At 39.5% G+C, this 72,089-nt stretch overlaps 2 protein-coding genes and 1 pseudogene across 2 annotated transcripts; all 3 read right to left on the reverse strand.

The window, feature by feature from the left end:
- Positions 1-2,666: 2,666 nt before the first annotated feature.
- LOC132159277 (NACHT, LRR and PYD domains-containing protein 12-like) lies at positions 2,667-29,525 on the reverse strand (annotated as a pseudogene).
- Positions 29,526-39,455: 9,930 nt separating this feature from the next.
- LOC132159422 (zinc finger protein 271-like) lies at positions 39,456-40,213 on the reverse strand (the record flags this gene model as incomplete). Its single annotated transcript, XM_059568927.1, has 2 exons — positions 39,456-39,594; positions 39,756-40,213. Coding segments are annotated over 2 exons (597 nt in total), but the record flags the coding sequence as incomplete, so codon positions are not given.
- Positions 40,214-62,875: 22,662 nt separating this feature from the next.
- On the reverse strand, positions 62,876-69,350 carry LOC132159386 (protein NLRC3-like). The gene is made up of 6 exons (XM_059568887.1): positions 69,115-69,350; positions 66,058-66,162; positions 65,657-65,761; positions 65,154-65,238; positions 64,800-64,995; positions 62,876-64,707 (listed from the first exon to the last, which is right to left on the reverse strand). The coding sequence occupies exons 1-6, from the start codon at positions 69,156-69,158 to the stop codon at positions 62,876-62,878; spliced, it is 2,367 nt and encodes a 788-aa protein (XP_059424870.1). The 5' UTR covers positions 69,159-69,350.
- Positions 69,351-72,089: the final 2,739 nt, after the last annotated feature.

Consider the following 72,089-nt stretch of genomic DNA (forward strand, 5'->3'; position numbering starts at 1 on the left):
AGAGAACCGGAGAAATCCAAATATTACCTTCTATATGTTTACAGGATTTATAATATCACTTCAAATGCAAAGAAGATCTACACTGCTATTATCACTATTCTATAAGTGACGTTTCACAAACGAATTTCGGGAGAAGCGTGCACGGATAATTAAAACGGCCAGTTCATCATCATCAGCAATTACACTGGTTACCAATCAGCTCGAGAAAACGCCTATAAATAATCAAGTACATCATACATTCGTTATCTCTCGACTTTCAGAATTCGGTTTGCGCAGTTTGTCATCTCATCACAGATCCCAATTTTCCATCCAACGAAGAGATCTAACGTTAGACCGGGGATTTTTTCAGATCTGCTGCAATTCGCCGGCCCCATGATCACTCCTATCCCGCCTAACACAGCCGCCGAGCATCAAGCGTTATCGCGACACCTGCTCTTCTCAAACAGCCACACGCTGTGGCCAACAGACCGTGCAAAGCCCGAGCTCGCCTCGCTCGACACCACCAGAGAAGTAATGGGGCCGCACCCCAGATCTCACCGAAGCAAAGCCTCACTCACTTGCTGCCGCGGCTCAGCCCTTCACCGCGGCTTCCGGCCGCAACGCAGTTCGAGGCTGCCTCCACTAGTAGCGCAGACCGTGTGTTGCAAATTAATATTTTTCAGGTGAAGCTGCTAAAATGCAGGTCTCGCTGCTAAAGTTTGTACAACGATGTTATGACGTAATTCTGTCCGATGTCGATGCCATTTTTTATCTATGAAGCCAACAAGGCATTTTTTCAGAGTTTTTATCCACACCGGAATGTCTGAACCCATTAACGTTACACCTGCCTTACCGTGCATGTCCAAACCTCACTCAGATGATACAGACATAAGTTTCATTTAAATTTTCTGGCAGGATCAATTTATTTATGGAAATATTTCACCATTTACTGGTGCGATCACCCAGAATTGATCTAAAACGCAACTGCCCTCGTGTTTTCCGCAGGACAGCAATCGTGAGTAAATTTTCTGTTGTCTTTTAGGACTGTAATATGAAAAGCATGCAAAATAATTTTTAGAAACCATGTGAAAGTGAATAGCACATAACTGCGAGTTAACTGCTATAAACATGTCTATTGGTAGAATGTGTTACAAGACTAAACATGCTTCGTTTTCAAAGCCTCTGTTTCTACAGTCCATACTACAACGTGAAAACAGCATCCTCAAATATATCCACTCTGGAGAGCGTTCAAAGGCTGGAAGGCCAAAACGAGAGGAAAAGATGTTTTTCAACAGGAACATATTAATGTGGACAAGGCTCGAGGAATTTTCTAATGTTACTAATCCCTCTACTTTCCCGTAGCCAACATCTACAGCAGCAGAAGCAAGCATAAGCTGCTTTTACTTGCAACACTGGCCTGCACATCCCAGTATTTGCATCATGTTACGTCTAACCCCCCCTTTTTTCTTTTTTAGTGTCCTCCAGCTCAAGTAGCAGACATTAGCATAAGGCTGCCTCTGCTAGCAGTACAGGCAACTCAGATTCAAGACTTCACACACCCCAACCCCTTCGCATTGCCTACAGCTACAGCAGCTGAAGCAAACATGAGGCTGCCTCCATTTGTAAAAATGCCCACAACTCTTCCGCTCCCTCATGCTATTAATAAACAATTTTCTGTTCAGCGGGCCTCCAGCTCCCGTAGTAAACACTAGCGCGAGGCTGCCTCCGGTTGTAGTGCAGGTTGCACATAGGTTCTTCAGGATTCCCTTCCTGTGACCAACAACACGTGAAGCAAGTGCGAAGCTGCTTCCACTTGCAACCCAGACCCTTACTTTCTTCCTGCTGCTACTTACCTCCTTTTTCCTTTTCAGTGGCCTCCAGCTCCCGTAACAGACACTAACGCGAGCATGCCTTCGATAGCGGTGCAGACCCATCCACAACCCCTTTTCCGACAACCCTCTTCCCTACTCATGGCCTGCAGCCCCACAGTCTAACCCCAGTGTGACATTGCCTCTCATATTGGGGCAGGCCCCTATACCCGCCGTTCACCTCCTCTGTCCCCCTCTTTTCATCCACTTCCGAAGCCGTCCCAAGCGTGAGCACGTCTCCGCAGGTGGCTCCAGCAGCTATCTTTCCTCCTCCTCTCTCGCTCCCCCTTCCTTCTCTATGTTCCGCCCTACCCATCCCTCCGAACACCCTTGGCTCAGGCCCCGTTGTCCGCCATTCCCCTCCTTTCCCCTCTCTCTTCCACTCCCAGAGCTGTCCCAAGTGTGAGCATTCCTCCGCTAATGGTGCAGGCCCCAATGCCCGCCATTTACCCTCTCTTTATTCCACTACCAGAACCGTCCCAAGCGTAAGCACATCTCCGTAGGTGGCTCCAGCAGCTATCTTTCCTCCTCCTCTCATGCTCCTCATTACTTCTCTGTTCCGCCATACCCTAATGTCTCCATATAAAAGAAGATCACCGAACCCTCATCAGCCAACCCCCTTAACGCCAGTCCATCCCTGTTCACTCAAACTCGTGACCCACCATAACTAACCCTCTTTAAACATCCCCTTATCCATCCATAATAGCCCATCCTCACTCCAGCATCCCAGCAGTGCCTGCTCCTGCAGGAGCCTCTATCTGTTTTTCTCCACTGCCGCAGCAGTGCCCGCTCTCGCAGGATCCTCTTTTCCATATTTCCTCAGTGCCGCAGCAGTTCTCGCTCCCGCTAGAGTTGAGCGATATGGTAATTTTTCAAATCATCATATCGTCAGCCTGTAAGATCGACAATGCACGATATTATCATGCATGGGTGGAGCTAAACCCCTTGTTCTTGACAAATCATAACTATTGGATGTTTTAAACCGCGCAGGTGCGGGAGAGAGAGCCTATGGAATCACCAATAATCAAAAGCCGCCGCCCCCTCCATCGGTTTCGGAGGATTTCACCAAAATCACTGGTCCGCTTCTACATTGCCCTCCCAGCCGTTAGATTTTCCCCAGCCATTAATATCCTCACCCCTTTTCAAGCTATATCATCTTGTCCTGGCAGCCTTTCTGTGGGGAAAAGAATGGTCCAGCATCGTTAATCACTGCGATAACGAGGCTACTGTACATTGAATTAATAATGGCCGTTGTCATTCACCCACCTTAATGCCCTTTCAAAGACGTTTAATCTGGATCTCCGCTAACGATCAGTTCATCATAACCTCAAAACACATTCCTGAGGCAAGTTTTGCCTTTCAGAAATTCAGGCTGTTGACACCGCAGGCGGAACCACTCCCAACCCCAGTACCTCCTTATTCAGAACTAATATTCCTCTGATACCCCTTCTCGAAACTTCAAGAGATTCTATTCTCCAAGCCATTTCCCCAAGTACCCTGCAGTCATACTTCACAGCATGGAAATGCTTTAAAGCATTCCACTCCGCCTTTAATCTACCGTTCCCTGATTTTTCCCTGCTCTCCATCACCTCATTTATATCACACCTCAACATTAACAAAACCCTCCAAGTCAGCTCCATCAAAAGCTATCTAAGCGGAATCCAATTTTTCCATAAACTCATATTTGGTTCACCCTCACCCCAAATAGCCAATTCACAGACCTCCCTTCTCATCAAAGGCATTCAAAGAGCCCACCCCACGCGCCCAGACTCCAGGCAGCCCATAACCTTCGAAATCCTGATTAAATGCATTTCTACGCTTTGCAAAGGTTACCATTCCATCCACACTGCTCGAACGCTAGATGCCATGTTTATTGTAGCCTTCTTCGGCTTTCCCAGATCCTCAGAGCTCACTACCACTTCCAGCTTTAATCCAAATATCCACCCCACCATTTCTGATCTAGCTGTCCTGGACAATGAAGCCATGTCATTTCATATAAAGCGAAGTAAAACAGATCAGACCATGAAGGGCCACTTTATTTTTATTTTTAACCTCCAATCACCTATTCTCCAATACCAAACTCTCCTAGCCTTCCTCCAGCCCAGGAAAGCCCAAGCTAAATCCCTTTCTGACCCTCTTTTCACAGACGACTGTAGCCGCCCGTCTCCCGTCTTTGGTTCCAGAAACACTTGAAATATGTCTTACGTCTGTCCGGCAACTCAGCTGACGATTTCTCCAGCCATTCCTTCAGAATCGGTGCAGCCACCACAGCGGCTCAAAATGGCCTTTCCCAACATCAGATCCAAACACTCGGTCGCTGGTCATCAGAAGCTTTTAAGAGCTACATCCGATCAGACCGCGTAAATCTCAAGAAAGCCAATCAAACCCTCATCAGCCACCCGTTTTTTTTCCCTAGCCATCTCCATTTCCCAATTCCAACAGCACCCCGCTCCTTCAGGAGCCATCATATATTTCCCCCGCTGCTACAGCAGTGTCAGCTACCGCAGGAGCCTTCACGTGTTTTTTCCTCACTGCCGCAGCAGTGTCAGCTCCTGCAGGATCCTTTACGTATTTCCTCACTACCGCAGCAGCGTCGGCTCCCGCAGGGGCCTTTACGAATTTCCTCACGGCCGCAGCAGAGTCAGCTCCCGCAGGAGCCTTTACGAATTTCCTCACTTCCGCAGCAGTGTCAGCTCCCGCAGGAGCCTTTACGTATTTCCTCACTGCCGCAGCAGTGTCAGCTCCCGCAGGAGCCCTTACGTATTTCCTCACTACTGCAGCAGTGTCAGCTCCCGCAGGAGCCTTTACGTATTTCCTCACTGCCGCAGCAGCGTCAGCTCCCGCAGGAGCCTTTACGTATTTCCTCACTGCCGCAGCAGTGTCAGCTCCCGCAAGAGCCTTTTTTCATATTATCCTCACTGCCGCAGCAGTATATGCTCCCGCAGGAGCCTCTCCATATTTTCTCACTGCCGCAGCAGCGTCAGCTCCCGCAGGAGCCTCTCCATATTTTCTTACTGCCGCAGCAGTGTCAGCTCCCGCAGGAGCCTCTCCATATTTTTCTCACTGCCGCAGCAGTGTCAGCTCCCTTAAGAGCCTTTTCCATATTTTCTCACTGCCGCAGCAGTGTATGCTCCCGCAGGAGCCTCTCCATATTTTTCCCACTGCCGCAGCAGTGTCAGCTCCTGCAGGATCCTTTACGTATTTCCTCACTACCGCAGCAGCGTCGGCTCCCGCAGGGGCCTTTACGAATTTCCTCACGGCCGCAGCAGAGTCAGCTCCTGCAGGAGCCTTTACGAATTTCCTCACTTCCGCAGCAGTGTCAGCTCCCGCAGGAGCCTTTACGTATTTCCTCACTGCCGCAGCAGTGTCAGCTCCCGCAGGAGCCTTTACGTATTTCCTCACTGCCGCAGCAGTGTCAGCTCCCGCAGGTGCCTTTACGTATTTCCTCACTGCCGCAGCAGTGTCAGCTCCCGCAAGAGCCTTTTTTCATATTATCCTAACTGCCGCAGCAGTATATGCTCCCGCAGGAGCCTCTCCATATTTTCTCACTGCCGCAGCAGCGTCAGCTCCCGCAGGAGCCTCTCCATATTTTCTTACTGCCGCAGCAGTGTCAGCTCCCGCAGGAGCCTCTCCATATTTTTCTCACTGCCGCAGCAGTGTCAGCTCCCTTAAGAGCCTTTTCCATATTTTCTCACTGCCGCAGCAGTGTATGCTCCCGCAGGAGCCTCTCCATATTTTTCCCACTGCCGCAGCAGTGTCAGCTCCTGCAGGATCCTTTACGTATTTCCTCACTACCGCAGCAGCGTCGGCTCCCGCAGGGGCCTTTACGAATTTCCTCATGGCCGCAGCAGAGTCAGCTCCCGCAGGAGCCTTTACGAATTTCCTCACTTCCGCAGCAGTGTCAGCTCCCGCAGGAGCCTTTACGTATTTCCTCACTGCCGCAGCAGTGTCAGCTCCCACAGGAGCCCTTACGTATTTCCTCACTACTGCAGCAGTGTCAGCTCCCGCAGGAGCCTTTACGTATTTCCTCACTGCCGCAGCAGCGTCAGCTCCCGCAGGAGCCTTTTCGTATTTCCTCACTGCCGCAGCAGTGTCAGCTCCCGCAAGAGCCTTTTTTCATATTATCCTCACTGCCGCAGCAGTATATGCTCCCGCAGGAGCCTCTCCATATTTTCTCACTGCCGCAGCAGCGTCAGCTCCCGCAGGAGCCTCTCCATATTTTCTTACTGCCGCAGCAGTGTCAGCTCCCGCAGGAGCCTCTCCATATTTTTCTCACTGCCGCAGCAGTGTCAGCTCCCTTAAGAGCCTTTTCCATATGTTCTCACTGCCGCAGCAGTGTATGCTCCCGCAGGAGCCTCTCCATATTTTTCCCACTGCCGCAGCAGTGTCAGCTCCCGCAGGAGCCATTCCATATTTTTCGGGGGGGTGCCCCGGGCTCGGGAGTCTTGCCGGGCTCGGAGCTCTCCCCCCGGACAGCACGCCAAATACGCATAACCTTTATTTAATTATAAGTAAATGCGAACTCGTGAAGTGACATTTCACAAACGAATTTCGGTAGAAGCGTGCACGGATAATTAACACGGCCAGTTCATCATCATCAGCAATTACACTGGTTACCAATCAGCTCGAGAAAACGCCTATAAATAATCAAGTACATCCTACATTCGTTATCTCTCGACTTTCAGAATCCCTCTGCCACCCCGATCTTGCACCTTCAGTCAAGTTTCTACCCCAGCTCAGGTAGAAAAACTCAGGGGAGCACTTGGGCTAAGCCGAACTCCGAGCTCAGACCCCTCTCCACGGATGGGGGGGGGGGGGTGCCCCGGGCTCGGAGCTCTCCCCCCGGACAGCACGCCAAATGCGCATAACCTTTATTTAATTGTAAGTAAATGCGAACTCGTGAAATGTAAACTGAGCCAGTGAATTTGAAACTTGTGTATGTTTGGGTCTGGTGAATGAATTAAATACAGTGTTCCCTACTGTTCACGAAATGAAAGTTGAACTCATGGTGTGTATACACAGTTACATAGTGTATTTTTACTTTACCAATTATGTAAATGTACAAATTACTTATTTCTCGAAAATGTTTGTATTACATAGATTTTTTTTTTTTATGAAATATTTACCTCGTGAGATTTGGGCTGCGATTTATCTTCATAAGGAACCATTTATCAATTGTGCACATACATCAGTTTGTTTCATCATTATTTTCACAACATTTTATTATTTTACACAGTAAACTAATACATGAGTAATTTTAATATCTGTTTTATCTGATAATTAATGTAAAAGAATAATAATATACATAAGCTGCTCATAGACCGATAATGATTTATGCTGCAGATCTTCCACAAAACAAATAAACATTGATAAAAACACACATGAATGCAAACAGCGATCTTTTAATTAATGCAAACCTACCATAATTACATTACGTTTAATTGTACAGATAGTTATAAATTATGTTATCAAATAAATAAAACATGGTTTATCTGAAATATCTCTGCGTCTCCAGTAATTCCATTAATAACATGGAAATTTGACACATTGTACATTTGCTTTATATCTTTTGACACATTTAAGTGCTGCACTTGACAATCACATTTAAACATCTGAATCATTATGAATGAGTTTAATAGAAATATTATTAAACTGAAGAGCCAGACAAACTCATCTGAGCTTCTTCCTCCTCTGTTCCAGCTTTACATTAAACACAATGATCATCTGCTTGAATACTAAAGCAACATTAATCATTCAATATCATGTTTCTAACACACATGCTGCATTATTTGATTGTAAAGTCTGAGTCTCTTCACCTGTATGGATCACATTTACACATTTATCACACATTTATTTCTCCTCATAGACACAGTAGTGAAGCTCTTCTGTGGATCTTCAGCTGATGTTTACTGCTCCTCTCAAGACCACTTCACTTTATGAGACACAGCATTTATCAGCTTCTGGTGATTTAACTCCTTCTATACTCTAAGATTGAACAGAAGAGAAGATAATCAGAGTTCAGTGGAATAAAGTATTAATTAGTTGCTATATTTCAATCACAGTAAAAAGTCACATTAAAATCCTGTAATCTAAGTTGTTGCTAACTGAGCAGAAGTGTTTAGCTGAATCTAAATTGTGTCTAATTCTTCACTTGTGTGTCAAGAAAGCATATAATAAGTGTGATAATGCAGATGCAGCCGGATGTTATCACAGAATAAGTCTCTTCAGGAGGACACAAGTCCTGATCACCCTGTCGGGTTTATTCTGTGATAACAAGCGGCTGGAGGTACATTATCTCTTACAGAAAGTAAGTGTAAAGTAATGTGACGTGTTGCTTGTCAAAGTAAAAACACACAAGAGACAGAGACATTGATCATGTGATGCTGGACGACTGTGAGCTGAAGCTGAATCTGCTCTGATTTTACCAGCGTTTTCCTACAATCTGAACAAATCTATTTCAATCTCTAATGATTCACTATTACTGATCTCATTAATAAAGCAGCTGTTGCTGTAGAAAGCTGTGACAGTCTGCTTTTCTTCTCTTTCCTCCTTTGTGTTCAACATTTTTATCAACTTTACATTTCATTCTGACACAAACCCTTTGAAATAAAGCTTGATGATCATTTGATCAACTCTTTTCACTAATATCTGAAAGTATATATTTGTTCACATATCAGAGGTAAATGAATCTCTTTAATATCACAAAGTGAAGTTTACTCACCTCAGTTCACAGTTTGAGTCTCGTAGCACATCAATGAGCTTCTGCTTTGAGTCTCCAATCTTATTCTCTCTCAGATCAAGCTCTTTTAGAAACTGCAGAGCTTTTGTGTTTGTCAAAGACTGAGTTAAAGAAGAAACATCTGTAATGTCACAGTCATAAAGACTAGAAAGAGACAAACAGAGGAAGAGAGATCATCTTACAAACAAATCATTAAGATGAAGAATCTTTCACAAATATAATGTGAACACATTCATCATGAGATATTGAGTATAAAGTGTTTTGTTGAACTCTTATGTGCTGTTCGTTTGGGGACGACACTCGTGCTGTTTTGGCTCTATATTTTTTTTATGTAATTTTACTCAGTTCATTAATGTTTTTACTCTACATTTATGTAGTCTTTTTGAAGGATTTATGATATTTTGTAAATGTATAAAATGTATTAATTAAAAATATATATTTTAAATAGGTTTTTATATAAAAAGAATATAATTTTATATATATCATTTAGATAAAGGGAACATTTGTTTTTATTTCAGCAAACATCATTTGGGGTCTGAAAAGACCTTGAACAGCACATAAGAGTTAAACAAAGTGATTTTCATCATTTTGATTCTTGTCTGTGAATGTTACTGACCTCAATCTCTCCAGTTTACAGCGTGAATCCTTCAGTACGTCACATAAGTGATTCAGTCCTGTGTTTTTTATTTGATTCCAGCTCAGGTTCAGTTCTCTCAGGTGTGATGGGTTTGATTTCAGAGCTGAAGTCAGGATGAGACACTGTTTCTCTGTAATACTGCATCCACACAGACTGAAGACAGAAAGAGAAAACACAATGAATCAGACACGTTATGTTCATGTGTGAGTAATTCATCATGTGTTAACACCATACACTGCAATAATTAAAACATGGCCAAAAACCTCATTATGTGACCACAAACAAAAACAGAAGAAAAAAGATGAACAAAGTAGACACAGGATGAACTACAGAACTACTTAAAATAACATTAAATGTGAAAGTTGAGTTTAAATGTGAGGAATCAAGAAAATTCTGTTTCTGAATTACAATTTACTTAAATACATTTTTAATGAACTGGATTACTGTGATCTCCGGTGATTGACTGAGATGAGAAAGAACTGAACCCCAACTGTTCCTCGGTGCTACAGTTGTGTGTGTGTGTGTGTGTGTGTGTGTGTGTGTGTGTGTGTGTGTGTGTGTGTGTTTGAGAGAGAGAGAGAGAGAGAGAGAGAGAGAGAGAGAGAGAGAGAGTGGCATTGGAGGAAAAACATTTGATTTGATTAAGAACATGTATACAAAAAGTGAATGTGCCGTAAAGATTGGAAACAAACAAACAGCGTTCTTCTCCCAGGGCCGGGGAGTGAAGCAGGGGTGCAATCTCAGTCCAATTCTCTTCAATCTATATATCAATGAATTAGCAAACCAGTTAGAGAGTTCCACGACACCTGGCCTCACCCTGAACAACACCGAGATCAGAGCTCTGCTGTATGCAGACGACTTGGTGTTGCTCTCACCTACTAAAGAAGGCTTGCAGCAGCACCTTAACCTCCTGCAGAGATTCTGCCAGACCTGGGCCCTGACAGTAAACACAGCGAAGACTAAGATAATGATCTTTCAGAAACAATACAGAAATCAGGTTACACACAATTTCTATCTAGACACCACTAAATTACAACACACAAAAAACTACACTTACCTCGGCCTCAACATTACATACACAGGGAACCTCAACATGGCTGTGAAAGATCTGAGGGACAAAGCAAGGAGGGCTTTCTATGCAATAAAAAGAAACATTAAAATCTATATTCCAATTGAAATCTGGCTAAAAATTTTCCAATTTGTACTAGAACCAATAATTCTATATGGTAGTGAAATTTGGGGGCCAAAACTTAATAATGAATTTGACAAATGGGACAAAACAGTCATAGAATCTTTCCATACCGAGTTCTGTAAGAGCATCCTACAGGTGCAGAGAAAAACACCCAATAACCTGTGCAGAGCAGAGCTCGGCCAATACCCCCTCTTACTCAAAATACAAAAAAGATCAATTCAATTTTACAATCACTTAAAATCAGTTAACCCCCAGACATATCATCACAAAGCCCTAACCTTGCAGGAGCTGAAGCCAGAGAAGAGTCCCCTCAGCCAGCTGGTCCTGAGGCTCTCTGCAGTCACCAGTGCCCAGCAGCCTCAGGACAGCAGCGCCAGCTCAAGCAGACCACACCACATTAGCAACAAGCAGAAAGAAAAATATATCCAATACTGGAAAGAAACCACCAAAACACAAAGTACAATGCTATCTGACCCTAAAAAGAGAATTCACACTGGCAAATTACCTGAGAACAATAAAATGCCCTAAACTGAGAAAACTATTGACAACATACAGACTGAGTGAACACAGCCTGGCCATAGAGAAGGGTCGCCACAGACAGAGCTGGCTCCCACCGGAGGAGAGACTCTGCTCCCAGTGTGACCGGGGACAGATCGAGACAGAGCTGCACTTTCTGACCTCATGCCCCAAATACAATACAATCAGACAAAAACACTTTGAAAACATTTCCCAAATATACCCTGAATTTGAAAACATACCAGACACACAGAAACTCCCATACATACTGGGAGAAATGCCCAAATGTGAGATAATTGCTGCAAAGTATGTCTTTACATGCCATGAAATGAGGACAACCAGTGGAACCTCAGATGGATAAATAATTGTATATTTTATATATATATATATATATATTTCTTTTTTTTTTCATTTTTGTATAAATGTATTCATACATTTGTTTACTGTTTAATTTTATTGATTATTTGTTCATTGCCTATGTAATTGCCAATGCTTTGGCGATACTGTACAAGTCATGCCAATAAAGCTAATTTGAATTTGAATTTGAGAGAGAGTGTGAGAGAGAGAGAGAGAGAAAGAGAGAGAGAGAGAGAGAGAGAGAGAAAGAGAGAGAGAGAGTGCGTGTGTGTGTTCACGGTGTGTGTGTGTGTGTGTTACATGCAGATCACATGTTCAGAGTATGGGACACTATATTTGGCCACATGTCACATCCTTCTCTTTTCCTGAAAGTAAACAGTAATCTTTAATCTGACTGTAACTGCTGTAGAGTATAATGATACTAACTCTAGTTTCTCCAGCTTGAATTGTGTGTTCATCAGTAGATCACTGAGGTGTTTCACTCCAGAGTCTCCTAGTAGTTTATTCACACTCAGGTCCAGTTCTCTCAGGTGTGATGGGTTTGATTTCAGAGCTGAAGTCAGGATGAGACACTGTTTCTCTGTAATACTGCATCCACACAGACTGAAGACAGAAAGAGAAAACACAATGAATCAGACACGTTATGTTCATGTGTGAGTAATTCATCATGTGTTAACACCTTACACTGCAATAAATAAAACCTGAAAACAATATAATAAATAAATAAATAATCATTCAGCCATAAACTTAATCTAAAACAAAACAGGATTTGAGGATATTAGTTACATTTCAAGTCAGACCAAAAAAAAAAAAAAAAAGATACAGGATCAACCATAGAACCACTTTACAATAACATTAAAACATTAAAAATAGAGTTTAAAGGGTAACAAATCAAGAATATTATGTTCATAAATCTACATTTACTTCAAGACATTTTAAGATTGTAGTTTACAGTCCACAAGAACATTTTATGATCATATTTTGTTCTTGTGAAAGTTTTTTTTTTTTTTTTTTTAACTGCAGGTCAGGAATTAATTTTAGATGAAAAGCTGATAATTGTTTGTTATTGCTGTGATCTCATGAGACTTACAGGTTTTCTCACCTTCACATCATCAGACGAGAGAAGAGATGTGTTTATGAGAGAAAGTGATAGTTATTTTCATTAAAGATCACAAGGGTACATTCATTTTTGGAAATATATTATGTATCCTGATAAATCAATCTGACTGTAACTGCTGTAGAGCAGTGGTTCCCAAAGTTTTTCAGTTGCGGCCCACATCACCAAACACATATGTTCGCACGGTCCAGTTCAAAAAAATGAACTGACCCCGCTATTGTTGGGTTAATAACTTAGTACTCAGAAGCTAGATTGTTAACTGTATTTATTGAATGAACTAGGGCTGTGCGATATGGACAAAAAAAAAAAAACCTATGGCGATTTCTTTGATCAATTTTGCGATTGTGACACACACCGATATGCTTTTACAGTCATAAATGCATTCAGGATGAATTTGAAACATATTTCCACAAGAAAACCAATTTGAGCTTTATCAAAAAGTTGTAACGTCTCTAGAACAGACATAAATCAAAATGAGTAAAGATGTAACAAAATGTATAGACTTATGGCAAAAAAATAAATAAATATAATGCGAAAGCACATTAAAATAATGCACGAGCGCAAATCTCTCTGTTCGCATGCAGATTTCCTTTGCGCTGTCACAAAACCAGACGTACTTGCTCAGATACTCGCTGCTCTGCGCGGAGAGAGTGTGCGCACTTAAACCTGGTCTCCTCTCACTTAAACTGCGTCCTGTGCACTCACAACTCTCTCTATGCTCATGTGTTAGATATTAATTATTTTCATATGTTTTTATTTCTAGCCTTTTACCGTGTGCAGTGATAACGCTCTGATCCGTTAACATGGAGTCGGAAAAAAGGCGCATGACAGACAGAGTGTGAACCTGGAGTTAGGCATATGCCCAGTCTGTTCTGTTCTCAGTTAGCTTTTTTAAAGTTTTTTTTTTATTTTATTCAATTAAATTATTATCGCATGCGCGACCAAAATAAGAAATGCGCTGTAAATGAGTTCAGAGAGTGTGTTTGTGGACCGACATGATTGACAGCTGTTAAAGCACAATTACTATTTTAGATCCACAAACTGTACTGTATAAGATTTCTATTCAAACTGAAAGAATAAATCTAGGCTTCCTGTTAATGTTTTCAAAGCACAATGCAGAACTGAGACATTTCATTCACTGACGCTCTTTAGACTAAACCCAGAAGCACACAGACTTACGAGCAACCCGCCAAAATAAAAGCTTGCTGAGTTTAAGTTTGAAGATGAAAAATTAAAGAAATTCTAATTTTACATAATAATAAAGGTTCAAATTAAAATAATAATAATAATAATAATAATAATAATAATAATATTAGCACTTTATTTTTAATTTTACTATAAAATAATTGTATTTGTATTTAATACTCCCTTTTTATTTTAAAATAAAATAGAATTATCACACTTTATTATTTAGTTCATTATTTTATTTAAATAAACACTTAATAAAATGCAATAATATCATTACTATTATTAATGTATGTTTTGTTGTTATATTTGATGGGTCACCAGCTTCTCAGAAGAGAACCAGGCTGAAAAACTGATGTGCTCTTCTGAATGTAGGGCTGCTCAATAAATCACATGCAGGGCGTAAACTGGGCGTAAAAGCTAGAATTGCACTTGTGAGGAAGTGTATCCACAGAGGAAAGTCTTACTACTATTAGTGCAGCAGGAGACAGCGCTTGAGTCTGTTGTAGACATTACTATCCTCACAGTGTTGCCAAGTCTGCAGTTTTCTCATCGATCTGAAACTTTATCAATGTTGCCGCAGGTTGAAACGACCCCAGTGACGTGTATTTTAGCGCCGGAACGCTATTTTTACCAAGGGACCCCCTCGAAATGTGGTTAGTTTGGGCTAGTTTTGAGAAGCAATTAGGTGGATTTTGTTTTGAAAACCTGGCAACCATTTCTGTCAAGCAGGTAACGTTATTATCACTAGTGGACTCATCAAAAAATGAGTCCACTATGTCTTGATAAAACAAAAAACAGAGGAAGAGAGTCTGAATATCTTTGGATAATTTTCCACAATTTGGTCTTCAAAACAGAAAAACAAATAAGTTGTTCATTTAATCAAATAATTGACACTTCTCATGATTTATGTACAATTTGTGCTGATTCTTGATAGAAATACAATGAAGAGTTAATTCCTAACAACCTTGTGTGAAAGGTGTTAAAATCTTTCATATCTTTTTATTTCTTGTCATATAATTCTTATTTCATCTTTTGTCTAAAACTGATCATGTTGTCTAAAATAAAAGTCCTGACTGCTGTGTATTTGTGTTTAAACTGATTCTGGTCTGAACATCACTACAACGTAAATGCATTCGCTCTGCTCTGTCCAGTGACTTGATCAGCTTTGCTACACAGATTCAACTTTGCACATCTAAATAAAACTGTAGGTTTGTCTGTGTGTGTAGATGTGAAGTACAGTAATATTTCTCTGAAACAGGTCAGACTGAAGAAGCAATGCCTGCACAGAATAAAGCCCAGTCTGGACCGGTTCTGTTCAGTTGTGTTACACATTCATTAATCTGGTGTTCGATGACAGAGAGATGATATGAAGCATCAATAAACACTATGAATATGTTCTGATACAGCAGCACAGAACTATTCTGTTGTGTCCCATTAATAAACACAATGAAAACAGTTCTGTCCCACTGGATGAAAGAGAAATGTTTGTGTATTTTTGCTATTATTAACTGAAATTATTGGATATTGGGTTGTGTTTTTGACCCGCTGTATTAGCAGAACTTTCAAAAGTTCGATCACACAACAACTTACTTTACAAGTCTTTCTTACACAAACATGTTTAGTAAAGAATATAGACAGATGAACTATACAAAAATGTATGAACATATAAAAATCTACAAATACACGTGCTGATGGCGCAGTGGATAAGACACATGCCTTTGGTGTGAGAGACCCGGGTTTGAATCCACTGTGAGACACCAATGTGTCCCTGAGCAAGACACTTAACCCCTAGTTGCTCCAGAGGCGTGCGACCTCTGACATATATAAACAAGGTAACAGTCAGTGATGGTAATGAGAAGTTAGTTTTTAAAGGGTCATGAAACCCCGCACTACTTTTTCTGAGATTGTATCAGAGGTGTTTGTGTTGCACATCATAGAAGACAATGTTAGCATTCATTCATTTTAATTGTTGAACAATTCTAGTTTATTTTGAGATTTTTGCTATATTTTTGTCTTCCAGGTTTAAAATCTACTAAAATGAGTGTTGATGAGTTTGTGACGTGGTAAAGGACTATAATACTTTGATGACGTGATCGTCTGAATGAGAAGCTGACTCTGATTTCTTCAAGCGGTCTTACCATGTTTACTATGGTAATGTTAATGGCTAGTGTGCATAGTCTATCTCTTATAAATATTTCAGCCTTGTTAGGTGATCATAATCCACATCAGATCTCAAACAGAAGTTATTTCAAACACTCGCTGCTGTCTGAAAGTGACTTCTGAGCTGTTATTATTAATGTCTTTAACTTTATGAAATGATCCTCTGCACTGATGCTCTCCAGACGCAGAGAAACTCCAGCTTCATTCATAACCTCCTCTAACCTAAACTCAGAGACCCAGTCGGCCAAAAAACCCTGGCCGTTGTCCCAGAGGAAGACCCAGAAGTGACACCAGACTGCCTTTATGAAATTACATTTAAATATAGAAACATGCATACACATACACACATATAATTATTTTTAATTAGTCTTCAATCCTCAGTTTGTAGTCAGTAAACATGAACACATTCAGCAGTCACAGCAGAAGTTAGAGACAGAATTTAACTGAAGTCTATTCAAAAGTTGTATGAATCTATTCTAAGCTGTATTAAAGGCAAACGATGGTAAACACATTAATAAAATACTGGATATTTCTAATGTGTTCACATTATTTTCTCCAACCCCTGTGCACTTAAAGGGATAGTTCACACAAAAATGAAAATTACTCCATGATTTACTCACCCTCAAGACATCCTAGATGTATATGAATTTCTTCTTTCAGACAAATATAATCAGAGTTATATTAAAAATGTCCTGGCTCTTCTAAGCTTTATAACGTGGAGTCGGACTCAAATGAGAATTAAAACAGACGACTATAACATTACTAGTCATGTAACATGTGAAATGATGTAAGATACTCACATCAGTGTGTTGAGTGTACAGTGTTTATCCTGCAGTAGAGCAGAGATCTGATTCACTCCTGTGTCTCCTAGTTTACATCGACTCAGATCCAGCTCTCTCAGGAGTAACAGGTTTTTACCCACAATTCCAGTCACATACTGACAGCCTTCATCTGCAGCAGGACCCAAAAACCTGCAGAAGAGAAGATGAAGCTGGAATCAATTCAATGTGCAAGATTTAAAATAAACTCAGGGGCAAAAGCTCACTAGATCATGATTCTCAAAAATCTGAAGATCTTTCTGGCTTTTAAGCAGGTGATGAGGAAAGTTAGCAAAGAGATAACTAGATTGTGACAGCTAAGCATTCATAGAGATATATTAAGTTGATCTTTTGATGCCGGCTCTTCCTATTATTATCAAGCAGAATTCACCAAACACTGTGTTAAATGTGCATGAAGTTTTATTTGGTTTAAGTAATGGCATGTACTAATTATGGCTGCCCCTAGTGGCCAAGAGTTTTTTTGTTACATCTCTTTTGTTATTAGGTGCCATGGGTTCAGACCATCTCTGGATAGTTTTATTTATCTGATGTAATTCTGCAGGGGTCAGACAGGTGTGTGTGTGTGTGTGTGTGTGTGTGTGTATCACTGATCCTCTCCTGACACACATCACATGTTTGTGGCCTGTAATATATCTACTGTAGTAGATCTACAACACTGATCTATATATGACTGGATCACTCATCACATTCTAAACTGCCAAAAGGCAGTGAAGCCTCAGAAGTGTTTGATCAGCCGTCTTACTATTCCCTACCAGCAGAGAGCACCATTGAGTCACATGCAAACCGCTGACCTAAAATCAGTGCTCAGCACTGATGACACAGGTAACTTGATCCAACACAAAATATAGCCCATTTCTTTATTTACGTAATTATTCAGGAATTATTAAATATGAACCTATTAGTATCAGAAATTGATTTGAATATACAATGAATACTACAATAGCTTCTGTAAATATTGTTCTTTACTAAAATGAAAAGCTTAATTTATATTTTATATATATTATAGCTTAATTTCATGTATGTACTGTCTGTATTCAGTTATTCTCTGAATAAATTATGGTGTGTATAATTTTAATGTCCTGATTGAGCAACATCTATTTCAGACTAGAGGTCTTCACAGTGTACCCGAGACCCGTCGACCCGAACGGGTTCGGGTCTATATTTTAAATGATCAGCCGGGTCCAGGTCGGGTCCGAATCTATTACCTCGGGTCCCGGGTCTGTTTAACATTGTGTGTAATGCCCGTGCGATCATCAGACTCGGGGAACACCCGGCTGTGATCAGACACTACTCTCTCTCTCTCTCTCTCTCTCCCCGATGTTAGACAGCCAAACTGCGCTTTACATTTTCTCCCTTTTTTATAATAATATAAATGAACCGTTTAATCAAAGTTTTAGTGGTCAGATTCAGACTCGAAGCAAAGAAGAGAGATTATGGCTCCTTAAATTAGGTAAGACAAAAAGTTTTATTTTTCGCAACAGGTTTATTGGCTTGCAATAGCAATTTAAGGTGGAATATGTTACAATCGGGTCCAGTCGGGGCTTTGTCTTCCAGGTGGGACTCTCCAAAATCGCGCAAATAGGTTTACTAGCATTAGCTATTGTTTCCATGTAAAATGTTGTATGCTAAATGAATAATAATTTAACCACCATTTAAATCCTTACCTGCTTCAAAATGAATGCTGTTAACAAAATCATTGTTGAAACATTTGCAGTTAGCAGCTACTGTACGAATAAAAACACTATAACAGAATTATATAAACAATAAATAACTGTTCAATGCGAATAAAGATGTGTTTACGAAGCATAACTCTTTTTCCGATTTCAGAACGAGCACTTTGTCATTTGTTATACGTTGAGGTCGTGTCCGTCTGATGTTTATCATGTTCATGATGTTCTCTACTGTAATGAACGTAGCTTTTTAATAAGTAGGGGAAATTCCCTTGAGTGTTTGCATTGTAAGTATGTACAGGGATACTTCAGATTTAAAAACGCTGACTTATGTGATGTCTCATTAAAATCATACAATTTCCTATTAATTCAATAGAACATTTACACACACACTAGGGATTACCAATATGGTGGCTTCACATTCATGACGTCATGATCAATCCAGTTCTCTATTCTAGATCAGTGATCGACAGTGTTGTGAATCTGAGCTTGATGGAAATTAATGTACAGTGCATTCAGTAACTTTTAAACAGTCAGGATAACTCCTCACACTGAATATTTTTCACAATCATAAGTGAACTATCGAGGCACTGAAATACTGAACACCAGCACATCTAGTAAACCAAAATGTCTGATTAAGCTGTAACTTTTAACACAACTGTGCTGACATTTATCATCAAAACAACAGAAGCTGCAGCATCTCATCTTTCATGTTTGATCATTCTGAACATTTTTGATGCAATAAATTGTATACCTTAATAATTTAGAGAAATAATACACTAATATTTATATATAATATAAATAATTCACGTGTATAACTTATATAGCATTATTTCATCAGGTCTCACCTCAGTGTGTTGAGTTGACAGTTTGGATCCTGTAGTAAATCACTGAGCAGCTTCACTCCTGATTCTCCAGGATCATTTCCTGTGAGATCCAGCTCTATCAGGTGTGAAGGGTTTGATCTCAGAGCTGAAGACAGAGCTTTATAACCTTCTTCACTGATACTGCAGTCTGAAAGTCTATTAGAAAAGATGTTATTCTTCATTATAACACAGATTGTCACACAAGTACACGTTCTAGAATGAAGAAAATAAAAAAGATGCACTACAGGAATTTGGGCCTGAATGGACTCTTTTGACAGTAAAGCTGGGTAAAGTTATATATTAGTGAACTGAAACTACAACAAATGCAATTTAAAATTTTTGCAGTTTTAATTTTCCACAATTATAACCTACAGTCAATCAAAATTACTCAACCCTCAGAGATTTTAGCAAAAATGGCAAAGTCAACAGAGATCTCACAAAAGCTATAGAAAAGCTACAGAGAATAAATAATAATATTACTTTAGAAAGTCTAAGGCTATATGCAGATCAAGAAGAACAAAAGGCCAACTTGAACTTGCTAAAATTCACTTGTGTAGACCTGTGGAGCTCTGGAAGAATGTTTTATCGAGTAATGTGACCAAACTGGAACTTCTTGGACCCATGGTTCAGCGTTATGTCTGCTGCAAATGTTTTTAAGTGGCCTGTTCAGTCTCCAGATTTAATTATCATTGAAAATATCTGGTTGAATTTGAAAAAAGCTGTGGCAATGTGAAAACCAAAGATTATCGTTGATCTGGAAGCTTTATCAGGCGAGGAATGGGCCAAGACCGTAGTAGAGACGTGACAGAAGCTTCTAAACACTTACAGACAGCATTTATTGCTGATTTTAAAGAATAAAAGATTCTGCACAAAATTTTAACAAATGTTTAGATCCAATATGAATTTCATCATGATTCTCAGAATCACTCAAAAGTGTATTAAACTTTATCTAATACTTTACTCATGCCTTTGCTGAATTGATCAAAACATGAATTTGATGATTTTATCATTTTTTAAGATAACTTACAACACATTTGTAAATCATTAGCATACCACTTAAATTTATGAACGTATAGTCATGTTTTGTAAATGATTCATTCATCATTAACTAGTTACTTATAAGTGACTTAGAATTAATAAAACATTACTATAATGTTAACTTATCACTTATTAATAAATTATGAATGTGTAGTCATGTTTTGTAAATGATTAGTTCATCATTAACTAATAATTTATAAATGATTTATAATAACGTATAATAACGTTCAGTTATAAGTGTTAACACATAGAACAATTCTCCATAACTTGTAAAACAGCATTTATTTAGTTTTTATTTCCAAATATATCTCAATCCATAATGAGTATTTTCAAATCTATGAAACAGGTGGGTCACTTGAGTGTGTAATTACTGTGATACACTTAAAATACTTACTTCAGCTTTTCCAGTCTACACTGTACATTTTCAAACAGAGTCAAGATGATCTTCATTCCTGGGTTTCCTAGTTTATTCTCACTCAGATCCAGCTCTGTCAGATTTGAAGGGTTTGAATTTAGAGCTGCAGCCAGAACATGACAACCTCCTTCTGTGATACAGTTGTTCTTCAGACTGCATAAAGAGAAAACACTTCAGTTTCAATCTGAATATTGACCAGGTTGTTTTAGCTGACAGTTGACAAATACTGCTGATAATGGCGATGACAATGACAAACACATTACAAAAGTCACATATGGTTTTTCAGTCAGCAATCTCTTATACAAGACACATAAAAACACCCAGCAGCAAGAATTTAACAGTGTTCTTGTAAGAAGGAAAAACATACTTCAGTGTGTTGAGTGTACAGTGTTTATCCTGCAGTAGAGCAGAGATCTGATTCACTCCTGTGTCTCCTAGTTCACGTCCACTCAGATTCAGCTCTCTCAGGAGTAACGGGTTTTTACCCACAATTCCAGTCACATACTGACAGCCTTCATCTGCAGCAGGACCCAAAAACCTGCAAAGGAGAAGATCAAGTTAACTTAATTTCAGAAATAAACAACATCTGACTCTGAAACACTTTGAAAGGGGTGGATTTACTTTCACAAACTGTATTAATAAAATATTCTTTATCAATAAATTGTCTATATATCATTTATTCAGCATTATTTCATCAGGTCTCACCTCAGTGTGTTGAGTTGACAGTTTGGATCCTGTAGTAAATCACTGAGCAGCTTCACTCCTGATTCTCCAGGATCATTTCCTGTGAGATCCAGCTCTATCAGGTGTGAAGGGTTTGATCTCAGAGCTGAAGACAGAGCTTTATAACCTTCTTCACTGATACTGCAGTCTGAAAGTCTATTAGAAAAGGTTTATTTTATTCAAAGTTATATAAATTAATATTACTACTACAAAAAAGGTTTAATATATTTATTCTAATCAGAGAAGAAAAAAAAAAACATTTTGTCATCTGAGCATGTCTTCCCTTTTTTAGATTACTACAGTAACATTTGCATTTTGATCCAAAGAGAATGTTATTGTTAAAACCAAAAGATGGTTCATTATATTCACCTGAGTTTCTCCAATGTGCATTTTGTATTTTCTAATCCTTTCTGGAGTTTCTTCACCCCTGAATCCTGCAGATTATTGTTGCTCAGGTCAAGCTCTTTCAGACTGGAGTTTGATCTCAGGACTGTAGCTAGAGCTGAACAGCTTTCCTCTATTAGACCACAACCACGCAGCCTAAAATGATGAACATGAGGGGAGAAATTACAAATACAAATTATGGTAACACTTTACAGTACGGTTAAATTAAATGTTAGTTAACGTATTAATGAACAATACATTTATTACAGTATTTATTCATCTTTGACAATGTTAGTTAATGAAAATAGAGCTGTTCACTGTTAGGTTATGTTAATTCACAGTGCATTAATGTTAACAAGCACTACTTTTGATTTTAATTATGCATTAGGAAAGGTAGAAGTTAACATTAAAGGGGCCATATGACTTTATTCAATCATTAAACAAATACTTAAGGTTATGTAATATGCAAAATGTAACAATGAGCTCTTCTAGAAATTACCTTTACAATAATAATCCATGAAGTTAATTAGTTTTGTTCCTCGTCAGTTTATTCTGCAATTTATTGCACAACTGAATCCAAAATGGCCTAGAGACACATCTGCTCACCTAGGATCCTTCAGTTTACAGTTACTGAAAGGGGTCATAAACTGAGAAATTACATTTCCCTTGATTATTTTTTACATAACGTATTCATGTTTTCTGTGCTTCTAAACCATATTCTGCAGGATTTTTTAAGTCTTTAAGGATTTTTACTCCAACCCATATCCATGGTCATACCCTTGATTTGATTTTAACCCATGCTTTTTCTGTTTCAAACATTTAAATCAGTAGTGCATCTTTTCTGATCACAGGGCGGTTCTTTGTACTGTCCTCTTACGAGGCAGAATCCTCAGAAATCCATCGCTGACACGTTTGGCTCGCTTTTTTACATTGGTGAAGATTTTTTTGTAGCCTGCCGTTAAGTCTGCAACTAACTGGAGTTGGACTCTACACTGCTTAATCTGGATGCTGATGCACATCTTAATCTTTTTAATTATACTTGTGCTGACATCATGAATTATATTACCCCTTGAAGTATAAAATTCATAAGCCTGTACTTGTGCCCTGGCGCACACACTATGCATAATCTGAGACGGGCTTGTAGACAGGCTGAATGCAAATGGAAGAAGGACAGATTGCAGGTTTCTTATGAAGTTTTGGGGAACTTCTATAACATGTTTCAGAAAGCTGTAAGGGCTACAAAAAGCAAATATTTGTCTGAACTTATCACAAACAATTGTCACAAACCTCAAGTTCTTTTTTCTACTATTAACTCTGTCTAATATCCGAATGTGAAGTCTAATAGCTGAAGTGAAATAGCTGGCCAGTTTGGTAGCCAAATTATAAAGAGGCTGCCTAATAAAAATAATAATAGTTATTATTATTATTAGGCCTATAATTTAATACATTAATAGAAGAATGAGCCTAAAATCGTCTTGACTATCGACAGGGACATCTGCTATCGTCGATACACGATTCTACCGTTTATCGGCACAACCCTACAACATACAAACAACCTCATGTTTGAAAAACAAGAAAATTTAAGTTTTGAAATGGCCTAACATAAGTCCACTCTTAAATCACATTGAAATGCTGGGGTAGGACCTGCAACGTAGGGTTCATGCTGGAATAAAGCCAACTAATTTCACTGTGCTGAAGCAGTTCTGCCTTCAATTCTGTGGCAAATTAACGAGGTCCATGTTAACAGATGGATCTGAATTCTAACCAAACACTAGGATCGGTCACAAAACTTACCTCAGTATCTCTAACTTGCAATTTATATCCTTAAGTCCAGCGCAGAGTAGCGTCACTCCTAAATCCTGCAGATTATTATTGTTCATGTTCAGCTCTTTCAGATTGGTATCTGATCCAAGAACCGTAGCCAGAGCTGGACAGCTTTTGTCTGTTATGCCACAATCATTTAACCTACAATAAAAATAAATAAAATCACAGGGTTAGATACATGAAATACATTTATTAAACACAAATTTATACCAATAATTTTTACATTAATAGAAAAAAAAACATATATACTGCATAGTTAATAGAATTGTATTCTTTCAAATGTTGTAGATAAAACAAACTAGCTGTCACATTTCACACATGAGGAACACGGCATCGAAGGAGGGAGGAGATGAGAAGTGAATAAATCAAAATGGTTTTATTAACAAAGGCTGGGGATCACACAGGAGCGAGCTGCTCTATCATCTTGATGAGTTTCTATATCTTCTTTATAGCAGATGTTTAAGAAGTTGAACTGCATATTGAAGTGGAAATAACTGTGGAACAATGTGGTTTATAATAACATGACATGCTTCTTCTGTAACTTAACAGCTTGCTGAAAACAGAAATATCTTCATAAATCCCATGTAAATCTAATCAAATATCATTGCTCTTTATATAAAAAAAAAAATAATAATAAAGTTAAACAATGTGCGTTATTATTTAACCCTAACAAAGATATATTTTTATAATTGGTATATGATTAATAATCACTATAGATCAGGGGTGTCCAAACCTGCTATGAATCAATGTAGATTAATGCAATTTTACAAAACATTAACAAAGAACAATAACTTACAGAGCTCTTTTGCAGGTTTTGATGACTGCTGATAATCTAATGAGACACTCGTCTGATTTCTTGAATTTCTGAAGCTCAAACTCCTCCAGCTCCTCCTCTGATGTCAACAACACAAAGACCAAAGCAGACCACTGGGCAGGAGAAAGATCAGCAGATGAGAGACTTCCTTTGCTAAGGTGGGTCTGAATGTCTTTCACCAGAGTTTGGTCGTTCAGTTCATTCAGACAGTAGAACAGATTGATGGATCTCTCTGGAGACAGATTAGACTCTAATTTCTGCTTGATGTACCAAACTATTTCCTCTTTGCTCTGCTCATTTCTATTTTCCTGTGTCAACAGACCCTGTAAGAGTCTCTGATTGGACTGGAGTGACAAACCAAGAAGGAAGCGAAGAAAAAGATCCAGGTGTCCATTATCACTCTCTAGTGCCTTGTCCACTGCAGTCTTGAGCAAATCAATCATGGTTTTACTTTTGTTTTCCTGTTCTGTAGAGTCTTGATCAAACACATATTTCTTGTTGATGTCTAGAAACAGATGTGCATAAAGGGCTGCAATAAACTCTTGAATGCTCAAGTGAACGAAGCAGTACATGGTACCAAGAGTGATCCCTGTTTCCTCCTTAAAGATCTGGGTACACATGCCTGAGTTCACTGATGCCTTATAGACGTCAATACCACAGGTTTCCAGATCTGTGTCATAGAAGATCACATGGTTTCTTTCCAGCTGATCAAATGCCAGTTTCCCCAGTGAAAAGATGGCATCTTTATCCCAGGAAACATCTGGTGTATGTTCTCCATCATACTTTCGTCTGCTCTGCTGGATCTGAAATCTGAGGAAGTGTGTGTACATTTGTGTCAGAGTCTTAGGAGTGTCTTCAGTATTTGACTCCTGCAGTGTTTTGGAGACATCATCAGCCTGATTGTTTTTCACAACATTATTTCTTTTCTCCTCTAAAATGTTCTGGAGAACAGTGGCTGAAATCCAGCAGAAGACTGGGATGTGGCACATGATAAAGAGACTCTTTGATTGTTTAACATGATCAAAGATTTCTTTGGCCTGATTCTCATCCGTGAATCTTTTTCTGAAGTACTCCTCCTTTTGTGCATCATTGAATCCTCGTATCTCTGTCAGCCGGTCGATACAGTCAGGAGGAATCTTACTGGCAGCTGCTGGTCTGCTGGTGATCCAGATGAGAGCAGAAGGAAGCAGATTTCCCTTGATGAGGTTCGTCAGGAGAACATCCAGAGAGACTGGTGATGAAACATCAGACCACGTCTCATTATCCTTAAAGTTTACAGGAAGTCGACATTCATCCAATCCATCAAGAATGAACAAGACTTTGAATTGATTTCTTCTCGTAAGGTTCAGTCCTTTTGTCTCTGGGAAAAACTGAGTTATAAGGTCCATCAAACTTAGTTTTTCTTGCTCCTTTAAGTTCATCTCTCTAAATGGAAGAGGAAATATGAAGCTGATATCTTGATTTTCTTTTCCTTCGGCCCAATCCAGAACAAACTTCTGCACAGAGACTGATTTTCCGATGCCAGCAACTCCTTTTGTCAGTACAGTTCTGATCTGCTTGTCTTGTTCAGGTGCTTCAAACAAATGTTTGCACTCAACCTGTATCTCCTGTGATTCATGACGTCTGGAAGCAACTTCAATCTGTCTCACCTCATGTTCAGTATTGACCTGTTCACTACAACCCTGAGTGATATAGAGATCTGTGTAGATGTTCTTCAGAAGTGTAGAGTCTCCTTGCTTTGCAATTCCTTCAGACACACATTGATACTTCTTCTTTAGGCTACACTTTAGCTGATGAATGAAGAACAGTTCATCTAAACACAGAAATAAAAGATTGTTTAGTCTCTGGGTTTATGTTCAGAACAGAATGTGGAAGTCTAAAGGAATTATTATAATAATAATTATAAATAAAATTATTAATTGACAGCACTGGAGTCTCTTACCTTCTAGAGTATCAGCAGCTTCATCTTGCTTCATCTCTCTCAGGAAGTAGAGCGTGAGATCAAGAGCTGCTTCTTTCATACTGCATCTGTTCTCATTAAAGTCCTTCACAAAGTATCGCATGTCCTCTTTTTGTAATATTTTCTTAAACATGTCCAGTTCATTTCTTAGAAATGTGATTATTTTCTCCTCAAGATCCTATAAACAAAAAACAGAGGCAAAAGAACAAAATTCAACCAAATCCACATTCATTTGGTCCAAAATATATGATCCATAATTAAAAATATTTGTAAAAGAAACATTGTCCAATAACCAATTTATTTGTCATAAGTATAATAATTAAATATTATTTTCACCTGGAAGATTCCTAGGAGTTGGTCTGTGAAATTCTTGCGGTTCCTGTTAATCTGGACGTCTGTATCTAATGTCTCATAATGCAGACTGTTAAAATGGTGAATAAAATTAAATGTGGTTAAGGCAATATATTAGACAAATCTCTTGCTACTGTTTTTTTATCAAACACAAAGAGCAAACTTCAGCTGTTAATGCTGCAGTTAGAAGTTAATTCTGTTAAAGAGAAGGTTCTACTCAAGTACAAATGTAGGTTTTTCTGTCCTATAAGGAAAAAACTATTGACACTAATAACAGAAAGATGGAAATACATTCATGTTTCTATGGTGTATTTATGCCTCCTTGTTCTTGCTTGTGTAATTGTATTACTGGAAAGAAGCTCCAGACTGAGTTCATTAAAAAGCAAAGCAGATATTGTTCTTTGATTTATGGTTTTATTTCATTTCTATCACAGATATCCCAGAGGAGAAATTAGCTAGTGCCATAATACAAAACACATGAAATACCTTTCAGTAGCTGATGGTGTTTCCTCACTGAACTTCGGTGGTTCATGTTTTGACCAGTCACTCTTCACAGACACAGAGCTGGACACATGTGAGTCTGATCTTACACTGATGACACAAAGAACAGAGTCTCATTTGAAAAGGTTTAATGTTGTAAATGCTCATTTTTGTAGATCGATGGACACATTCATGTTTGATTGTCACATTCATTATTGAATTTACGCTCTCTAGTGTCTGTCTGTGTAACTGTATTACTGGAAAGAAGCTCTAGACACAGTCCAGTGAAGAAAGAAGCAGAAACTCTTGTGATTTATTGTATTATTTACCTATTTTCTATCACAGATACCCTAGTGAAGACATTAGCTGATGCTATGTTTAACAAACCAAATGAAATACCTTTCAGTAGCTGATGGTGTTTCCTCACTGAACTTCAGTGGTTCATGTTTTGACCAGTCACTCTTCACAGACACAGAGCTGGACACATGTGATCCTGATCTTACACTGATGACACAAAGAACAGAGTGGGAACAGTTTTAAAACATTAATACAATCAATTTCATAAATTCAAAAAAGAAACTGCAATGTAAAAAAAAAAAAAAAGTCCCCTTCCATCACAGTAGAGTCCAAGCTCTCTTCTGTCACATCAGTATCATCCTCATCTAACACACAAGCTTCATTTCTACCATTGTGCCACATTCAGCTTCATTCTCCTCAGTCTCAGTCGTCTCACTTCTCTCCCCTTCTTCATTTATATCTTCTCTAGCAATAGTGACACAGACCCCAGCTTCAACACTCTCACATCCTTTCATTATTTACAGCTTCAGCATCGTTCACTTTCTCAGCACAGACACTTCTGATGTGGCCCTTCCATTATATCAACTAACTAATCAAAATCAGATTCATCTACATCATACTTCAAGACCACGTAAACCTGTCATCTAAAACAAACGTAAGAGGTGATTTACAGTCAAGCGGGATCTTTTTGATTTGGGACACTACTGTATCATGTTTTAATCTCTACAAGCAAGAGTTGATCTTTACTGAAAGCTGGAACGCATCTCTTCTGACTTCATATCTACAGATTACACACCAGGGCTGTACAGTGTGACATGTGTTGAACGTGCTATGAAAAATAATGTCTGTGCGATGAATAAATATACCACAGTAGCAATGCATGCATGGGTTTGAGCCGGTTTACAAACCTGTTATCCAGCAAATTGAACATTTAATGAGGTGTTTTACTGCAAATTCATTTCATCACTCAAGTGTAACCATTTTTGGTCAAATTGTAGATCCTTACAAACAGACACAACGAACTTGGTGTTCTTTATAATATTTGTCAAATAAAGAAAAAGGTTTATCTGAAAACCTTAGTGACAGTTCAGATTCTGTTGGTTCAGATTTGGAAATTCACTGAATATTATCTCTCATAACATAATAAAGACACATTACACATTGATGCGATTTTTTATTAATTTGAAATGAAAGAATGAAAGAGAGATTAAAGTGAAGAAACTGAATTCAAACAGTATCTTTCTGGAGCTAAAAAATAAACAATGTTCTGACTGCTATACATAATATTTATTGCTGTAGTATTAGTAGATGTTTTATTAATGCAATGATGCCAATCACAGACAGACTCGTTATATGAGGAAAAATTAAGACATTCAGCGTGTTGTGTTAAATAATTACAGATCTGTCTCCAGAGTCAAATCACTGAGATTCCTTCTGAAATTAGTTTGGGGATTATCTAACCTTAATATTATATTTATAGGCCTATCCATCATATTTGAGTCATTCAATGCTATGGATCAAAGAGCGCTCCTGTATAGACATAAAATAAAAGATTGGATTCAGGCTAACATTTTCTCCTAACATGTGTTCCCTGGGAATCGAGCCCACAACCTTGCGCTGCTAACACAATGCTCTACCACTTGAGCCACAGGAATCCATTACTCATTTTAGTTTATTTAACACTTTACAGCAAATGATACTTCAGTTTGCAATGATTATTTTGACTCGCTTAAGTTACCATATTATTTACATTTTCTATCCACTAAATGTGCAACCTGAAACTAAAGTGTAAAACATTTTAATTCTGGGGTTGTACAGGATTTAAATATTCCTGTATATTAGACATTTAACAAGTTTCAAGCTGTTTTTAACCCGAGACAATCTAAACACGTTTAGAGGAAGTTCTGCTTTGTTTTTCAAATCATTAGACATGACATCAGTGAGAGAAAACACTGCTTGTAGAGAAGTGTTGTTGTTTTCTGTGAACGCAGACTCAGTGTTACCTCTGTTTGTGTGAGAGACTCATCTTTCCTCTCTTCTCTGACATACTGCAGATGAACAGCTCAACACTGAGATCTTTGTGTCTCTGAAGACGATCAGATGCTCATCATGACCTGGACATGACAATCAGATCAAGATCATGAGAGTTCAGAGGAACAAATGATGAAGAAAATAACTAGTGCTGAATCTGAGTTATCAAACAATCAATATACAAATAAAATATGCTACAAACATACTGCCATGTAATAATCTCTTCAGATCACTCACAACACACGTCTTTATTTACTTACACATTACTATCAGTAATAAGTTACTATATATTAAGCTTCGGATCATTAAAAAGTTTAAAAGAAGATTTGTTTTGCTCGTGTTTATCAAGCTGTCTGTCCAGAAGAACAGGTTTGATTTGACCACAAAACACTTTCGGTCTTAAAATACGGCTTAAAATACAAAAAGGAGGAAATAAAACAACACTTTTAGAATTATTTTCGAAAATGCTATCCTATATTTTTACAGATATTTTTACAGACTTGCAAAAATGTTTTAACATTCATCATCTTGAAACGGTTTGATTTGTTAATATCTCTCTGTTTCTCGGTGGTTTGTTTCTTCGGTGACAGACAGGTATAAGTTATAACATCTCGGTTACGTATGTAACCTTGGTTCCCTGAATAGGGAACGAGATGCTGCAGTGACGTCACCACGTATGGGAACACCTTCGGTGTGACGAATGTCTGAAGCCCTATACCATCCCGCCAATCTTATTGGCCAAATAGCGCGTAGCACCGCCCAGCATGCGTAGGCATATATATACCTGGTGCCGCGCGCCATTTACCTCAGATTTCATGACGAAGAAGAGAAGAAAGCTATCAAGGTATGGCACGGCCAGAACCGCAGCATCTCGTTCCCTATTCAGGGAACCAAGGTTACATACGTAACCGAGATGTTCCCTTTCATAGGTCACTTCGATGCTGCGGTGACGTCACCACGTATGGGAACGCTATACCATCACGCCTGACGTACCTGATAGCTTGGATCCAAGGAAGCATCTGCTCAAGCGGAGAGAACCCGGGAGCCAGGAGCCATCCTCACATCCAGACTGTAAGACCTGATAAAAGTGCTCGGTGAGGACCAGCCTGCCGCAGCACAGATATCATTCAAAGAAGATCCACTGAGAAAGGCTTGAGAAGAAGCCACTGCTCTTGTGGAATGACCTTTTACTCCTAAGGGCGAAGCGAGCGCGCGCGCCTCATAGGCCAAAGAAATAGCCTCCACCAGCCAATGGGACATGCGCTGTTTCGTAACTGCATGGCCTTTATTCTTATGTCCAAAACAGACAAACAGCTGGTCAGACTCACGCCATGGGGCAGTGCGATCCACATAAGTCTTCAACGCCCTTACAGGGCAAAGACTTAGATCTCCAGACTCTGTCGCAGCAGGAGAAAAAGCCTCCAGGACCACCTGCTGAAAATGAAAGGGATTAGACGCGACCTTAGGAACATAATTAGGCCTAGGTCGCAACAACACTTTCACAGAGCCTGGTGCAAACTCCATGCACGAGGGTGAGACAGAGAGAGCCTGTAAATCCCCAACTCTCTTGAGGGAGGATAAAGCCATGAGAAGAAGTGTCTTCAGAGTCAGGAGCTTATCCGATACAGTTTCCAGGGGCTCAAACGGATGCCCTGACAAACCCAGTAACACAATGGATAAATCCCATGAAGGAACTCGCACAGGGCGGAAAGGTCTCAACCGTCGCGCACCCTGTATAAAGCGAGAAACAAGTGGATGACGACCCACTGAAACACCACCTATATGCTCATGGTGAGCTGAGATAGCTGCCACATAAACCTTCAGGGTGGCTGGTGTCAATCCCTCCGAAAAACGGTCTTGAAGAAACTCCAGTACTGAAGTCACAGGGCAGTAAACTGGATCCACATCATGAGTTTCACACCATGTCATAAACAGTTTCCACTTGAAAGCATATAAGCGTCTCGTAGAAACTGCTCTAGAGTTCAGTATAGTCTCGGTAGTTTCAGCAGAAAGACCGGGACATATCAACTCACTCCGCTCAGAGGCCACGCCCACAGGTTCCACAGATCTGGCCTCGGATGCCAGATCCGTCCCTGTGCTTGCGATAATAAATCCCGTCTGAGGGGAATCTCCACCGGAGAGCCCGCTAACAGATTGATGAGATCCGCAAACCACGGCTGTGTGTGCCATCGCGGAGCCACCAGCAACAGCTGTCCCACTCTGTCCCACCGTATTCTGCATAATACCGCTGGGACCAGCCGAATCGGAGGAAACTTATACAAACTGGTCCTGGGCCAGCTGTGAGCTAGCGCATCCAGACCCAGGGGTGATGGAGGGCATAGGGAGAACCATAGCGGGCAATGCGTAGTCGTGCTCGACGCGAATAGATCCACTTTCGCTTCCCCGAAAATATGCCATAGGTGACTCACCGTTTGGGGGTGTAATCTCCATTCCCCTTGTTCCAGAGTCTGCCTGGATAATAAATCCGCTCCGAAGTTCAGTCGTCCGGGGATGTGAACAGCCCGGATCGACAGAAATCTGTTTTGAGACCAAAGAAGAATCCGCCTCGCCAGTCTGCACAGAGGGCGAGAACGTAATCCTCCCTGATGGTTCAGATAAGCTATGACCGGCGTGTTGTCCGTTCTGAGAAGCACATGACGGCCGGTCAGTAGACTCGAAAAATACTGGAGAGCCAGAAAAACCGCCAGTAATTCCAATCTGTTTATGTGCCAGCTGCGTTGTGCCGCTGTCCACACTCCGTGGGCTGGGCGCCCCTGACAAACAGCTCCCCATCCGGTCAAAGACGCATCTGTCGTGACAGTCTCTCGGGAAGCACAAATTCCCAGCCGAACCCCGGTGAGGAGAAATTCGGCTGATGTCCACTGTTTTAACGACTTCACACACCTCCGCGTCACCGAGATCGTTCGATGCGGAGAACACCGGGGTGAAATATTCTGTCGTTTCGTCCACCACTGAAACGGGCGCATGTAAAGCAAACCCAGATGAATCACAGGAAGCGCCGCCGCCATTAGACCTAGTAGTCTGAGGCACAGTCTCACTGTCACTGTGTGGCCCGCCCTGAAGTGCTGAACACATGACGTAATCGACTGAGCGCGCGGGACAGAAAGCTTTGCTGTCATCGCGCGAGAGTCCAATTCTATTCCCAGAAAGGTAATCCGTTGAGAGGGGATTAATACACTTTTCTGGAAGTTTGCGCGTAAACCCAGGCTGTGTAAATGATTCAGCACAATATCTCGATGAGAGTGTGCTTGAGTCTGAGATTGCGCTAACACCAGCCAGTCGTCCAGATAGTTTAACACACGGATGCCCCGGAGCCGCAACGGGGCCAGGGCTGCGTCCATGCATTTTGAGAATGTACGGGGAGCTAGCGCTAAGCCAAAGGGAAGAACGCGGTACTGATACGCTTTGCCCTCCAAAGCGAATCTGAGGAACTTCCGGTGTCTCTCGATGATCTGAATATGAAAGTAAGCATCCTTCAGATCTATCGTGACAAACCAGTCGTTTGGTTGAATCTGAGACAAAATAGATTTTACCGTCAACATCTTGAATTTGCTTGACCTGAGTGCAAGATTTAGACGGCGCAAATCCAGAATGGGTCGTAATCCGCCGTCCTTTTTTGGCACCACAAAATAACGGCTGTAAAACCCTGACTCCATCTGAGAGGGGTGTACTTCCTCTATAGCCCCTTTGCTCAGTAGAGCTAACATTTCCTGTCTCAGCACCGCCATGTCCATCGGTTTCATCACCGTGGAGAGAATTCCGCGGAAAGGGGGCGGGCCTTTCCAAAACTGAATGGTGTATCCGTGACAAATTGTGCGTAACACCCATCGAGAAATGCCGGGCAAGCGTTCCCACACGGCCCGAAACAATATTAGCGGTTTCAACATGTCCGTTCCCTGCAACGCTGTTGCACACATAGAAATGTCCGGGCACGAAAGACTCACAGTGTTCGTGCACAGGGGAAGTATATGCATAGCAGGCGTTGTATCTCGTCGTACGTAATCCTGAAACGTGTCCACGGCAGGAATTAGGCCGACAGATTGAGCATCGGGCTCTGCCGCTAGCGAAACAGCGGCGGCTGTGCGAGCCGTCATGACGGGCCGTTCGATGACGACCCTTTGAAGCGCTCCTAGAGCTCTGAAAACTGGATCGTGCATAGTGTCTGAGGGAGCGATTGGTGTTACAGTTCGCTCCAATGCTGTTCGAGGCGCTGTTTGCGGCGAAACAGTCAGGGTTTGAGCGTAGGGACTGCAAAGAGAGTGTTGGATGCGCGAAAGCGGTCCAACAGCGCTCTCTAGCGGAGGGCACAGTCCCTGGCAGGCAGCGAAAAAATCAGGAGCTGCTGTTAGGTGCCCGAGAACGAGAGGCATTGGCCGTCGAACTCAGGTTCAACCTTTTTCGCTGGCGTTGTTGAGCCGGTGGAACAACCCTAGGGCCCCAGTCCTTGCGAGGGGGCGCCATAGGTGAAGGCCCTTCTCGAGAGGGCACTCGCTGGCGGTGAGAGGAGGTTGAGCGAGAACGCGCGGGCGCCTGACGGTGTTCAACCTCCCTGGGTCTGCGGGGAATCAGCTGGCGGAAAGCGGCTGATTGTTGTTTCGCCGCCCTGAACTTATCCACCACTGAAGTGACCGCCTCTCCAAATAAACCGTCCTTAGACACAGGGGCATCCATGAGGAAAGATTTATCCTTTTCCTTTATATCGGTGAGATTAAGCCAGAGGTGGCGCTCAACCGTAATTAATCCAGCCATGGAACGGCCCACTGCTCGAGCAGTATGTTTGGTAGCACGAAGCGCCAAATCAGTTGCTCGCCGTAGTTCCTTGACCGCCTCAGGTGTAATGCCGTCCCCCTCGTCCAGTCCTTTTAACAGCTCCGCTTGGTAGGCCTGAAGGACCGCCATAGAATGGAGCGAAGCAGCCGCTTGGCCAGCGGCCATATAGGATTTTCCCACTAAACTAGACGTGACTCGACACGCCTTCGAGGGGAGGAGGGGGCGGGACTTCTACGCCGCGGCCGAATTAGGCGCAAGATGTTTCGGCGAGAGTCTCTTCCACCGGCGGTATCGCTGTATAGCCATGACTCGCTATGCCCGAAATGGTGGCGAAAGCCGCAAACGGCTGTTTCCAGGACCTCAAAACCTCCTGGTGGAGGTCCGGGAAAAAGGGTAAAGGCCTCCGGGGCTGCGCAGGTGTCCGACTAGTTAGAAAACGGTCGTCCAGCTTCGAAGAAGGTTGGGCCTCGGCCTTCTCAACCTCCCATTCCAGCCCCAATGTACCCACTGCACGGGAAACCACATCCAATAGCTCACTGTAGGAGGGGGAAACACGCCTCTCCTGTCCACTAGGAGGGAGAGGGCTCGTGTCGGCTGCGAAGTCCTCGGACCCCGAGGCCGCAGTGGAAAGAACGTCGTCATCATTGCGGTCACAACCGAAGGAGATGGCACTACATGCCCCCGGTGTGGGCCGTAAATCCTCACAGGAAAAGACGACAGGTTCAAAAGTTTTCCTGTGTATTAGGGTAGGGGAGAGCGAGCGATGTGGAGAGTAGTTTTCCATCGCTGAACTGTCCTCGAACTCCATGTCACACGTGTCACCCCAAGCTATCACCTCGTGCGGTGCCTCGGCAGTCGCAGAAGTGGTGTGGCGGGGGTTAGACACGGCAACATCGGAGAACACATCTACCCTAGAGCGAAGCACCCTGAGTCGCAGGCCATCGCAATGGGGGCATGAAGAAAGGCCGCTAAGCGCCTCCTGTGCGTGGTGTAAGCCTAGGCAAACTACGCACCTGTCATGAGTGTCCCCCTGAACGATGTACCTGGTACTTGCACTTCTTGAAGCTCATCGCGTCCGCGGAGAGGAGTATACTGCTCTTAGACGATCGCTGAGAACGCGAGACAATAGGGCACAGAAGATTCGCTTCGTACTGAAGGAATGAAATCTGAGGTAAATGGCGCGCGGCACCAGGTATATATATGCCTACGCATGCTGGGCGGTGCTACGCGCTATTTGGCCAATAAGATTGGCGGGATGGTATAGGGCTTCAGACATTCGTCACACCGAAGGTGTTCCCATACGTGGTGACGTCACCGCAGCATCGAAGTGACCTATGAAAGGGAACTGAACAAATCCCGCTTCATCCAGCTCTGAAATGCGTTCATCATTCTCCTAAATAAGTGTAATGGTGAAAGTATTCAGACTTACTTGCAGTAGTTCAGACGATCTTGTGCTGCAGGAACAGAATCCAGAAGTCTTTCAAACACTTCCGGTTTGTGATCGCTGTTAAACACCTGTGCGATCTTCACGATTGATGTTTGTCACCTGACACGACTTCATCTTGGAGAAAATCAAAGTCCATTTAACAACAGATCTCGTGCATCAGCGCCACCAACTGGACAGGAATGTGAAGCACAAACACACCTGCTTTCTCCTTCTTCTTTCTTCTAACAGCAGATCCCAAACTAAAACAGTGCACTAGCGCCACCTGCTGTTTCTTCACATTCTCCCTCTCAATCTGCTCCATTCACCTCCTTCTGATACATTTGACTACTCTGAAGGGTTAATGAATAATGACAGACAAGTCATATCAAATAATCCAAACCAAACATATCAATCTGAAAGGTAATGATTATATGCTATATAACAGAATTATATACAGTCCTGTTTTTATTTTCATTTCTTTCATTACAGCAATAGTCTATGAATTCAGATTGAATGATTTATTCAGTTTGTCTGTAGGTTATGATGAATAATTAAGATATATGAAATGTATGATTCATTGAATTAGTTCAGAACTCAATTAATTATAATGAACTTTCAGTTTCTACATACAAATAGAAAATGCCCAGTTATTTTCATCTTATTTTCTGAATTTATCATCTCTGTTCAGTTTTACAGGTCGCTGTGATGTAGATATATGTGCTTTTCACAATCTGTCATTTAAGATTTCAATAGTTTCGACTCTTATGTCTATTAAAAGAGAAAAACTGAGACTGTAACTCATAAACTTGAGTTTGAAAAAGACAAAACAGCACTTTACCTATTATTTACAGCTGAAATTAACATTTTTATCATTTTACAATCAAATATTTAGTTATAATTTATGTATTTTAAATCGCACATTTCAGGAAATATTAGACTGACTAATGAATTTAGAGTCTTCTTCATTATTTACTGTCTTTCTGTACTCGTATTCAACATTTATAACACTGTTTTTATGTAACTTAAGTTTAAATGACAAATATCACAGCTGTCTTATTTTCTCTCAATGTAATTTATTCTCTAATATTTTGAGTTCATCTACATATTCCTGTCTTTATCACTTTCCTCAAAATCCTGCATCAGAATCAGAAAAACAAAAGAGAAGTGGATAAGATAAGTGCTATATATATCCATTTCAGAAGAATCCACAACAAATAATAATAATAATAATAATGTTTATTTTCCAGACAATGTTATAAAAGTCAGCAGACAGTAAAATGAAGATGATAGTGAGACTGAAGAACAAACAATGACAAGCAGCGATACAATGATAACACGACCAACATCAGCAGATCTGACCTCAGCACCTTTCAGAAAATAGAGAGATTGAGTTACATTAAAAAATAAGTTATATGTGTGATGTTTGATAAATGGTTAGGAATTTAAAAGAGTATGAAGATGTGCTGAAACCAAACAAAGGTCAAATTTGGATTAAAGTGTTCATGATTGTTAAGATGAAGATAACTATAAAAGGCCAGAAAAAGGTTTTTCAAGCAGTACTTCATCCAATTATTAGTCTTTCAATTTAGTTTACCATTATTTGTTTTATTTTTTTAGTATTTTTTTGTTTAAAACATTGATAAATGTTCATAATTTTCATTAAAAGCTCAACTAAGACATATTTGTTTTGAGGAATGTAAAATATCAGGTTAGATGGATTCTGAGGCGTTGGGAATCGAGAGTCGAATCCAAAGGAATCGATTGAATCAAGGGGAATAATCGACTCCTGATTCATAGCCTATTTCAGTTCAACAGATATTATCCATGGGTGTCTCTCAAACGGAAGACTGCACACATCTAAATTCACGAAATAAACTGAAAGAAAAAGAGTAGGTTCTGATCATCTGAATTTTAGGATGCATCTTTCAGTTTGAGGAGCACCATTCACCTCCATCAGACTCAATAAAAGCATTATTACCCAGCACACACAACAACGTTGTAAAACCTTTTTTTTTATTTTGTTTAAAGGTCGTGATAACGTTTATTTATTTATTTTTTTCAACAATTAATATAAAGCTGTGAAAGTCTTGTTATCGCTGCTGTAGGTCAGTAATCATCCAGCACTCGTGCGTCTCATCGAGTAATGCCTCTGTTTACTAACCTGAGCATAGATTTACTGTGGTGTAATACACTTCACATAATTACTCTGAGATTACTGACTCTAGTTAAGTCAGAATCAATTCAGATGTCACAATTTATTATCAGTCAGGTAAATATGTATTATACCAATTACAGAGCCAATTCAGAGATATTAAACCAATAGAAAACATCACTTTCTCAAAGACCGATCTAAGAGTGAGTATGGAGTGTATATGAACACACTGCACACTACGAGCTCATCTGGATACAGAAGGACCCGGATCTTCTTACAACATTTCCTGAAGTACTTCAGACCACAGCAAACACTGATGCATTGATCACATGATCATTTACATCTTTTTGGGGACAGATGGTAACTCACATTAAAGACCCTGGGACCTGACAAACACTCGACAGTGAGCAGAATATCTCTAAACTCTTAGGATCTGTATTTCTCTTCTTTATATTAACTGTAAGATTGAGATCATTGTAGCAGTCGCCCTGAGAGAATTAAGATCATACCAGACATGACTGTGAATATTACTTCATTCATGTAGAATATCATAATACTATCATACAAATGTTTTATGTGTTTAAACAGAACTGGAAAGATGAGATTTTGTGTTATAATAAAAGTGACAAAGCACAAAGCGTATCACAATTATTGAGTGGCTGGTGAACTACAAATAATGAATTTACTTAAACTTATACTTTTTCTAACTAAGCATTTATAGCAGCAATCAAACGGCTTATGAATAGTCACAATATTTTACCTCAGAAAAGACAAGAATACATTTTTTTTAACAAATTTATTTATGAAGCATGTTGGGTTGTGTTTTTACTTGTGTTTTCTGTATTTCTATGTGATATCTTGTGTTTGTCATGATGCTACTATGCTAACTGTCACTTGTGGGATTAATAAAGTTGTTAACTTGTGCTGGATCTGAAGATGATCTACTCTGAATGTGTTTAGTGTGTTTGTGTAGAAGATGTTTGAGTGAAATAGTGTGGATCCTCTGCTGTTTCAAATGTGTAGCTGTAATAAAAGTCTTCTCACACTCGAAGCACATATGATCTCTCACACCAGTGTGTATCTTCTGATGAAGTTTTAAACTCTGAAGATGTGTAAAACCCTCTCCACACAAAGAACACGAATGTGGTTCCTACTTTGAATGAACTTTCAGGTGACTCTGCAGGTGTGAAGCTCTTAAAAATGTTTTTCCACACAGATCACATGGGTGCAGCTTCTCTCGAGTGTGGATGTTCACGTGTTTCTTAAAATTTCTGTTGTGTGTGAAACTCTTCCCGCACTGATCACACTTGTACGGTTTCTCTCCAGTGTGGATCCTCTCGTGTGATTTCAGGTCTCCTGACTGACTGAATCTCTTGTCACAGTGTGAACACTTGTACGGTTTCTCTCCAGTGTGAGTCCTCTCGTGTGATTTCAGGTCTCCTGACCGACTGAATCTCGTCGCAGTGTGAACACTTGTAAGGTTTCTCTCCAGTGTGGATCCTCTCGTGTGATTTCAGGTCTCCTGACTGACTGAATCTCTTGTCACAGTGTGAACACTTGTAAGGTTTCTCTCCAGTGTGGATCCTCTCGTGTGATTTCAGGTCTCCTGACCGACTGAATCTCGTCACAGTGTGAACACTTGTAAGGTTTCTCTCCAGTGTGGATCCTCTCGTGTGATTTCAGGTCTCCTGACTGACTGATTCTCTTGCCACAGTGTGAACACTTGTAAGGTTTCTCTCCAGTGTGGATCCTCTCGTGTGATTTCAGGTCTCCTGACCGACTGAATCTCGTCACAGTGTGAACACTTGTAAGGTTTCTCTCCAGTGTGAATCCTCTCGTGTGATTTCAGGTCTCCTGACTGACTGAATCTCGTCACAGTGTGAACACTTGTAAGGTTTCTCTACAGTGTGAATCCTCTCGTGTGATTTCAGGTCTCCTGACCGACTGAATCTCTTGCCACAGTGTGAACACTTGTAAGGTTTCTCTCCAGTGTGGATCCTCTCGTGTGATTTCAGGTCTCCTGACTGACTGAATCTCTTGTCACAGTGTGAACACTTGTAAGGTTTCTCTCCAGTGTGAATCCTCTCGTGTGATTTCAGGTCTCCTGACTGACTGAATCTCTTGCCACAGTGTGAACACTTGTAAGGTTTCTCTCCAGTGTGGATCCTCTCGTGTGATTTCAGGTCTCCTGACTGACTGAATCTCTTGTCACAGTGTGAACACTTGTAAGGTTTCTCTACAGTGTGAATCCTCTCGTGTGATTTCAGGTCTCCTGACCGACTGAATCTCTTGCCACAGTGTGAACACTTGTAAGGTTTCTCTCCAGTGTGGATCCTCTCGTGTGATTTCAGGTCTCCTGACTGACTGAATCTCTCGTCACAGTGTGAACACTTGTAAGGTTTCTCTCCAGTGTGAATCCTCTCGTGTGATTTCAGGTCTCCTGACTGACTGAATCTCGTCACAGTGTGAACACTTGTAAGGTTTCTCTACAGTGTGAATCCTCTCGTGTGATTTCAGGTCTCCTGACTGACTGAATCTCGTCGCAGTGTGAACACTTGTAAGGTTTCTCTCCAGTGTGAGTCCTCTCGTGTGATTTCAGGTCTCCTGACCGAATGAATCTCTTGTCACAGTCTTAACACTTGTAAGGTTTCTCTCCAGTGTGAATCATCTCGTGTGATTTCAGGTCTCCTGACCGACTGAATCTCGTCACAGTGTGAACACTTGTAAGGTTTCTCTCCAGTGTGAGTCCTCTCGTGTGATTTCAGGTCTCCTGACCGACTGAATCTCGTCGCAGTGTGAACACTTGTAAGGTTTCTCTCCAGTGTGGATCCTCTCGTGTGATTTCAGGTCTCCTGACCGAATGAATCTCTTGTCACAGTCTGAACACTTGTAAGGTTTCTCTCCAGTGTGAATCATCTCGTGTGATTTCAGGTCTCCTGACCGACTGAATCTCGTCACAGTGTGAACACTTGTAAGGTTTCTCTCCAGTGTGGATCCTCTCGTGTGATTTCAGGTCTCCTGACTGAATCTCTTGTCACAGTGTGAACACTTGTAAGGTATCTCTCCAGTGTGGATCCTCTCGTGTGATTTCAGGTCTCCTGACTGACTGAATCTCTTGCCACAGTGTGAACACTTGTAAGGTTTCTCTCCAGTGTGGATCCTCTCGTGTGATTTCAGGTCTCCTGACCGACTGAATCTCGTCACAGTGTGAACACTTGTAAGGTTTCTCTCCAGTGTGAATCCTCTCGTGTGATTTCAGGTCTCCTGACTGACTGAATCTCGTCACAGTGTGAACACTTGTAAGGTTTCTCTACAGTGTGAATCCTCTCGTGTGATTTCAGGTCTCCTGACTGACTGAATCTCGTCGCAGTGTGAACACTTGTAAGGTTTCTCTCCAGTGTGAGTCCTCTCGTGTGATTTCAGGTCTCCTGACCGAATGAATCTCTTGTCACAGTCTGAACACTTGTAAGGTTTCTCTCCAGTGTGAATCATCTCGTGTGATTTCAGGTCTCCTGACCGACTGAATCTCGTCACAGTGTGAACACTTGTAAGGTTTCTCTCCAGTGTGGATCCTCTCGTGTGATTTCAGGTCTCCTGACTGAATCTCTTGTCACAGTGTGAACACTTGTAAGGTTTCTCTCCAGTGTGGATCCTCTCGTGTGATTTCAGGTCTCCTGACTGACTGAATCTCTTGTCACAGTGTGAACACTTGTAAGGTTTCTCTACAGTGTGAGTCCTCTCGTGTGATTTCAGGTCTCCTGACTGACAGAATCTCGTCGCAGTGTGAACACTTGTAAGGTTTCTCTCCAGTGTGGATCCTCTCGTGTGATTTTAGGTCTCCTGACCGACTGAATCTCGTCACAGTGTGAACACTTGTAAGGTTTCTCTCCAGTGTGGATCCTCTTGTGTGATTTCAGGTCTCCTGACTGACTGAATCTCTTGTCACAGTGTGAACACTTGTAAGGTTTCTCTCCAGTGTGGATCCTCTCGTGTGATTTCAGGTCTCCTGACCGACTGAATCTCGTCACAGTGTGAACACTTGTAAGGTTTCTCTCCAGTGTGGATCCTCTTGTGTGATTTCAGGTCTCCTGACTGACTGAATCTCTTGTCACAGTGTGAACACTTGTAAGGTTTCTCTCCAGTGTGGATCATCTCGTGTGATTTCAGGTCTCCTGACCGACTGAATCTCTCGTCACAGTGTGAACACTTGTAAGGTTTCTCTCCAGTGTGAATCCTCTCATGTGATTTCAGGTCTCCTGACTGACTGAATCTATTGTCACAGTGTGAACACTTGTAAGGTTTCTCTCCAGTGTGGATCCTCTTGTGTGATTTCAGGTCTCCTGACTGAATCTCTTGTCACAGTGTGAACACTTGTAAGGTTTCTCTCCAGTGTGAATCCTCTCGTGTGATTTCAGGTCTCCTGACTGACTGAATCTCGTCGCAGTGTGAACACTTGTACAGGTTTCTCTCCAGTGTGGATCATCTGGTGCAGTTTTAAATGTTGAGTTGTAGTAAAAGTCTTGTCACACTCAAAGCACATATGATCTCTCACACCAGTGTGTATCTTCTGATGAAGTTTTAAATTGCCCAGTTCTGAAAAGCTCTTTCCACATAAAGAACATGAATGTGGTTTCTCTTTTGAATGAACTTTCAGGTGATTCTTCAGGTGTGAAGCTCTCACAAATGTTTTTCCACATTGATCACATTCATGCAGTTTCTCTCTGGTGTGGATGTTCTCGTGATTCCTCAGACTTCCTAAATCTGTGAAGCTCTTCTCGCACTGATCACATGTGAACGGTTTCTCTCCAGTGTGGATCCTCATGTGAACACAGAGTAAATTTGTTTGACAAACTCTTTCCACACTGAGTGCAGGTCAAACTTTTCTTGTTTCTTCTTCTCAGTAAAGAAACTCTTTCGGTCCGTGAGCGAGTGTTTTCGCTGGTTGTGCCGTGATGATTTTTCTGCTCTTCACTCTCCTCCATCAAATCTGAAATGAAAATAAAAGCGTTACATTATCAACAAAATGTTGTGCTTTTATAAAATAAAGAAAACTAACATGAAGCGCTTTCTGCCGTCTGGTCTTGAAAAGGAGTGCTTCACAAAAATGAACCGAAACTCAGCGAAAACATGCCTCACAGACATAAATATATCTATAGAAAGCTTTAACTTAGTACTTAATGAAATAAAACATATTGAAAACAAAAACCCTGGATCACTCCCTTATCAATGATTACAATCGACAGGTAAGGGATTCTGGGGACGCCAGGAGGCGTCCTTAGGAGGAGGGGTACTGTCACGGTTCATGAATTCTACATGCATATAAAGTTTGATTAAACACAAAGTAAACATTATATCTGTTCCACTATGCCACGTGAAAACATCTAAGCACATAAAGAGATACATTTAAATACATTTAGAGGTAGTTTTATCAAAAGGTCCATGTGCGAGCCAGAAATGCTCGTGTGTTCCGGCTGTAAAAAGGCGGGTGTTTTGTCTTTCCTTTGAGGCTCACAAGAGTATCTATGGACTGTCTCGAAGGTGTAATAACTGTCACCCACCTCAGGATGTGGTGAGTTATGTTGGAAGATGTTGTAAAACGAAAGTCCTTGTTTTTACTCAAGTTCTGGTCTTTGAGTGCAGAATGTGTTAGAGAGTCAGGATTCATTAATATGGAACAGATGGTTGAATACCATCCGCTCATTAGTGTTACAATGTGGCATGATGTTGTGGAAAAGTTGCAGAAAAAACTTGAAATCTGACTTTAGGTTTGTGAAAGGTGGCCTGTTGCATGATCAGATTGAGCTGATGTGTATAGCAGTGGATGTAATGGGCATTTGGGTCCACATCTTCATCTTCCTCTGAACACCTGCAGTGTCACTCCTCATCACTGGATCCATCATACGCTTGGGAGATGAGTTTACCTTCTGATCCTCTGGAAGGATGACAGCAAGACGCTCTTTTAGTGTAGTTGAACCCAGGGGAATAAACAAACAAACAAAAAAACTCTCCTGCACATTACTTTTGGCATCAATGTAGCACAGCCGAAGCACAAGTGGACACTGTGTGGCAATATCAGTGTCTCATCGGCCTGGATTGAGAGAAAATCACTTCAGCTAGTCAATGATTCCCATCAGAAGTGATGGAAAAGCCCCGAGTGTAAGCTCGACCGAGATCACTTGACTGCTGATGAATTTACAAGTTTGGTCGATCTTTATCCCCTTTTTTTTTTCTTCATCCAAATGCCTTGTGAAGGGTATTGTTGTAAAGATAAACCCGAGTTTTGAGATGAGATTTCAGCACTTGACAAACGGACAGCGACTCTAAGCAGCTCTTAAAGCACAGATACTGCGATTGTGTTAAGTGCATTTCTGGGAAACACACGTGGATCAATAACGAAAGATCGTAAAATGACTCAGAAAACGCTCTTAAACTCTCAGATCAATCGCTGTCGAGAAACCCGGCCACAGATGAAGCATCTGATAGCAGGTTTTTAATAAACGGGATTTAACTCTTCATTTATCTCTTATATTATACGCTTCGTTATTTATACAGCATAACGTTAATATTAGGACTTCTATCTATCTGCACAGAATCTCCTGAAAGCAGAAGTGAACGTGTCTGTGTGTCTCTGAATGAATCCTTTTGTGGAAGTGATCTTCACACAACAACGAGCAGAAACACGACAACTCAACTCTAAACATTCACAGCGTTTTATTATAATAGTGTCCTCATTATAATGTTATGTGTATGACAGTCCCAGTCATAGTTGTTTGTCTGCTCTCTATCTGAAAAAAAAAAGAAATCATACTAATATAATTTGCTGCTCAAGCATCAAAGTTCATTAAATTCATTTGTTCAATTGACGGTTTCATTTAGATTCATTAATTAAGCTAAATGGCCATTGCTTGGATTTAATTTCTATCCAGATGAAATCCTAAATGACACACTACACACTGTGCATACTGTACTCTAGATACTCAACTGTCTGTGTAAGGCTTTTAATGTTTTTAAAGAAATCTCTTCTGCTCACCAAGCCTTCATTTATTTGATCCAAAATACAGCAAAAACAGTAATATTGTGAAATATTTTTATTAAAATGACATTTATTTCTGTGATGCTCCGCTGTATTTTCAGCATCATTACTCGTCTTCAGTGTCACATGATCTTCAGAAATCATAATAATATGCTGATTTGCTTCTCAAAAAACATTTATTAATATGTTTTAGATTTATTTAATATTTTCAGGTTCTGTATCAGAGCTGTGTCCTCAAAAGAGCTGACTCTGTACTATGACTGAAATGTTCTTCAATATCTCCCATGTGTACGTGTTTATATTAATGCTGCATTATTTCATTTGTTTCACCTGTATGTATTAGAAATCATAACTCAATATAATACGCTTTACATTTAAAACATTGCAATTATAAGTTGCTTAGATTTACTATTGCATATGTATAAACACACTGAATTCATAAAAGCTGTTGGTTTTGAAGTGTTTTCATTTATGAATTACTGTTAAAAATATAACTAGAGCTAATCATACAGCAGTAAATCTTATTCTATTTAAAATCAGTGTAGTATTTTCACAAGAAGTGAATTCACTCACAAATCTGCAGCAGATTTATCTGATTTACAGGATTATTTCTGATATTTTCTAAATCATTTCTGAAAGTTTTTGTCTTTCTGCTGTACATTTGGTGATTGGCATTCTACTTTATTACACATATCTTAATTTCTGAACTCATCTGATTTGATTTCTTTGTCCATCCATCCATCTTCTTCCGCTTATCCGGGGCCGGGTCGCGGGGGCAGCAGTCTAAGCAGAGAACCCCAGACTTCCCTCTCCCTAGACACTTCCTCCAGCTCTTCTGGGGGGACACCGAGGCGTTCCCAGGCCAGCCGGGAGACATAGTCTCTCCAGCGTGTCCTAGGTCTTCCCCGGGGTCTCCTCCCAGTGTGACGCGCCCGGAACACCTTCCCAGGAAGGCGTCCAGGAGGCATCCGGAACAGATGCCCGAGCCACCTCAGCTGACCCCTCTCGATGTGGAGGAGCAGCGGCTCTACTCTGAGCTCCTCCCGGGTGACTGAGCTTCTCACCCTATCTCTAAGGGATCGCCCAGCCACCCTGCGGAGAAAGCTCATTTCGGCCGCCTGTATCCGGGATCTTGTCCTTTCGGTCATGACCCAAAGCTCATGACCATAGGTGAGAGTAGGAACGTAGATTGACCGGTAAATCGAGAGCTTTGCCTTGCGGCTCAGCTCTTTCTTCACCACGACAGACCGGTACATCGACCGCATTACTGCAGAAGCTGCACCGATCCGTCTGTCAATCTCCCGTTCCATCCTTCCCTCACTCGTGAACAAGACCCCAAGATACTTAAACTCCTCCACTTGAGGCAGGAACTCTCCATCAACCTGAAGTGGGCAAGCCACCCTTTTCCGACTGAGGACCATGGCCTCGGATTTGGAGGTGCTGATTCTCATCCCAGCCGCTTCACACTCGGCTGCAAACCGTCCCAGTGCATGCTGAAGGTCCTGGCTTGATGAGGCCAACACGACAACATCATCCGCAAAGAGCAGAGACGAAATCGTGTCGTCACCAAACCTGACCCCCTCCGGCCCCTGGCTGCGCCTAGAAATTCTGTCCATAAAAATCATGAACAGAACCGGCGACAAAGGGCAGCCCTGCCGGAGTCCAACACGCACCGGGAACAAGTCTGACTTACTGCTGGCAATACGAACCCTCCACAGGCCGCCGCGAGGGACACAGTCGAATGCCTTCTCCAAATCCACAAAGCACATGTGGACTGGTTGGGCATACTCCCATGAACCCTCCAGCACCCTGTAGAGGGTATAGAGCTGGTCCAGTGTTCCATGGCCTGGACGAAAACCACACTGTTCCTCCTGAATCCGAGGTTCTACTATCGGCCGGATTCTCCTCTCCAGTACCCTGGCATAGACTTTCCCAGGGAGGCTGAGAAGTGTGATCCCCCTGTAGTTGGAACACACCCTCCGGTCCCCCTTCTTAAAAAGAGGGACCACCACCCCGGTCTGCCATCCCAGAGGCACCGTCCCTGACTGCCACGCGATGCTGCAGAGGCGTGTCAGCCAAGACAGCCCCACAACATCCAGAGACTTGAGGTACTCAGGGCGGATCTCATCCACCCCCGGTGCCTTGCCACCGAGGAGTTTCTTGACTACCTCGGTGACTTCAGCTTGGGTGATGGACGAGTCCACATCTGAGCCCTCAGCCTCTGCTTCCTCAATGGAAGACGTGACAGCGGGATTGAGGAGATCCTCGAAGTATTCCTTCCACCGTCCAACGACATCCCCAGTTGAAGTCAACAGCTCCCCACCTTTACTGTAAACAGCGTTGGTAGGGCACTGCTTCCCTCTCCTGAGGCGCCGGACGGTTTGCCAGAATCTCTTCGAGGCTGACCGATACTCCTTCTCCATGGCCTCACCGAACTCCTCCCAGGCCCGAGTTTTTGCCTCCACAACGACCCGGGCTGTAGTCCGCTTGGCCTGCCGGTACCTGTCAGCTGCCTCAGGAGTCCCACAAGCCAACCAGGCCCGATAGGACTCCTTCTACAGCTTGACGGCATCCCTTACTTCCGGTGTCCACCACCGGGTTCGGGGATTGCCACCTCGACAGGCACCGGAAACCTTACGGCCACAGCTCCGAGCGGCCGCTTCGACAATGGAGGTGGAGAACATGGTCCACTCGGACTCAATATCTCCAGCCTCCCTCGGGATCCGGTCGAAGCTCTGCCGGAGGTGGGAGTTGAAGATCTCTCTGACAGGAGACTCGGCCAAACGTTCCCAGCAGACCCTCACAGTACGTTTGGGTCTGCCGAGTCTGTCCAGCTTCCTCCCCCGCCATCGGATCCAACTCACCACCCATGATTTCTTTGTATGAATGTATTTCTTGGATTGTTACCGACATGATGTAAACAGCACCTTCAGAAATATATTAACTGAGAAAAATGCTGACTTATTTTACCTGCTGTACGTATAATGGGACCATTTCTGTTATTATACATTAGCTATTTATGCTTTATGTTTCATGTCTACAAGTTAGACTATATTTAAGATCGAGAAACTGCTTCTGTAGCTTCGATAATACTTAAAACAGACAATTAAACTTTTCAAACAAAGTAGTTGCTTTTAACTGTATGTAGCATTTTATTACATGAAAATATAAAAGTGTTAAAAAGACTGAATGTGTTTGAGTATTTAGAGGAGAGTGAAAGACACAAATGCTGTTAACTTGTGAAAATGTTTAGTTGATTTGATGAAGGAGAGACTCCATCCACAGAACAAAGACTATATACTGGATATCTGTACATTAACAACACACACACAACTAAATATAAAGTCAAATAAAGCTTTATATCTTTTGACACATTTAAGTGCTGCACTTGACAATCACATTTAAACATCTGAATCATTATGAATGAGTTTAATAGAAATATTATTAAACTGAAGAGCCAGACAGACTGATCTGAGCTTCTTCCTCCTCTGTTCCAGCTTTACATTAAACACAATGATCATCTGCTTGAATACTAAAGCAACATTAATCATTCAATATCATGTTTCTAACACACATGCTGCATTATTTGATTGTAAAGTCTGAGTCTCTTCACCTGTATGGATCACATTTACACATTTATCACACATTTATTTCTCCTCATAGACACAGTAGTGAAGCTCTTCTGTGGATCTTCAGCTGATGTTTACTGCTCCTCTCAAGATCACTTCACTTCATGATACACAGCATTTATCAGCTTCTGGTGATTTAACTCCTTCTATACTCTAAGATTGAACAGAAGAGAAGATCATCAGAGTTCATTGGAATAAAGTATTAATTAGTTACTATATTTCAATCACAGTGAAAAGTTACATTAAAATCCTGTAATCAAAGTTGTTGCTAACTGAGCAGAAGTGTTTAGCTGAATCTAAATTGTGTCTAATTCTTCACTTGTGTGTCAAGAAAGCATATAATAAGTGTGATAATGCAGATGCAGCCGGATGTTATCACAGAATAAGTCTCTTCAGGAGGACACAAGTCCTGATCACCCTGTCGGGTTTATTCTGTGATAACAAGCGGCTGGAGGGACATTATCTCTTACAGAAAGTAAGTGTAAAGTAATGTGACGTGTTGCTTGTCAAAGTAAAAACACACAAGAGACAGAGACATTGATCATGTGATGCTGGACGACTGTGAGCTGAAGCTGAATCTGCTCTGATTTTACCAGCGTTTTCCTACAATCTGAACAAATCTATTTCAAACTCTAATGATTCACTATTACTGATCTCATTAATAAAGCAGCTGTTGCTGTAGAAAGCTGTGACAGTCTGCTTTTCTTCTCTTTCCTCCTTTGTGTTCAACATTTTTATCAACTTTACATTTCATTCTGACACAAACCCTTTGAAATAAAGCTTGATGATCATTTGATCAACTCTTTTCACTAATATCTGAAAGTATATATTTGTTCACATATCAGAGGTAAATGAATCTCTTTAATATCACAAAGTGAAGTTTACTCACCTCAGTTTACAGTTTGAGTCTCGTAGCACATCAATGAGCTTCTGCTTTGAGTCTCCAATCTCATTACCTCTCAGATCAAGCTCTTTTAGAAACTGCAGAGCTTTTGTGTTTGTCAAAGACTGAGTTAAAGAAGAAACATCTGTAATGTCACAGTAAATAAGACTAGAAAGAGACAAACAGAGGAAGAGAGATCATCTTACAAACAAATCATTAAGATGAAGAATCTTTCACAAATATAATGTGAACACATTCATCATGAGATATTGAGTATAAAGTGTTTTGTTGAACTCTTATGTGCTGTTCGTTTGGGGACGACACTCGTGCTGTTTGGGCTCTATATTTTTTTTATGTAATTTTACTCAGTTCATTAATGTTTTTACTCCACATTTATGTAGTTTAAGGATTTATGATATTTTTAAATTTATAAAATAAATTAAAAATATATTTTAAATAGGTTTTTATATAAAAATAACTTTTTATGTAAAATTCACTTTATAAAAGACTGACATTCCTGATTAATGGGGATAACAAGGTGTGTGTGTTTTTCCTCCATCGTGTATTCTGTGGTGGATTTATTGATTCAGAGAACACAGCCAACAAAAGGACATTTTGTTACAATACGTGTCATTTATTAATGTTTTTACTCTACATTTATGTAGTCTTTTTGAAGGATTTATGATATTTTGTAAATGTATTAATTAAAAATATATTTTTAAATAGGTTTTTATATAAAAAGAATATAATTTTATATATATGATTTAGATAAAGGGAACATTTGTTTTTATTTCAGCAAACATCATTTGGGGTCTGAAAAGACCTTGAACAGCACATAAGAGTTAAACAAAGTGATTTTCATCATTTTGATTCTTGTCTGTGAATGTTACTGACCTCAATCTCTCCAGTTTACAGCGTGAATCCTTCAGTACGTCACATAAGTGATTCACTCCTGTGTTTTTTATTTGATTCCCGCTCAGGTTCAGTTCTCTCAGGTGTGATGGGTTTGATTTCAGAGCTGAAGTCAGGATGAGACACTGTTTCTCTGTAATACTGCATCCACACAGACTGAAGACAGAAAGAGAAAACACAATGAATCAGACACGTTATGTTCATGTGTGAGTAATTCATCATGTGTTATACACCATACAGTGTAATAATTAAAACATTGCCAAAAACCTTATTATATGACCATAAACAAAAACAGAAGGAAAAAGATGAACAAAGTAGATACAGGATGAACTACAGAACTACTTAAAATAACATAAAATGTGAAAGTTGAGTTTAAATGTGAGAAATCAAGAAAATTCTGTTTCTGAATTACAATTTACTTAAATACATTTTTAATGAACTGGATTACTGTGATCTCCGGTGATTGACTGAGATGAGAAAGAACTGAACCCCAACTGTTCCTCGGTGCTACAGTTGTGTGTGTGTGTGTGTGTGTGTGTGTGTGTGTGTGTGTGTGTGTGTGTGTGTGTGAGAGAGAGCGAGAGAGAGAGAGAGAGTGTGTGTGTGTGAGTGTGTGTGTGTGTGTGTGTGTGTGAGAGAGAGAGAGAGAGAGAGAGAGAGAGAGAGAGAGAGAGAGAGAGAGTGTGTGAGTGAGTGAGTGTGTGTGTGTGTGTGTGTGTGTGTGTGTGTGAGAGAGAGAGAGAGAGAGTGTGTGTGTGTGAGTGTGTGTGTGTGTGTGTGAGAGAGAGAGAGAGAGAGAGAGAGAGAGTGTGAGTGAGTGTGTGTGTGTGTGTGTGTGTGTGTGTGTGTGTGTGTGTGTGTGAGAGAGAGAGAGAGAGAGAGAGAGAGTGTGAGTGAGTGTGTGTGTGATTGTGTGTGTGTGTGAGAGAGAGAGAGAGAGTGTGTGTGTGTGTGTGTGAGAGAGAGAGAGAGAGAGAGAGAGAGAGAGAGTGTGTGTGTGTGAGTGTGTGTGTGTGAGAGAGAGAGAGAGAGAGAGTGTGTGTGTGTGTGTGAGAGAGAGAGAGAGAGAGAGAGAGTGTGAGTGTGTGTGTGTGTTTGTGTGTGTGTGTGAGAGAGAGAGAGAGAGAGAGAGAGAGAGAGAGAGAGAGAGAGTGTGTTCACGGTGTGTGTGTGTGTGTGTTAAATGCAGATCACATGTTCAGAGTATAGGACACTATATTTGGCCACACGTCACATCCTTTCCTTTTCCTGAAAGTAAACAGTAATCTTTAATCTGACTGTAACTGCTGTAGAGTATAATGATACTAACTGTAGTTTCTCCAGCTTGAATTGTGTGTTCATCAGTAGATCACTGAGGTGTTTCACTCCAGAGTCTCCTAGTAGTTCATTCCTGCTCAGCTTCAGTTCTCTCAGGTGTGATGGGTTTGATTTCAGAGCTGAAGTCAGGATGAGACACTGTTTCTCTGTAATACTGCATCCACTCAGACTGAAGACAGAAAGAGAAAACACAATGAATCAGACACGTTATGTTCATGTGCGAGTTAAATTAATCATGAGTAAACATAAATGTTGCTAAAACCTGAAAACAATAAATAAATAATTACACAACCAAAAAAAAAAAAAAAACTGCAGGTCAGGAATTCATGAGTTTTTGATGAAAAGCTAATAATTGTTTGCTATTGTAAACAATATCCCATCGTTTCATCACAATTTCACCATCAAGTTAGGCACATCAACCATATCTCCTTTAAAAACAGCTAGAAGTCTTGGAGTTATGATTGATGATCAGCTGACTTTCTCAGACCACATTGCTAAAACTGTCCGATCCTGCAGATTTGCTTTATTCAACATCAAGAAGATCAAGCTCTTTCTTTGGGAACATGCTGCACAACTCCTTGTTCAAGCTCTTGTTCTGTCCAGGCTGGACTATTGCAATGCCCTCTTGACAGGTCTTCCAGCCAATTCTATCAAACCTTTACAATTAATCCAGAACGCGGCAGCAAGATTAATTTTTAATAAGCCAAAAAGAATACACGTCACACCTCTGTTTATCAATTTGCACTGGCTTCCAATAGCTGCTCGTATAAAATTCAAGGCATTGATGTTTGCCTACAAAACTACCACTGGCTCTGCACCCATTTACCTAAATTCATTACTTCAGACTTATGTGCCTCTAGAAGCTTGCGTTCTGCAAGTGAACGTCGCTTGATTGTTCATCCCAAAGGAGCACAAAGTCACTTTTACGGACTTTTAAATTAAATGTTCCTCCTGGTGGAATGACCTCCCCAACTCAATCCGAGCAGCTGAGTCCTTAGCCATCTTCAAGAATCGGCTTAAAACACATCTCTTCCATCTTTATTTGACCCTCGAACTTTAACACTCACTATTCTAATTCTATTCTTAAAAAATCTAACTACCTTTCTAATCTTTTTATATTCCATTTTCTTTTCATTTATTATGCAATTGTGTGTGTGTGTGTGTGTGTGTGTGTGTGTGTAAAGACCTCTAACACTAGCTTGCTCTATTCTTTACTTTTTTTTATTCTATCTGTTTTCTTTATATTATATTATTTAAAAGCCCATGCTAGGTGTACTGTTTTAACCTAACTGAGACTTGTTATAGCACTTATATATCATTGCTCTTTTTGTTGTTTTTGATTGCTTCCACTGTCTTCATCTGTAAGTCGCTTTGGATAAAAGCGTCTGCTAAATGAATAAATGTAAATGTAAATGTATTGATGTGATCTCATGAGACTGACAGGTTTTCCCTTCTTCACATCATCAGACGAGAGAAGAGATGTGTTTATGAGAGAAAGTGATAGTTATTTTCATTAAAGATCACAAGGGTACATTCATTTTTGGAAATAATTATGTATCCTGATAAATCAATCTGACTGTAACTGCTGTAGAGTATAATGATACTAACTCTAGTTTCTCCAGCTTGAATTGTGTGTTCATCAGTAGATCACTGAGGTGTTTCACTCCAGAGTCTCCTAGTAGTTTATTCCTGCTCAGGTTCAGTTCTCTCAGGTGTGATGGGTTTGATTTCAGAGCTGAAGTCAGGATGAGACACTGTTTCTCTGTAATACTGCATCCACACAGACTGAAGACAGAAAGAGAAAACACAATGAATCAGACACGTTATGTTCATGAAGTCACAGCAGAACAACCTTCATCTGTCAAACAGCATCTTAATCTACATTGAGAGAAAGAGAGAAGATAGAAGAAAACTATTTAATAAAGTCACAATGTCTTAATAAAACAAAAACAGATGAAGAGTGTCTGAATATCTCTGGATAATTTTCCACAATTTGATCTTCAAAACAGAAAAACAAATAAGTTGTTCATTTAATCAAATAATTGACACTTCTCGTGATTTATGTACAATTTGTGCTGATTCTTGATAGAAATACAATGAAGTTTTAATTCCTAACAACCTTGTGTGAAAGGTGTTAAAATCTTTCATATCTTTTTATTTCTGTCATATAATTCTTATTTCATCTTGTGTCTAAAACGGATCATATTGTCTAAAATAAAAGTCCTGACTGCTGTGTATTTGTGTTTAAACTGATTCTGGTCTGAACATCACTACAACGTAAATGCATTCGCTCTGCTCTGTCCAGTGACTTGATCAGCTTTGCTTCACAGATTCAACTTTGCACATCTAAATAAAACTGTAGGTTTGTCTGTGTGTGTAGATGTGAAGTACAGTAATATTTCTCTGAAACAGGTCAGACTGAAGAAGCAATGCCTGCACAGAATAAAGCCCAGTCTGGACCGGTTCTGTTCAGTTGTGTTACACATTCATTAATCTGGTGTTTGATGACAGAGAGATGATATGAAGCATCAATAAACACTATGAATATGTTCTGATACAGCAGCACAGAACTATTCTGTTGTGTCCCATTAATAAACACAATGAGTTCTGTCCCACTGGATGAAAGAGAAATGTTTGTGTATTTTTGATATTATTAACTGAAATGATTGGATATTGGGTTGTGTTTTTGACCTGCTGTATTAGCTGAACTTTCAAAAGTTCGATCACACAACAACTTACTTTACAAGTCTCTCTTACACAAACATGTTTAGTAAAGAATATAGACAGATGAACTATACAAAAATATATGAACATATAAAAATCTACAAATACATATGGTGAAGGCGCAGTGGATAAGACACATGCCTTTGGTGTGAGAGACCCGGGTTCGAATCCACTGTGAGACACCAATGTGTCCCTGAGCAAGACACTTAACCCCTAGTTGCTCCAGAGGCGTGCGACCTCTGACATATATAAACAAGGTAACAGTCAGTGATGGTAATGAGAAGTTAGTTTTTAAAGGGTCATGAAACCCCACACTACTTTTTCTGAGATTGTATCAGAGGTGTTTGTGTTGCACATCATAGAAGACAATGTTAGCATTCATTCATTTTAACAATTCTAGTTCATTTTGAGATTTTTGCAATATTTTTGTCTTCCAGGTTTAAAATCTACTAAAATCAGTGTTGATGAGTTTGTGACGTGGTAAAGGACTAATGCTTCGATGACGTGTCAGTGTCTCATAATAATTCAGACCTGTAGCACTGAGCCCAGAATCACTCTGTGTTTCCACCGTCGGGTCAGAAACTCCTCAGCGCTTCATTAAAACACCCTTTACACACCATACACATACACACATATAATTTTTTTTCTTCAATCCTCAGTTTGTAGTCAGTAAACATGATCACATTCAGCAGTCACAGCAGAAGTTAGAGACAGAATTTAATTGAAAGTCTATTCAAAAGTTGTATGAATCTATTCTAAGCTGTATTAAAGGCAAACGATGGTAAACACATTAATAAAATACTGGATATTTCTAATGTGTTCACATTATTTTCTCCAACCCCTGTGCACTTAAAGGGATAGTTCACCCAAAAATGAAATTTACCCCATGATTTACGTTTGTTTGCATGCTTTGTTAAAGATTTACATGGAGCGTAGATGAGTTAGGACCGATAAAACATGTTACTATACACTACACTAAATAATACACTATTGTGATCGTCTGAATGAGAAGCTGACTCTGATTTCTTCAAGCGGTCTTACCATGTTTACTATGGTAATGTTAATGACTAGTGTGCATAGTCTATCTCTTATAAATATTTCTGCCTTGTTAGGTGATCATAATCCACATCAGATCTCAAACAGAAGTTATTTCAAACACTCGCTGCTGTCTGAAAGTGACTTCTGAGCTGTTATTATTAATGTCTTTAACTTTATGAAATGATCCTCGGCACTGATGCTCTCCAGACACAGAGAAACTCCAGCTTCATTCATAACCTCCTCTAACCTAAACTCAGAGACCCAGTTGGCCAAAAAACCCTGGCCGTTGTCCCAGAGGAAGCTCCAGAAGTGACAGTGGAAACCAGACTGCCTTTATGAAATTACATTTAAATATAGAAACATGCATACACATACACACATATAATTTTTTTTAATTAGTCTTCAATCCTCAGTTTGTAGTCAGTAAACAAACACATTCAGCAGTCACAGCAGAAGTTAGAGACAGAATTTAATTGAAAGTCTATTCAAAAGTTGTATGAATCTATTCTAAGCTGTATTAAAGGCAAACGATGGTAAACACATTAATAAAATACTGGATATTTCTAATGTGTTCACATGATTTTCTCCAACCCCTGTGCACTTAAAGGGATAGTTCACCCAAAAATGAAAATTACTCCATGATTTACTCACCCTCAAGACATCCTAGATGTATATGAATTTCTTCTTTCAGACAAATATAATCAGAGTTATATTAAAAATGTCCTGGCTCTTCTAAGCTATATAACGTGGTGCCGGACTCAAATGAGAATTAAAATAGACGACTCTAACATTACTAGTCATGTAACACGTGAAATGATGTAAGATACTCACTTCAGTGTGTTGAGTGTACAGTGTTTATCCTGCAGTAGAGCAGAGATCTGATTCACTCCTGTGTCTCCTAGTTCACGTCCCCTCAGATACAGCTCTCTCAGGAGTAACAGGTTTTTACCCACAATTCCAGTCACATACTGACAGCCTTCATCTGCAGCAGGACCCAAAAACCTGCAGAAGAGAAGATGAAGCTGGAATCAATTCAATGTGCAAGATACAAGTAAATTTAAAAGAAACTCAGGGGCAAAAGCTCACTAGATCATGATTCTCAAGCATCTGAAGATCTTTCTGGCTTTTAAGCAGGAGATGAGGAAAGTTAGCAAAGAGATAACTAGCTTGTGACAGCTAAGCATTCAGAGAGAAATTTTTAATTGATCTTTTGATGCTGGCTCTTCCTATTATTATGAAGCAGAATTCACCAAAAACTGGATTGCTGATCCACTAACAGGAACATGATCTGGGTTCAGACCATCTCTGGATAGTTTTAGTTAACTGATGTCTGTGTTGATGCAACAGTAATCCTGCTCATTATGAGAGGAACTGCAGGTTCAGACATTTGTGCATGTGTGCGTATGTACAATTATCACCGATCCTCTCCTGACACACATCACATGTTTGTGGCCTGTGATAGATCTGCTGTAGTAGATGTACAGCACTGATCTATATATGACTGGATCACTCATCACATTCTAAACTGGCAAAAGGCAGTGAAGTCAACAGAAGTGTTCGATCCTCATCTTACTATTCCCTACCAGCAGAGAGCACCATTGAGTCACATGCAAACCACTGACCCAAAAATGTTCATGATGTTCGCTAATGTAATTTAAAAAGGACGACTTATCTGATGTTTTCTCGTTAAAATCATACAATTTCCTATTAATTCAATAGAACGTTTACACACACACTAGGGATTACTAATATGGCGGCGCAGTGGCTTCACTTTCATGACGTCATGATCAATCCAGTTCTCTATTCTAGATCAGTGATCGACATTGTTGTGAATCTGAGCTTGATGGACATTAATGTACAGTGCATTCAGTAACTTTTAAACAATCAGGATAATAAATCACACTGAATACGTTTTTCATGAGAAATGTCCACAATAACACAATCATAAATGTTAACTATCGAAGCTCATCCAGCACATCTAGTGACCCAAAATGTCTGATTAACCTGTAACTTTTAACACAACTAAACTGTGCTGACATTTATCATCAAAACAACAGCAGCTGCAGCATCTCATCTTTCATGTTTGACCATTTTGAACATTTTTCATGCAACAAATTGTATACTTAATTAGTGAAATATAATAAAATTTATACATAATATAAGTAATTTACATGTGTATAACTTATTTAACATTATTTCATTGCGTCTCACCTCAGTGTGTTGAGTTGACAGTTTGGATCCTGTAGTAAATCACTGAGCAGCTTCACTCCTGATTCTCCAGGATCATTTCCTGTGAGATCCAGCTCTATCAGGTGTGAAGGGTTTGATCTCAGAGCTGAAGACAGAGCTTTATAACCTTCTTCAGTGATACTGCAGTCTGAAAGTCTATTAGAAAAGATGTTATTCTTCATTATAACAAAGATTGTCACACAAGTACATGTTCTAGAATGAAGAAAATAAAAAGATGCACTACAGGATTTTTGGCCTGAATGGACTCTTTTCACAGTAAAGTTGGGTAAAGTTATATATTGGTGAACTGAAACTACAACAAATGCAATTTTAATTTTCCACAATTATAACCTACAGTTAATCAAAATTACTCAACCCCTCAGAGATTGTAGCAAAAATGGCAAAGTCAACAGAGATCTAGCAAAAGCTATAGAGAATAAATAACTGTATTACTTTAGAAAGTATAAGAATAAGAAGATTTCCAAGACATTAAAAGTTTCCTAGAGACACAGATCAATGGACTTTCCTGCAGGACAGTCATCCCAAAGTACATCATCCAAATATACTTCTGCTTGGTTCAGGGATGAGTCATAAAATGTATTTGAACAAGCGGCTTGAAGAAGGATTTCAATTTTGAAGGATTGAATGATAGATTAATTATTGTAATTATTATGTCTTAATTTATTTACTTTCAAATGTTAGGCCATCAGGCTTTTATTTTGGTGGAAAACTGAACAGTGACCTCTAAATTTCTGTGTTTAGTTCATAACAGGTTTATAAACACTTTGTTGTATACATCTGGTGAAATCTGTTAACATTGTCTGCCAAACAATGTTGGAAATTACATGAACACAAAACTAGGTGAACCTTTTAAATTTATGTTATGAACTCAAAATAACTTGTTCAACTGCCTTTTTTTATTTTATTTAACAGCCAATTATAACTTCTGCTCTTCTAACTTAAAATGCAGCCTTTTGGGATTTGATAACTGCATTACCCCATATCACAATTTATAGTTTATTTTGATTAATTGTACAGTCCTGGGCCGGGTTTCCTGACTTTAGAGCTTAAGAGCGTTTTCTAAGAGTAATTTTGTAATCGTTCGTTATTGTTTCACATGCGTTTCGTAACAATGCAATAAACACAGTTGCATGTAGCTGTGCTTTAAGTGCTACTTAGGAGTCGCTGTCCGTTTTTCAAGTACTGAAATGTCATCTTATAGAATAGCTCTTAATTGGAGTAAACTATTGTTTATTAACGTTAACCTAATGCTGTGTTGCAGAAAGACAGCTTGTATATAATAACTATAACACAATACAATATTGTATTATATTTCAGTCTTTAATATTATACTGTACATAATAATATATAACATACTTTATATATTTATATATTATGTTAGGTAAAAAAAAAATGTTAGCCTGAATGCACTGTAAGTCGCTTTGGATAAAAGCATCTGCTAAATGCATGAATTTATTTAAATGTAATTATTTATATATAGTAGAGAGAGATAATGTAGAGTTGTAGAGAATGTAGAGAATGTGGAATGTAGAGTTCATGCTGCAAATTTCACTGAGTTGAAGCAGTTCTGTCGTCAATTATGTGGCAAATGATCTAGGTTGATGTTAACAGATGGATCTTCTAACCAAACACTACAGATTGTCACAAAACTTACCTCAGTATCTCTAATTTGCAATTAATATTTTTCAATCCAGTGCAGAGCATTTTAACTCCATAATCCTGCAGATTATTATTGTTCATGTTCAGCTCTTTCAGATTGGTATCTGATCCAAGAACTGAAGCCAGAGCTGGACAGCTTTTGTCTGTTAAACCACAATCATTTAACCTACAAGAGAAATAAATCAAATCACAGAGTTAGATACATGTAATACAATTGTAAATATATATATGTATATATATATATATATATATATATACCAATTATTTTTAGATGAACAGTAAATACTGCATATATATTAAGATTGCATTGATTCAAATTTCCTACTTAATAAAATATGTAAATTAATAACAGGTTTATATCATTAATGGCAATGAGTTATACATTTCAAAGTGCTGCTCTATTTTCTGGATGAGTGTCTTGAGGTGTAGAATCTGGAGGTTAATCATTTATGCATTGAGGTTATGCAAGAGTACATCTTTTTTATAGCAGAAGTTGTAGAAGTTGAACTGCATATTGGAGTAGAAATAACTATGGAACAATGTGTTTTATAATAACACGATGTGCTTCTTCTGTAGCTAACTAAACAGGGTCAGGGTTCTCAAAAGCTTTGTAAGCCTAAGAAGTTTGTAAAAATGATCGTACGACTGATCTTAATATCACTGTCTGTTTCCCAAAAGCATCGTAACTTAAGTAGCACTTGAAAATAATCGTAGATCTACGAGTGCTCTGGAGTAATCGTTAAGCCCTAAATGCATCGTAAGAAGACAGATTTAATCAGTCACCTGCAATCGGCAGATTAAACCTTTAACTTGATTCAAGTGCAATGTGATTATAATATAAGGATTTTATTGTACACCTTATGACTCGTCTTTATTTTTTTTATTAAATTTATAATAAATTAAATAATTAAAAAGGGCTGAAAAAATAGAAATACACATTTAAAGTAAATGACTGAAAAAAAATAAAAGATGTAGGAAATGCTTCAAAGACTGGGGAAAAATATGTCAATGACTTGCTGAAGTGCACGAAAACTAGCTGTGTATTGGACCCGGAAATAACGTCTCTCTCTCTCTCTCTCTACTGTATATGAATAAATACATTTAAATAAATGTATGCATTTAGCAGACGCTTTTGTCATGATCCGGTCACTGCACATCTGTTTATTCACCACAGACTTTCACACGACACAGTACACCCTGGACTACATTTCCCATAAACCCCTGCCTAGGAACTCATTATTGAACCACACCTGTTTCCTATCAGTGAAACATCACTCACATTGCGAAGTCTTGTTTAGTTCTGTCAGGCATTTCTGAGCGTTTTCCTAGTTTTTGTTCCTTCCTTGTTTGACTTCGGATTATGTATACCAACTGATTCTCTGCCACCTGCCCCGACCTTTGTCTGGTATTGTTACTGATTTCTGGATATCCCTGGACACTCTTGATGCTGTTTCTGATTTCTGCCTGTCTGACCACTCTATAAATTAATACTGCAATTTAGGGCTGCAACTAACGATTATTTTGATAATTAATCTGTCGATTCTTTTTACGATTAATCGGTTTATGTACCTCTATTTTAGTTTTGCCCATTTTTTCCCCAAGTAACTTATTAATAAAGGGTCTTTATCATTCAACAGACTTTTCAGAGATTTTAACAATTTTGCATTGTCATATCCTCATCAAAAAATACCTGGAGTTGTGTTTTATTATGTGCTAGTAATCCTTTGTCGAACTCTTCTGCAATCAAAACACTGACCCATACGTACTCTAGCAAATTTCACAAGGAGATTTCAAATAAAGTTTTCACCATGGCCATCCTTAGGGCTCCTAAAGTAGTTTAACATCCCGAAACAAAGCTTATTAAGGAATCTTTCAGAACATATTTTCACTAAGAATAAGAATAAAACAGAATAAAATTGTAGTACATTGCATTTTATACCTGGGAAACAACTTCATAGCTTATGCTGTGAAATTGTAAACAATCATTCGAATAAAGTGCCAATGGCATAAAACCTGAATGTAACTCACATTTTAAAGTAAAATCCATCAGAAAAAAAAAGTATTGAAAAAATGAAAAAAATTGGACAGACAAAAAACTTGCTGTGTGAAAAAGATCAGTGCATTTCAAATACATTTAAACATTTACCTCTCTCATTCAGTCATAATTAGGCTGCAAGACTGAATTATGAACTGGTAAACGACAAACTGATCACAGAACATGTTTGTAAAGCTTTAAATATTAACTTGTTAAAAAGCAATGTTATCAGCTTTTACGACTAAACATTGCAAACAACATTGTACTGGAGTATCTGAAAATATAAAAGTCAATTCAGTAGTGCAAAGTTTACAGGTTACTCTTTTTTTTTTTTTGAAGGCCTTAAAGTAAAGTACTCCCACACTTTGGATGACTTCGTTCGATTAGTTTTATCTTCCGCTTTTTTCTTTTTCTTTCTCGAGCTTACTCCACTGCCGTCTGTCTCCACCATCCCGCTGAATGCTGCAGAGAACTGTTCGGGAAGCACGTGACATAAAACGAGGCCAGCTATTGGCTATTCGCTACTTCTCCTGCTGTACTGGCTGAGTAAAACCTGCGGTGGCTCATTACTGCCACACTGAGGTCACCACAGATTTAAAATATGCACAAAATGAGCCACTTATGGCAAATAAAAGTTATTTAGCAACTAATCGATGATTAAATTAGTTGACAACTATTTTAATAATCGATTTTAATCGATTAAATCGATTAGTTGTTTCAGCTCTACTGCAATTGGATCCTAGCGTGTCTGACTCCACATTACAGCTTTCAAAGCGACTTACAGTATATTTAGGCTAACTTTTTTTTTACCTAACATTACATATAAATATATAAAGTATGTTATATATTATTATGTAAAGTATATTATTAAAGACTATAATATAATACACTATTGTATTGTGTTATAATTAGTATATCCAAGTTGTCTGTCTGGAACGCAGCATTAGGTTAACGTCAATAAACAATAGTGTACTACAGTTAAGTATAGTATCGCAATATTTTCCACGGCAATACTGTATTGATACACGGATGCCAAGTATCAATCTTTTAGTATACTATTTGGTAGAATAACAAAATCAATTTCTAGACAATCCACTAGACGGTTGTGTTGAGTTTTCTGGTGAGCTCAGCTGGGTCGCCTTCAGCATGCAGCAAGTTAGTAAAATAAAGATGACGCCATCGCAGGAAGTTATCAGGAAAGCCCCTTCTGCATTTAAATGCGGATGTATGGACTTGCTTTGGATTTGTAAACAAGGAGGGGATGTAGGTAGGTATGCACTGAATTTTCGGCATCCGCAAATAATCAAAGAGAAAACTGACCAAAAATGTGAGCAAAAAAGCTACATATAATAATAGTAATATTATTAAATAATAAAAGTGTGTGTGTGTGTGTGTTCACTGCTGTGTGTGTGCACTTTGGATGGGTTAAATGCAAAGCACAAACTCTGAGTAAGGGTCACCATAATTGGCTGTATGTCATGTCACTCACTCACTAAATCAGGGGTGTCCAAGCCTGCTATGTATCAGTGTAGATTATTGTAATTTTAAGATGAGAACAAAACATTAACAAAATATATTAACTTACAGAGCTCTTTTGCAGGTTTTGATGACCGCTGATAATCTAATGAGACACTCGTCTGATTTCTTGAATTTCTGAAGCTCAAACTCCTCCAGCTCCTCCTCTGATGTCAACAACACAAAGACCAAAGCAGACCACTGGGCAGGTGAAAGATCAGCAGATGAGAGACTTCCTTTGCTAAGGTGGGTCTGAATGTCTTTCACCAGAGTTTGGTCGTTCAGTTCATTCAGACAGTAGAACAGATTGATGGATCTCTCTGGAGACAGATTAGACTCTAATTTCTGCTTGATGTACTGAACTATTTCCTCTTTGCTCTGCTCATTTCTATTTTTCTGTTTCAACAGACCCTGTAAGAGTCTCTGATTGGACTGGAGTGACAAACCAAGGAGGAAGCGAAGAAAAAGATCCAGGTGTCCATTATCACTCTCTAGAGCCTTGTCCACTGCAGTCATGAGCAAATCAATCATGGTTTCACTTTTGTTTTCCTGTTCTGTCGACTCATGAACAAATATACTTATCTTCTTTATGTCTAGAAACAGATGTGCATAAAGGGCTGCAATAAACTCTTGAATGCTCAAGTGAATGAAGCAGTACATGGTACCAAGAGTGATCCCTGTTTCCTCCTTAAAGATCTGGGTACACATGCCTGAGTACACTGATGCCTTATAGACGTCAATACCACAGGCTTCCAGATCTGTGTCATAGAAGATCACATTGTTTCTTTCCAGCTGATCAAATGCCAGTTTCCCCAGTGAAAAGATGGCATCTTTATCCCAGGAAACATCTGGTGTATGTTCTCCATCATACTTTCGTCTGCTCTGCTGGATCTGAAATCTGAGGAAGTGTGTGTACATTTGTGTCAGAGTCTTAGGAGTGTCTTCAGTATTTGACTCCTGCAGTGTTTTGGAGACATCATCAGCCTGATTGTTTTTCACATTATTTCTTTTCTCCTCTAAAATGTTCTGGAGAACAGTGGCTGAAATCCAGCAGAAGACTGGGATGTGGCACATGATAAAGAGACTCTTTGATTGTTTAACATGATCAATGATTTCTTTGGCCTGATTCTCATCCGTGACTCTTTTTCTGAAGTACTCCTCCTTTTGTGCATCATTGAATCCTCGTATCTCTGTCAGCCGGTCGATACAGTCAGGAGGAATCTTACTGGCAGCTGCTGGTCTGCTGGTGATCCAGATGAGAGCAGAAGGAAGCAGATTTCCCTTGATGAGGTTCGTCAGGAGAACATCCAGAGAGACTGGTGATGAAACATCAGACCACGTCTCATTATCCTTAAAGTTTACAGGAAGTCGACATTCATCCAATCCATCAAGAATGAACAAGACTTTGAATTGATTTCTTCTCGTAAGGTTCAGTCCTTTTGTCTCTGGGAAAAACTGTGTTATAAGGTCCATCAAACTTAGTTTTTCTTGCTCCTTTAAGTTCATCTCTCTAAATGGAAGAGCAAATATGAAGCTGATATCTTGATTTTCTTTTCCTTCGGCCCAATCCAGAACAAACTTCTGCACAGAGACTGATTTTCCGATGCCAGCAACTCCTTTTGTCAGTACAGTTCTGATCTGCTTGTCTTGTTCAGGTGCTTCAAACAAATGTTTGCACTCAACCTGTATCTCCTGTGATTCATGACGTCTGGAAGCAACTTCAATCTGTCTCACCTCATGTTCAGTATTGACCTGTTCACTACAACCCTGAGTGATATAGAGATCTGTGTAGATGTTCTTCAGAAGTGTAGAGTCTCCTTGCTTTGCAATTCCTTCAGACACACATTGATACTTCTTCTTTAGGCTACACTTTAGCTGATGAATGAAGACCAGCTCATCTAAACAGAAACAAAAATACAGATACTGTTTAATCATATTTTCTCTCTACATTTATAAGTGACAGTCTGACAGATGATCACGAGTCTCTTACCTTCTAGAGTATCAGCAGCTTCATCTTGCTTCATCTCTCTCAGGAAGTAGAGCGTGAGATCAAGAGCTGCTTCTTTCATACTGCATCTGTTCTCATTAAAGTCCTTCACAAAATACTGCTTGTCCTCTTTTTGTAATATTTTCTTAAACATGTCCAGTTCATTTCTTAGAAATGTGATTATTTTCTCCTCAAGATCCTATAAACAAAAAACAGAGGCAAAAGAACAAAATTCAACCAAATCCACATTCATTTGGTCCAAAATATATGATCCATAATTAAAAATATTTGTAAAAGAAACATTGTCCAATAAACAATTTATTTGTTATAAGTATAATAATTAAATATTCTTTTCACCTGGAAGATTCCTAGGAGTTTGTCTGTGAAATTCTTGTGTTTCCTGTTAATCTGGACGTCTGAGTCTAATGTCTCATAATGCAGCCTGTAAAAATGGTGAATACAATTAAATGTGGTTAAGGCAATATATTACACAAATCTCTTGCTACTGTTTTTTTATCAAACACAAAGAGCAAACTTCAGCTGTTAATGCTGCAGTTATAAATTAATTCTGTTAAAGAGAAGGTTCTACTCAAGTACAAATGTAGGTTTTTCTGTCCTATAAGGAAAAAACTATTGACACTAATAACAGAAAGATGGAAAGACATATTCATGTTTCTATGGTGTATTTATGCCTCGTTGCTGCTGCTTGTGTAACTGTATTACTGGAAAGAAGCTCCAGACTGAGTTCAATAAAAAGCAAAGCAGATATTGTTCTTTGATTTATGGTTTTATTTAATTTCTATCACAGATATCCCAGAGGAGAAATTAGCTAGTGCCATAACACAAAACACATGAAATACCTTTCAGTAGCTGATGGTGTTTCCTCACTGAACTTCAGTGGTTCATCTTTTGAGCAGTCACTCTTCACAGACACAGAACTGGACACATGTGAGTCTGATCTTACACTGATGACACAAAGAACAGAGAGATTCTTCAGTCTCATTTGAAAAGGTTTAATGTTGTAAATGCTCATTTCTGTAGATAGATGGACACATTCATGTTTGATTGTCACATTCATTATTGAATTTATGCTCTCTAGTGTCTGTCTGTGTAACTATTACTGGAAAGAAGCTCTAGACACAGTCCAGTGAAGAAAGAAGCAGAAACTCTGTGATTTATTGTATTATTTACTTATTTTCTATAACAGATACCCTAGAGGAGACATTAGCTAATGCTATGTTTAACAAACCAAATGAAATACCTTTCAGTAGCTGATGGGGTTTCCTCACTGAACTTCGGTGGTTCAGGTTTTGAGCAGTCACTCTTCACAGACACAGAGCTGGACACATGTGATCCTGATCTTACACTGATGACACAAAGAACAGAGTGGGAACAGTTTTAAAACATTAATACAATCAATTTCATAAATTCGAGAAAAGAAACTACAATATATACTGCAATGTAAAAGAGAAAAGTATAAGTCCCCTTCCATCACAGTAGAGTCCAAGCTCTCTTCTGTCACATCAGTATCATCCTCATCTAACACACAAGCTTCATTTCTACTATTGTGCCACATTCAGCTTCATTCTCCTCAGTCTCAGTCGTCTCACTTCTCTCCCCTTCTTCATTTATATCTTCTCTAGCGATAGTGACACAGACCCCAGCTTCAACACTCACACATCCTTTCATTATTTACAGCTTCAGCATCGTTCACTTTCTCAGCACAGACACTTCTGATGTGGCCCTTCCATTATATCCACCAACTAATCAAAATCAGATTCATCTACATCATACTTCAAGACCATGTAAACCTGTCATCTAAAACAAATGACAGTGATTTACAGTCAAGCGGGATCTTTTTGATTTGGGACACTACTGTATCATGTCTTAATCTCTACAAGCAAGAGTTGATCTTTACTGAAAGCTGGAACACATCTCTTCTGACTTCATATCTACAGATTACACACCAGGGGTCTCATTTATAAATGTTGCGTGCACACAAAATAGGCGTTGTAAGCTCCATATATGGTGATTTCGGGGAGGAGACGAGGTGGAGATGCACGTACGCACAATCTTCCCCTGACTGGGATTTATAAAGAGACGTTTGTGCAGGTTCTGGCGTGCGCATGGTTTTATAAATCTGAAAACTTTTGGGCAAAATCTAGCTTTTATGCCTATGTAAAAATTTAGGATGAAATCTATGGAAAGTTTTATAAATGAGACCCCAGGGCTGTGCAGTGTTACATATATTGAACATGCTATGAAAAAAAACATCAGTCTGTGTGATTAATAAATATACCACAGTAGCAATGCATGCATGGGTTTGAGCCGGTTTACAAACCCGTTGTCCAGCAAAGTGAACATTTAATGATGTTTTTGCAACAAATTCATTTCATCACTCGAGTGTAACCAGTGCTTTAAGTGGGCCGGTACGCACCGGTACTCAGTACCGCCACTTCCAAATATAGCTCCTGAGCGTACCGCCACCTCTCCGTGTGCCCAGAACGTGCTTTTAGCGTACCGGTACGCTCATTTGGACATCTGTTTTAATAGAGGTTTTAATCCTTTGCCAGCGCTGCTGCTTTTCAGAGCACCCTTCACAATGCAAGCTTCCTAATTCGTCCCACCGAGAGCAGAGACTACATTACCCTTACACCATTGAGTTTTACAAGTGAAAAATGCATGCGTCGCTTTAGCCGCTGCCAGTGATAGTGGCTTTAGCCGCTGTCAGTGATAACTCAATGTGCCCGGAGAGGGTGTGTGAATCGCGCAAACTCGGCTCGGTAAAAATTCAAATACAGTGAACAACACTTAATATGCTCTCCTGGCTTCAGACTCTGAGTACTACGTCATCACGGTCAGAATCAGATGACTCGCTGACTGACACCACACCAATCCTGAATGATATCGCTGCAGGTCAGACGCAAGCTAATGAAGTAATGCAGTAGCTCTTTCAGGTAGGGTGACCAGACGTCCCGAAATCTAAACTGTTGTCCTGAATCCCGAATCTGGCTCCAATTGTCCCGAAAATTAGACTAAAGCAAAATCTTGAGTAGTTATTGTCTGATAAACATTAAAAACTGTCTGCGGAGGTTGAGTCGTCCTGCAACCAGCCCCCGCCGGCTGCTCACTGGCTTCAGCATCTTTTTTCTAAGTTTTAAAAAATACCGTAAGCGGCTTGGCACGAATTTAGATATTCATTTATCTAATTAATCTATATGCACAAAGACAATAGAACCTTTTTGTCCCCTTTTTGTTTTAAAGCTTGATGAAGAGAGCGCAAGTTGCTGCAGCTGCGAGGACAGTGATGCACGCGTACAGGAGTGATTGACAGTTCGTGGCACTGTGTACAAAAAATACTCCGCTACACAATTATTTCGTTATTTTCGTTTAAGCTTATTAGCATTAGCGTTACAGAAAGGTCTGATTTACGCACTGTTACAACAGTCACTTTTTTTTTTTTTTTACAATGACAATTGAAATAAAGACATTACACATTGCTGCTATTTTTTATTAATTTGAAATGAAAGAATGAAAGAGAGATTAAAGTGAAGAAACTGAAGACAAACGGTCTCTTTCCAGAGCTGAAAAAAAAACAATGTTCTGACTGCTATATAAATATCTTTTTTGCTGTAGTATTAGTACCTGTTTTATTAATGCAATGATGCCCATCACAGACTTGTTATATGAGGCAAAATTAAGGAATTCAGTGTGTTATATTAAATAATTACAGACATGGCTTCAGTCAAAACACTGAGGTTCCTTCTGAAATTAGTTTGTGGATTATCTAACCTTAATATTATATTTATAGGCCTATCCATAATATTTGAGCCATTCAATGCTATGTGGCAAAGAGTGCTCCTGTATAGACATAAAAAAATAAATAAAAAGACTTAACATGTCTTCCCTGGGAATCAAGCCCACAACCTTGCTCTGCTAACACAATGCTCTACCACTTGAGCCACAATAAATTATTACTCATTTTAGTTCATTTAACACTTTACAGCAAATGATACTTCAGTTTGCAATGATTATTTTGACTTGCTTAAGTTACCATATTATTTACATTTTCTATCCACTAAATGTGCAACCTGAAACTAAAGTGAAAAACATTTTAATTCTGGGGTTGTACAGGATTTAAATATTCCTGTATATTAGACATTTAACAAGTTCAAGCTGTTTTTAACCCGAGACAATCTAAACACATTTAGAGGAAGTTCTGCTCTGTTTTTCAAATCATTAGACATGACAACAGTGAGAGAAAACACTGCTTGTAGAGAAGTGTTGTTGTTTTCTGTGAAAGCAGACTCAGTGTTACCTCTGTTTCTGTGAGAGACTCATCTTTCCTCTCTTCTCTGACATACTGCAGATGAACAGCTCAACACTGAGATCTTTGTGTCTCTGAAGACGATCAGATGCTCATCATGACCTGGACATGACAATCAGATCAAGATCATGAGAGTTCAGAGGAACAAATGATGAAGAAAATAACTAGTGCTGAATCTCTGAGTTATCAAGCAATCAATATACAAATAAAATATGCTACAAATATACTGCCATGTAATAATCTCTTCAGATCACTCACAACACACGTCTTTATTTACTTACACATTACTATCAGTAATAAGTTACTATATATTAAGCTTCGGATCATTAAAAAGTTTAAAAGAAGATTTGTTTTGCTCGTGTTTATCAAGCTGTCTGTCCAGAAGAACAGGTTTGATTTGACCACAAAACACTTTCGGTCTTAAAATACGGCTTAAAATACAAAAAGGAGGAAATAAAACAACACTTTTAGAATTATTTTCGGACTGCTATCCTATATTTTTACAGATATTTTTACAGACTTGTAAAAATGTTTTAACATTCATTGTCTTTAAACGGTTTGTTTTATTAACATCTCTCTGTTTCTCTGTGGTTTATTTCTTCGGTGACAGACAGGTATAAGTTATAACTGAACAAATCCCGCTTCATCCAGCTCTGAAATGCGTTCATCATTCTCCTAAATAAGTGTAATGGTGAAAGTATTCAGACTTACTTGCAGTAGTTCAGACGATCTTGTGCTGCAGGAACAGAATCCAGAAGTCTTTCAAACACTTCCGGTTTGGGATCGCTGTTAAACACCTGTGCGATCTTCACGATTGATGTTTGTCACCTGACACGACTTCATCTTGGAGAAAATCAAAGTCCAGTTAACAACAGATCTCGTGCATCAGCGCCACCAACTGGACAGGAATGTGAAGCACAAACACACCTGCTTTCTCCTTCTTCTTCCTTCTAACAGCAGATCCCAAACTAAAACAGTGCACTAGCGCCACCTGCTGTTTCTTCACATTCTCCCTCTCAATCTGCTCCATTCACCTCCTTCTGATACATTTGACTACTCTGAAGGGTTAATGAATAATGACAGACAAACCATATCAAATAATCCAAGCCAAACATATCAGTCTGAAAGGTAATGATTATATGCTATATAACAGAATTATATACAGTCCTGTTTTTATTTACATTTCTTTCATTACAGCAATAGTCTTTGCATTCAGATTGAATGATTTATTCAGTTTGTCTGTAGGATATGATGAATAATTAAGATATATGAAATGTAAGATTCATTGAATTAGTTCAGAACTCAATTAATTATAATGAACTTTCAGTTTCTACATACAAATAGAAAATGCCCAGTTATTTTCATCTTATTTTCTGAATTTATCATCTCTGTTCAGTTTTACAGGTCGCTGTGATGTAGATATATGTGCTTTTCACAATCTGTCATTTAAGATTTAAATAGTTTCGACTCTTATGTCTATTAAAAGAGAAAAACTGAGACTGTAAGTCATAAACTTGAGTTTGAAAAAGACAAAACAGCACTTTACCTATTATTTACAGCTGAAATGAACATTTTTATCATTTTACAATCAAATATTTAGTTATAATTTATGTATTTTAAATCGCACATTTCAGGAAATATTAGACTGACTAATGAATTTAGAGTCTTCTTCATTATTTACTGTCTTTCTGTACTCGTATTCAACATTTATAACACTGATTTTATGTAGTTTAAGTTTAAATTACAAATATCACAGCTGTCTTATTTTCTCTCAATGTAATTTATTCTCTAATATTTTGAGCTCATCTACATATTCCTGTCTTTATCACTGTCCTCAAAATCCTGCATCAGAATCAGAAAAACAGAAGAGAAGTGGATAAGATAAGTGCTATATATATCCATTTCAGAAGAATCCACAACAAATAATAATAATAATAATGTTTATTTTCCAGACAATGTTATAAAAGTCAGGTGACAGTAAAATGAAGATGATAGTGAGACTGAAGAACAAACAATGACAAGCAACGATACAATGATAACACGACCAACATCAGCAGATCTGACCTCAGCACCTTTCAGAAAATATACAGATTGAGTTACATTAAAAAATAAGTTATATGTGTGATTTTTGATAAATGGTTAGGAATGTAAAAGAGTATGTGATGTTTATCTGATAGACAGAGACATTTCTGGATCTGATGAAGAGAAACCCCAGGAACACAGAAGAAAGATCTTGTTTGAGACTCGAATCTCAATCATTAGACTGTAAAAAGTGTGAGAGATGAGAGAGATCGACCTTTATCTGTTCTCACATGGACAGATATTCAATGAGTACGGCAGAAATTTAGGCAGCACCTCACCATTGTGAAGCAGAGTATTAATGATATTATAAAAGATATGGTGCTTAGAGAAGATGTGCTGAAACCAAACAAAGGTTAAATTTGGATTAAAGAGTTCAGGATTGTTAAGATGAAGATAACTATAAAAGGCCAGAAAAAGGTTTTTCAAGCAGTACTTCATCCAATTATTAGTCTTTCAATTTAGTTTACCATTATTTGTTTTATTTTTTTTAGTATTTTTTTGTTTAAAACATTTATAAATGTTCATATTTGTCATTAAAAGCTCAACTAAGACATATTTGTTTTGAGGAATGTAAAATATCAGGTTAGATGGATTCTGAGGCGTTGGGAATCGAGAGTCGAATCCAAAGGAATCGATTGAATCAAGGGGAATAATCGACTCCTGATTCAGAGCCTTTTTCAGTTCAACAGATCTTATCCATGGGTGTCTCTCAAACGGAAGACTGCACACATCTAAATTCACGAAATAAACTGAAAGAAAGCGCGCAGGTATTGATCATCTGAATTTTAGGATGCATCTTTCAGTTTGAGAAGCACCATTCACCTCCATCAGACTCAATAAAAGCATTATTACCCAGCACACACAACAACGTTGTAAAACCTTTT

Source organism: Carassius carassius, chromosome 16 (assembly GCF_963082965.1).
Source record: "Carassius carassius chromosome 16, fCarCar2.1, whole genome shotgun sequence".
Classification (NCBI taxonomy): domain Eukaryota; kingdom Metazoa; phylum Chordata; class Actinopteri; order Cypriniformes; family Cyprinidae; genus Carassius; species Carassius carassius.

Excerpts from the sequence above, each read along its gene's own strand:
- LOC132159386 (XM_059568887.1), bottom strand. The coding sequence starts at position 69,158 with ATGTCAGAGAAGAGAGGAAAGATGAGTCTCTCACAGAAACAGAG. Across the intron at positions 66,163-69,114 it reads AGTCTCTCACAGAAACAGAG|TGTAAGATCAGGATCACATG; the intron begins GTAACACTGAGT and ends TTGTGTCATCAG. Across the intron at positions 65,239-65,656 it reads ACACCATCAGCTACTGAAAG|GCTGCATTATGAGACATTAG; the intron begins GTATTTCATGTG and ends CCATTTTTACAG.